At 42.3% G+C, this 60,948-nt stretch overlaps 3 protein-coding genes across 3 annotated transcripts; all 3 read right to left on the bottom strand.

The window, feature by feature from the left end:
* Positions 1–3,261: 3,261 nt before the first annotated feature.
* On the bottom strand, positions 3,262–14,089 carry glcci1a (glucocorticoid induced 1a). The gene is made up of 6 exons (XM_083981608.1): positions 13,959–14,089; positions 7,471–7,620; positions 6,897–7,052; positions 6,599–6,809; positions 3,946–4,066; positions 3,262–3,844 (listed from the first exon to the last, which is right to left on the bottom strand). Exons 3-6 carry the CDS (start codon positions 7,038–7,040, stop codon positions 3,541–3,543), a joined length of 780 nt encoding a protein of 259 aa, XP_083837734.1. The 5' UTR covers positions 7,041–7,052; positions 7,471–7,620; positions 13,959–14,089; the 3' UTR covers positions 3,262–3,540.
* A 4,174-nt stretch (positions 14,090–18,263) lies between these two features.
* On the bottom strand, positions 18,264–24,715 carry umad1 (UBAP1-MVB12-associated (UMA) domain containing 1). The gene is made up of 4 exons (XM_083981931.1): positions 24,422–24,715; positions 23,162–23,250; positions 21,980–22,065; positions 18,264–18,933 (listed from the first exon to the last, which is right to left on the bottom strand). The coding sequence occupies exons 2-4, from the start codon at positions 23,241–23,243 to the stop codon at positions 18,670–18,672; spliced, it is 432 nt and encodes a 143-aa protein (XP_083838057.1). The 5' UTR covers positions 23,244–23,250; positions 24,422–24,715; the 3' UTR covers positions 18,264–18,669.
* Positions 24,716–35,605: 10,890 nt separating this feature from the next.
* dlgap3 (discs, large homolog-associated protein 3) lies at positions 35,606–55,528 on the bottom strand (the record flags this gene model as incomplete). Its single annotated transcript, XM_083982766.1, has 11 exons — positions 54,311–55,528; positions 47,106–47,320; positions 44,998–45,100; positions 44,696–44,912; positions 41,779–42,317; positions 41,389–41,483; positions 39,725–39,944; positions 37,778–38,072; positions 37,576–37,667; positions 36,548–36,694; positions 35,606–35,938 (listed from the first exon to the last, which is right to left on the bottom strand). Exons 1-11 carry the CDS (start codon positions 55,460–55,462, stop codon positions 35,606–35,608), a joined length of 3,408 nt encoding a protein of 1,135 aa, XP_083838892.1. The 5' UTR covers positions 55,463–55,528.
* Positions 55,529–60,948: the final 5,420 nt, after the last annotated feature.

Here is a 60,948-nt window from a genome sequence, read left to right as displayed (position 1 = left end):
CTTTGCTGATCCAGCTCCCCCAACTCAAAACCAAAGAATGTAAAATGAGATGATCAAGTTAAAGAATGGACCTCATCTGGGAGGACTACACCTTTTTTCTCCTATTATTGCACACATCTAGTTTACCAATGCTGTGTATATGTGGGGCACAGGGAAAGCTATACCTCTTGGTAAAGTGCTGAAATATCTTAAGAAACCACAACACTGCAGTGAGCCTCTTAAAAAGCCACAAATATGCAAAATGTGCATGAAACATCAATACAGGAATTATGCAAGCACACCAGATATCAAAATATATGTGGATTATGTTCTACTCTTGCAGATGAATGTGGTGAATCATTTACACTTGGGCATTGTGATACTCAGCCTGACAGTGTTCTGCACAGTATATATGACATGTTGCTTGGTTGTAGGAACCAAACCTCTACATGTCTTGAAGTTAGTCTCTTATGGCATATCAGATCAAAAGGCTGAGCGATACTTTAGGAATGAATCATCATCTATTTGCGATGCTAAAATCTCATCAAAAGTAATCAATGGAAAGGAAACATTTTAATTGCTGTACCAGTCTAAATCTGGATATGAGCAGAATGCAGACTGAGGGTGAGACTAATACAACCATTCATTTTGTATGTGTAGACCTAATTTGTAACTTGTGCCACACAGTGCAGCTACTTCCACTGTTGTCTGTGGCCAGGTGTGAAACCTGATAGATTTTTTCTACAATATAAACATGGGAAACACTTTACAATAAGGGTCCCTTAATTAACGTTAGTTAGTACATTATTAAGCATTAATTAACTGTTTACAGATATATTAACAATCATTATTATGTATTTCTTAGGATTAGGAATTAATGTTTACTACTCAAAGTTAGTTAATAAATTATTAAATAATAATAAAAGTTGAATAATGTAATTAGTTACATTACATTATTATTAGCATTAATTAACACATTAGTTTATATAATAATGCTTAATAATGCACTAACTAACGTTAATTATGGGACCCTTATTGTAAAGTGTTACCCAAACATGTTTTGACAGAGGATTATCAAAAAAGAAAGCAGTCATCAAACACCAGATTTGTAATCTCCGCTTAATCTTTGCTCCAACATTAACCTGTACAATATTAATTAATGTTTTTGTCACTTGGGGCAAAGTAACCTGAATACACAATATCTGACAGCTAACTACTTACACACCCAGCAGGTGTTAGCATTTATTCTAAGTAAAATAAATAATCTGTGTCCTTTATGCACACTGTTGTTTCCACCAACCCTGGAATAATAATAATAAAAATAAAAAAACACAAGTCTCCTTAGGTGATACATGGTCAACCAGCCTCTCACCAACTGTCTGCCACACTTTCCAGTGAAAGTGGATTCATCAGAGCGTTTGATTGCAAAAGAAATTGTGTGAACGTGTGATAATTCTGTGGTTGTAAATGTGTGATAATTCTTGTGAGTCTCACAATGTACAAAGATTTATAAAATACAGATTGGTGCGGCTTTATTATAACAGTACCAAGAAATGTAGGATAGCCAGCCCCTGTGGTTCCACATTTTTAGTCAAGACTCGTGAATATTTTGGGTTAAGATCGTGTGTGTTTGCTTATAGATGTCTATATCTGAGCCATTTATTATATCTTTTTTTTTTTTATAATTTTAATATGGACCTCAGACACTGACATAAGGTGAGGTATGGTTGATGTGGTTCAACTCTTTTGTTTGTCCAACTCCACCCTTAAATCGCCACATGTATAGAACCAAATGCTTTGAATATATTGTCCTCTGATGATACTGCAGACTTGACCACTTGTCAGCAGCCACACATCGTCATTAAACTTAAATATAAGACTATCAATGTATGACTTCGATGTCAGTGTTCAGTGACCTTCCATCAGCACATGCACAGTCACAGATGCCATCAGTCACAGTACAGTGTGGTCGGTCCATACAGTGTCCCACACCACCAGCTCTGTAACATCTGCAGCTCCTGTTCCAGGCCTAGTCTCAGACTGGGCTTCAAAGAAATGATTTGTCTCTGAATGAAGAAAAAAAACAAAAAAAACATGGGGAAGTGATTGAGAACCGCTCTGCTCTGTCCAGCTGCAGATATCAGAATGACCATTCATTCCAAATTACCTGAGTATAGAATCTGATTGTGAAATACCTGAATCAAGGCCAAAACAGACAATGTGCAACCCATTTGTGGCCATTTTCTACTTTTCAGGCTTTGCCCAAATTATTTGCTCTTCTTATGTTTTTGCACAGGGATTGATAATGTGACCTGGATTGAGTAAATGAACATAAAGGTAAAATTAGAGTAAAATTGTTTTCATGTTGTACAGTAGAAACACAGCAATACACAGTTCTGTACTTTTTTTCCCCCCAAGAAACCACTGTGTGTGCAGAAAATTATTATCATTAGATATTTTTCTGTAATTAATTAATCAAAATTAACACATTACACAAGTGCACACCTTTGTCTAACACATTAATTAATTACAGAGAAATAACATAACAAAAAATAACCACAAAATTAATTGCACTCTACGAAGCCACATCTCCATGTTCTTGTTTCCTCTCTGTAAATACTCTCACTCAGGTCTGTGATGACAATGCAATGAAATATTGATTCGCTTTTCAATAGAGTGGGGTCACCGACACCCTCCTGCCACTACAGTCCCAAACATGGAGTCAGTAGCTCATCTTGTGTTTCCAACAGGACTGACTCATGCAGTTCCTGTGGCTGACATATTAGGAAAAAAAGAAAAAGAAAAGAAAAGGCAAATTCTGTATGTTATGTTCTTGGTGCAGGGAAAACTGTAGATTCAACCGATAACTTGAAACATGAAACACCGGTAAAGCAGGACGACAGCATGAAGCAGAGATTGTGCAGGGACAGGTGCACCGACGGAACCTCGGTGCCACACACCTTCTGTTCACACCTGTACATTTATTATTTGGTGCACTATTTACCTATATTGATATGCAATTGATTTAGATTAATTAATCACAAAGCATGTAATTAATTAGCTTTATCGTCTTAATAACTTGATAGTTCTACCACGCACACGTGCACACACACAAGCACGCACTCACACACGCACACACACACAGGGAGAGAGCTTATTCATACTGTGATTGTTGAAACAGAAAACAACACATAACTTAATCTGAAATATACTACACGGTCAACCTCCCCCCCACCCCCAACCCCCAACCCACCATCCATTCAAGTGCTCCATTCCTTCCATTACTCCCTCAAACACCTGCATATTATGAAAACCTTCTTTATCAACAACAGCTCAGATATGATGCAGGACAGGATGTGGCAAAGTCTTTGTGGTGTGGTTTTAAGCGGGACATTGTTGCTACGTCATGCAGAGATAGAAGGGAATGGAAGGGGGGGGTCGTCACGGAGAGTCGGAGACCCCCCCCCTTTGCAGAGCAGAGGAAGGTGTTGGTGGGACAGTCAGTGGTGGTTGGTGGTTGATAGCATGGATCCCGAAGCCAGAGGCCAGCTCTGCTCAGGTCTAGCTGTCTGTCTGGAGGTCTGCAGTCTCTGAGGGCAGGTCGGGCTCCTCCGGGGGCTCATCTGTACTGGTGCTCGTGGAGACCTGAGAGGGGGTGCAGTAGATCAGCGTGGCCCCCTGGGGCTCTGAACCCGTGCCGGCCTCTGCATTGTCCTCATCCTCTTCAGGCTCTGAGGATGGAATGAGGTGCAGTGGGCCAGGGAGTTTGACGGGGCAGAAAGCTGAACCTGTTGGAATGAAGTTGACTTTGTTCTTGTCCGGGCAGGAGAAGAGGGGAACCGAAGCTGATGTGGACTGCCTGGAGCTGCAGAGAAACAGGTAATGCAAAAAGCAACAGGTTCAGGATCACACAGAGCTTAGGCAGCAGGGAGATATTTAAACACAACACATGTAACCAGCCTATACCTCATCTCCTCAAAAGCTTTAATCTTCTCACAGCCCTCTGGTGGCTCTCGCTTGAACATGTAGCTGTTGTTGGGTTTGGGGGAGGAGGCGAACTTGGGCAGTGGTGAGCTGCTTCCACTGTCTGTGGACAGAGAGACAGAGTTGACTTAGGTGTCAGTCATTAACAACAGCAGTAAGTGTTTCTGGAGCATGTCTGATTTTGAGTATGTGACACGGTGCCCATCTACTCCATTTAGCAAAGAAGGATTTCAGAAAGTTATCTAGACCCTGGACAGGAGGTACCAGCTACCCCCATGAGCCAATTGCCCTCAAGTCACTATCCCTGAGTTTTACAGCAAAGGCAAGGCAATTTGTAAAGCCCATTTTTACAAACGGTTTGTCTCAAAGTGGTTTACATGGCATCGTAACAACATCCTCTGCCCTTAGACCCTCACATCGACTGGGGAAAAATGCCACAGAAAACCCTTTTAACAGGGAAAAATTGGAGAAACCTCAGGGTGAGCAACAGAGGAGGGAACCCTCACCCAGGACAGGCAAACACTTTAGAAAGGTGGTTTCTGATGGTTTGTTTTTTTGATTTTTTGGTTGGATACTTTCCTGTTGCTTTATATTGTCCTGTTACAGCTTGTTTTGTTTTTTTTAGTCTTTTTGGTGTGTTTCTGTCCTCCCTTATGTTTGTGATCTTGATGGGTTGCATGTTACTGCCATCTGATTATTTGTGTCATTTTTTCTTAAAATGAAAAAAAAAGAATGAAAAGAGAAAAGAAAGAAAGAAAGAAAGAAAGAAAGAAAGAAAGAAAGAAAGAAAGAAAGAAAGAAAGAAAGAAAGAAAGAAAAAGGTCCCCGCTGGGGGGGGGGGGGGCAACTATGGTAGGTTAGATAAAGAGACAGACAGACAGACATTTCCACAACAATGAAATGGAGGTCATCCTTTGCAGTGCAGAGAAATAAAGGCAGATAGACCCTGAAACAAAGCTACAATACCTAGATAAGTAACAATAACAACAAAACATAATTGAAATAAAATTAAATTCATTCATTTTGGCATTCACAACATTGCACATCTGAAAAACAAACTGAAAAAAGAAAACAGCCTTATTGCATCACATTATTCAGTGCAATTGCTGCTTTTTGAATAAAAAAACTGTCTTTGTTTTTATTGTCCTGTATCTTCTGTCTGAGGGCAAAAACTGAAACAGACAGGACCCACTGAGTTGTTCTGGGGTAGGGAGAGGGCAGCTGATGACTTTCTGGGTAGTGGTGATAACCCTCTGGATCGTTACAGTGAGTTGAGACACGCTGGTGAGATGAGAAACCTACAGTAGGAGGGTTTATTAGGTCAGGGCAGTGGCAGCTGGTCAATAGAGGGCGCTCGGGCACTAATGACAATGCAGCAGGTAACATCTCACATCAGCAAGGTCGGACTAAACTTAATCAAATGTTATGCTCCTCCACTGAACTCACTATAAACCAGCGCAGCACTGTTCAGATCACTAGAAGCACCACATGTGGTGACTTATCAGTCCCACTCAAGAAAAGTACATTTGGCCAGTTATCATTCTCTGTTAAAGCAATACATAATTGGAACTCACTTCCCACCCATATCAAAGATACACATACTCCACTTTTACAGCCGAGTTAAAAACATGGCTTGCCGACAACTACACCTGCACACATTAACATATGGCTGTGTGTTATTTGCGTCATAATCATGGATGCTGCCTGTCTACAGTACATGATGTCTGTCCGCACTCCTGAATGTGATTGTATGTGCTGATGTGTGATTATATTTTATGTGCTGCTTTTGTATGTTCTGATTGTGTTGTCTCTGCATGATTGTATTGATGTTTCACTGTTCTCTCTTGAATAACGTTTAAGTGTTCCCTTTATTTTTTTGAGCAGTGTAGTTAACATTAATCACCGCTGTAGGTGACATCATACACATGCCTTTTAATAACCATATTTTTGTATTAAAGGTATAATATCTAGGAATTACCCCCATCTAGCGGTGCGGTTGCATATCGAAACGTATTCTTGATGTTGCATTCACGTGAAATCGGGCAGACGTCAGACAGACAACAGACGCTGCATGTAACAGGATAAACAAGCGTCTATGTAAACAAGTGGTCCGCCAGCACGAGGCAAAACAATACAGGCGTGACAATATGTTGTCATGGTGATGTCGTATTGTTTACCTGACCCACTTTTTATCGTCTTTCTCTGGTGGAGTAAAATGACATCCGGTTGGTTTGTCGACGGCCGTCTGCCTGACTGCACCTGAATGCAACATCAGTGCCTCCGTCCTTCCTCACACTACACAGTGGTGACAGTTTTAACAGGCGCTACCTGGAAAACTTTCTCCCCGAGCCGACAGCTCCGCTGAGTTTCCGTGGTTACCTACGGTCACGCTGCCACTCAACGTAAAAAATGGCGATGCAACATGGCCGCCTCGGTTCGGTGCGTCACCCACTTACGTATTTGTAACGACTTGTAACAACTCATTCTAAGGTACGAGAAAGCTTTCATTTGTATGCGGGTGTGATTCCACTTCAGTGAAATCCGTATTTATGAAAGCAATATTTGATTTTTGCTAATAAAAAGTCAAATAAGTTACACACTGGGGCTTTAAGGGTCAGCGGATACCCTGCTTTACCTTTATCACGGTCATACAGTAGATCTTCTGTGGAGTAGGGACTGCCATCATGTGATCCTGGTGGACAAGCTGGTGAGGGGCAAGGTGACAGACTGGAGCAGCTGCTGGACCGGCCAGGGGCTGAGGGTGTCTGGGTGTCCATGCTGCGGGTGCTGCTGCTGCGCTGTTGGGGAGGGAAGGGTGCTCGCCGCCCATCAGGAACTTCCAGGGACTGTGTCAGAAAAAGGAGACAGAGATGAATATTGTTTAGAAGCAGTCCAGGAGATGGACTGAAAATTGTGGATCGACAGAACCTTACCTTCAGCTCCTCCTTCTCTCCGTTGTCTTTGATGAAGACCTTCTCCAGCTCATGGTTGATGCCCTCCATGCTACTGGGCACCCGCGAGATAGAGGGTTTTGGCACCGTAATGTTGGACAGCGGCATTTGTGCCGACTTCGACATGGAAAAGGGTTGCTGCGTAAACACACACACAGAACCACAGGACTGCATTTATATAGAGTTTTGGAGCATGTAGCAAATTATCTTCTACAGGATTCAGACTGGTCCTCTGTGCTCCTCTTATTGGACCTGAGTGTAGCTCTGGATACCATAAATCACAGTATTCTCCTAGACCAGGGGTCGGCAACCTTTGTGACATGGAATGCCGGTTTGAAATTTTCTTGTCAATAAGTGTGCCACTACAATAAAACAATGTGACACAAACAAAGTTGATATCTCTGGCTTGGCCCTGACCTTGATTCAATGCTATTAATGACAGAACACAGTGCATCTCTAACACACAGGCTAATCTTATTCTGCTGGTAAGCATGGAATATATTCATGGGACTGAATAAATAATTAATCTGAGCCTGGTCTGATCCTCCGCACCTACCTTAATGTTGCTGGCTGTGGAGGTGTGGTTAGTGGTGCTGGTGAGGGAGGCGTGGGTGATGGTGTTCTACTGGAGGGAAGACACTCAGTCTTCGGTGTGGTGCCCTCCTGATTCAGTGTGTTGGAGCTGCTGCTGATGCTGTGCAATGTGCTAGAGGAGCAGACAGAAAACATGACACAGGGAAGTGGACCAGGGGTCTCATTTATAAAACTGTGCGTAGGATCCAAAAGCCAAAGTTTGCGTGCGCCAAAACATATTCAGATTTACAAAACCCTGGGTATGCACACTTGTAAGCAAACTTTCCTTTATAAATCACAAGTGTGTACAGATGAATCGGCTTCACGTCCTGTCCTGTACACACCCTTTGTTAACCATAATGGTCAATGCAAATCACGTCATGAATATGATCTGCATATTAATGAGCCTGGACCAATACAAACGGGAAGAAAAGAGCCACTCCAAGCCATATATATATATACTGACTTTGTATCTATGCTCCGAGCGAGGTGAAATTCACTGGAATTGCTTGAAATATATATTGAACGACTGTCACTCTAACGACTGTCGTTGGCACATGGAGCACAAAGGGTTAGTGACATCATCGGTCTTGTGAACACCCTCACAGAGGTTACCTGGATCTCCACACCAGATATAAATATTAAATAATATATAATAGTTGGACCAGTCCCAGCCTGGTCAGATTGCGTACATACATGAACTGATGAAGCCTCTTGGATGAGAGGTGAAACGTCTTCCTAGACAAATAACCAAGTCCAGTTGCATTCGATTTAAATTTCCTTGATATATCGAACAAAAAGTAATTAGATTTCAGTATAAACTTGGTCAACATCATAAGCAATTCAGCAGGGAGAACATCTTTTCTGGGTTCCAAATAAAAGTCCATAGCCTCTAATCCAGCCTCATGCGGGATGTTGTATAGGGCTTCAACATCAAAGGTAACCAAGAAGGAGTTGTGAAGCATAGAGATGTTGGTCAAAAGGTTTAAGACATCCCTGGTGTCTGCCACATATGATGGTAAAGTCTTTACAATGTCATTAACAAAGAAGTCCACAAATTGGCTTAGTGAGTTCTTACTTGCTACAATTGGTCTGCCAGACAGATTCAATAATTGCTAGTGTATTTTAGGCAATAAGTCATCGGGTGTCGTATTTGCAAAGATTCAAATAGTTTTTTAGTAATCCACTGGTACTCCGGGGCTCTGTTCAAGATAGAGTCCCTCTCCTCTAGAAAGGTTTCCACTGGATTATGTGGTAACTGTCTGTAAAATGAAGCATCTCCAAGCCTCGGTTATATAGCCTAGTCCTTCTATCACAATTTTCAAATTATTTTGTAGTTCATTTAGGGCCTTTCTTTAAAAAAAAACTGATGTTGTACTTCTTGACATTATTTTTTGATTTTACAACAGTTTCGATATCTCTTTCTGCTAATTTGCTAAATGTGGTCAGAGTGGGGTTCGGTCCACCAGGGGGGAGGAAAGTGGATTTTTTCTTAAATTTGCTCAAAGAGTCAGAGGCTCCCACAGTGACATTCGCTTTGTTATGAAAAAAGTGTCTCAAATAAAGTTGTCTAAAGAATTTATAAGAATCAACTTTCAATTTGAATGCATTAACTTTATTAGTGGGAACAAAAAGAACAGTAGTATGTGGGGTGGTGAGAGAATAATGTTGATTACCGAAAGTTCTGTTCCGAGTCTGTGGCTGTGCAGAGAGAGAACTCACTGTACCTGAACCTTTAAGCCAATTTGTGGACTCCTTTGTTAATGACATTGTAAAGACTTTACCATCCATCATATGTGGCAGACACCAGGGATGTCTTAAACCTTTTGACCAACATCTCTATGCTTCACAACTCATTCTTGGTTACCTTTTATGTTGAAGCCCTATAAACCAACATACTGCATGGGGGTGGATTAGAGGCTATGGACTTTTATTTGGAACCCAGAAAAGATGTTTTCCAGTCCCTGCTGAATTGTTTATGATGTTGACCAAGTTTATACTGAAATCTAATTACTTTATGTTCGATAAAAAAATATTTTTTGCAGTCTCAAGGCACCAGCATGGGGTCCCCCTTTGCCCTCAACTATGCAAACCTGTACATGGGATTGTGGGAGGAAAGGCATAACAACCCGTTTGCTGATAAAATGCTGTTCTTTCGCGGATTTATTGATGACATCGTTATGGGATTCACAGGTAATGAGGATGAGGCATTCAATGATTATATGAATGAAACTTATCCTAACTTAAAATTCACTATGGAATACAGTACTAGATCTACTCATCTCAGTCCAGAAGAACAGGGGTTTGGATACATCTATCTATCGTAAAAGCACAGACAGAAATACTATTTTACATGCTGAAAGCTTCCACCCTCACCACCTCATCAACAACATCCCTTACAGGCAATTGATTAGGTTGAGAAGAATTTGTAGCAATGGCGAGGACTATCACGCAAAGGCACAAGAAATGGCTGAAGGATTTCAACAAAGGGGATATGACAAATCCCTTATTGACAGTGCTATGGCAAAAGCCAACAGAAGAGATAGAGAAGAATTATTAAACCCAAACTCTCCAACCACACAGCATGATGAAAATAGCACAACAACCCTATGTTTCTGAGTATTCCACAGTATCTCGGCAAGTCAAACAGATCATCACCAAACACTGGAAATTACTGGAATGTGACCCCAGCTTGAACCAGCTATCCTCGTCCAGACCTCGTTTTTGTTTTAAGAGAGGTAGAAACGTAAGGGACATCGTGGTCAGTCCAACACTGAACCCACACAAACTAATTGGCTGTCCCAGCAGATTTATGGAAACTATAGATGTGGTAAATGTGCACATTGTGGCAACGCATTTGATACCAAATCATTTAATCATCCCCACTCAGGAAAGAAATATAAATTAAAATAATTTATTAACTGCCTTTCCACCCATGTTGTTTATGTGTTGATTTGCCCCTCTGGTCTTATGTATGTTGGACAAACGAAACGTAACTTAAAATTGCGTATTGCAGAACACAAAGCGGCCATCAGAAACAACAACCTGGATTACGCCATCGCCAAACATTATCAAGACAAAAACCATGGCTCTGCTGTCTCCCTCAGGTTCATTGGGATTGAAAAAATAAATCCTAATCCCAGAGGAGGGAATATCATAAAACAACTGCTGAGACGAGAGGCCTTCTGTTCTGGATCAACGGACTCTCCACCATTGAGCCTTTCGGTATGAATGACTCACAGGACCTGAGTTGTTTTCTCTAAACTTGGTTGTTGTGACAACTGTTTTGTTGTTCGAGGGTGTTCTGCTAAAGGTTCAGAGGCTGTAATCTGGATATAGCCTGAGCCTACTAATTTTATGTGATGCTTATGCTTATGTGATTTTTTTTTTAAAGTGATGAAAAAAGTGATCAATAACAAATTAAACTGTGGTTTGACAAATTCAAACACATTTATTAGCCTAATGCTTTTGTGTAAAGGAGCCATGGTAGCCTAAGACCATGTGTAAGATCATTTAAAGGCGCTCAGGCAGGCGATTTTGAAGTAATCTAAAAGTGATCCAGAAAGTATTCAGAATACATTACTTTACTTGAGTAATCCAAATACATTACAGATTACATTTTAGGACATGTAATCGGTAATCTGTAGGGGAATACATTTTAAAAGTAACCCTCCCAACACTGGTGGAGGGTGTATTGCTTCTATTTTATTTGAGTGTTGCTATAGCCTACTGTTCATGTCACACAGAACAAGTTTTAAACTTTATTGCCATTTATGTTTTGGGTCATGTGACCAGAAGGTATGAACACACCCAGCAACGCCAGAGGGAACCTGACGACGCTACAAGTGAAACACATTGTTCACAATAAATTGTATCAGCATAGAGTCTTATCAGTGTGTGGTGGTCGTTCTTCTCAATCTATTTTATGTACTCCTGCTGCCCACCTGCACCTGAGGAACTGTGGCTGTGCAGGGAGATTCGTCTCACTTCAGTGTAATAGTTAGGCTATTGTTTGTATCTGTTGAATAACACAGATGATAAGGAGCTAAATCGCAATATTGATCAAAATAATCACAAATAGATCAATTTCTGAAATGGTTCAGCCATACCTTCATCTTCTCAGACTGATACTTTAACTCAAAGACAGGGTAAAGGGATTTCATCATATATCAACAAAGCAGACAGCAAAATACTGATACACAACCTTATCCAGTAGGATGATCCTCTACTAAAACACCAGTGCATATTCTCAAAACACTATTTGGATTTAACCAACCACATATTGAAAGTCTAAATAGTCTGAACTTAGAAATATAGCCTAACAGTTCCAGGATATTAGCTAACCATAACACATTTGAGTCAGATCTGGATTCTGAACTTGGACAATGTGGACAATTGCTCCCCATCTCCTTGACTAAAGACTCAACGTTTTAATGTGTGCACTACCTTAACATTACTGTTATTTGCTGACACCAAACCTGTGAAGGTGGAGCAATCAAGTTTTCCTGTTCAACATGCTAACCCTAACATGTACTAAACAGAAAAATAGTTCTGAGTCATCCTCTCACAGTCTCACCAAAGTTGCAAACGCTGAAACCACTATATATATAATATGGGTAATATGCAGGGCCCTGAGCATCAAACTCCTGACCCTGCCATCTGCTTCCTTAGCATTTATAAATCCTGATCAATCAGACCAGGCCTTTTGTGGATCTGCTATTGTAGTGCATGCACCTGGAGCTTGAATGCTCACATTTTTTTTCTCCGTTTAGCAGAGATGTAAAAAGTGGTTATGTGACCATGGTCCGTTCAACCAGTCTGTCCATTTTCCTCAGACCCCTCGCTTCAACTCAGACCTGCTGCTCCACTTTAAGTGAAACCTCCATGAACTGTTGTGAGTGAAAATCTATGAGATAGGCAGTGTGAGGATCAGTCACTGTCTCTCTGTCTAACACCAACTCAGTTAAAGAGATCACACTTCTCCTCATTCTGATGCTTTAACATTAACTGAAGCTCATCACCTGGAGCTGTGTAATTATGCTGCCACATGATTGTCTAATTGGATAATTAGGCTACATGAACAAGCATGTGTTCATACATTAAACACATTCAATAAATGTCAGTGACAAACTATAATCTGTCAAATCATATTCTAGACAATATTTAGACTCTTTAACACAAATACAGAGATCGTAGTATAGTCATGACACATGCTGCGTATTTGCTTAAAAACACCAAAGCTGAGTCAAATATATTGTATATTTTCATTCGTTCATGTTTGCAAAATAGTGTTTTTACATGCACGTAGATGCAGATACTGCTCTGCTGGCCCAGAGGGCTCTGTTTATATCCCACAGACCGCTAGGCCTCAGTGTTGCTATAGGAGCCATGGTCCTACCAGCTGATACCGAATTACATCCACTCTCAATGATGCTATACGACCTCACAGTAAAGCAATTCAGAACAAGCTCTTCGTGCTCACAGAATATGCCTAAAAATCCGACAAATTATCCATGACATGTAGATTAGCGAGCCATTTTCATCTTCGACAAAGTAGCTGTATCATCACTACACAGGCAACCATATCCTGACGTGTTTTCGCAATGGTAATAATATAATAACACTCGTTTTAGCTAATGTTAAATTACAACGTTAAAACGCCATGGCAATATGCGAATAACACTCTGAAATGATGTGCGTTTAAATTATTTTTGATATTCACATTGAAATCGGAAGACTGGCTATGAGACCGATAGTGAAAACATGTATTCATATTCGTATTTACCCTCTAAGCTTGACGCGTCAGCCATCAAATCCCTGGTGTATGAGCCTACGTTAGAAAGCTAGACAACTAGCCTAGCATATAGCCTGGTTACCTATGCCCCGATATGGGAGGTTCAAGTGAAGCTACGTTACAGAGACAACGGTAACGTTACGCTAAGGTGAATTAGCATTTAAAAACTTAACAATAATAGCTCGTCGGGCTTGGTGATGGATTTGTATAGCCTTAAACACAGCCTCCTGTCATCTGTCTTAATAATGACATTCCGCTTTATAATTCGGGTTGCATCTTGTTCACAAAACTGTGTTCGATTGAGCAGAAACGTGATATTTCTTGCAGCTTTGACTGTTATTATGACTAGCTTCCCGCACCAAAACACAACATGACGCCTGATACCAACAGACGGAACACAGACTGAAGTTGACCTTTTCATTAAGTCTAATGTGGTAAAGTCGACAATACTCCAAGCCGAACAGAAGAATAGCATGTGACTTTTTGGAAATTGGTGGTTTCAATTTTTTAATTCTTGTATCGCCTTAATTAATCTTCGGAACCAGTTAATCTGGCTCTTTTTTTAAACTAGTTCCGCGACATACTGAACAGGCACGACCCTTAGCATAGCACCAAGCTATCTGACCGATGACGGGTACATTAGAGATGAACTTCAACCACTTCAGTGATGTTGTTACCTTTGGAGGACGGGGAGCCTTCCAGGTGGACTTTCGCTGCCCGGCGGGGACGGTCTCTGCCCGGGAGGCCAGGCTTCCGTCGACTCGTTGCAGCGTGAACTCAGGTTGGCGGAACTGAAGCTATGGTTCTGCGTTGGTCCTGTGTTGCTCCCGGCTGCTGAGGAGGAGGAGGAGGAGGAGGAGGAGGAGGAGGAGGAGGAGGGAGCCGAGCGGGTTGGGCTGTGATGGTTTCCACGCACAAGCTGGTACCGTATATCGTGGGTTGACTAGGCTGTGGTGGTGTGGACACGTTAATGGGGGAGCGGCTGTGTTTTCCTCCAGCTGTTGGGACGGACCGGCTGCTGCTTCATTGCTGACATGACCTGCCGCCGTCACTTGATGAATAAAAACATGACAGGTAAAATAAATGTTCCTGGAATATTTCATGGTCTACATTTATACAGTTGTTTCACGGTGCACGAGACTTATTTGAAAAGAAAAAAAAAGTTTTTCCCATAACCGTTTCCAAGCAGTTCAACACAGGAGGTTGGCATCTGGAGGGGTCCCGGACCAAACTATGGAACAGTTTGAATGTGGGGTTAAAATAATGTCCAAACATCTTCCAGTTCAAAAAGAAGTAGCCTACAAAGAAATGATTTGCAATATACAGGAATGAGGGTGTTTGACAACCACAAGGTGCTTATTATTATTTATTTGGGTATTAACCCACTTAGTTTTGTCACTCTATTGGTGTTAGGCCTACCTTCAGTTTGTCTTTGTAATGTAAGACTATATGAGATATCAGTGTTTCCGCCAGGATTTTTTTAAAGAGTGGCGGCGAGGGTGGTCTGATCGACGGGGGGGGGGGGGGGGTGTTGCGCGCGACACCGGATCGTCGACTAGTCGCTGATGACATCATTCATATTTTTCCCATCATAACTAAAATCCCAGGAGGAGGGAAATGCTCTGCAACAATCTGTATTCACTGACTGACAGCTCACGCACAGAAATGACGCCACAGAACAGCAGCTTTATAAACAACAAACTGTAAATCAGTTTGTTTTTTGTAACATATACAGGTGCAAAAGAAAATACTGTAGCTACTGTTCATTAAACAATTATGGAGGAAAACGACACACAGGCCTCGTCACCATCACAGTCCTGCTCAGTCACAGTTTCACTCACAGTTTTTGTTTTTCCTGGTTGGTTGGTTGCTGCTGTTGTTGTTGTGCGCGCCGCGACGTAAAGCTGTCGATAAGAGCGGAGTTTTTTTTTTTTTTTTAATTGCCGGCAGCCCGACACACTGCCCGCGGAAGCGGCAGCTTCTCCTGCTCTCTCTCTCCGCGCCGGTCAAACATCGACCCGTCTGTAGGCTACTCGGTTTTCCACACACACAGGTCTGTCTCTAGCGCTGTATGTAGCCTATGGATGTGTCTTCTGTGCAGACGCAACTGACAAATATTTATAGACGGACAAGCAAACTTAATCATCATTTATTTTATTTTGAAAATTGACCGGATTCTCTCGCCTTTTCTGTGCCTGACTTCCTGTCTGGTACGCGCTCGTTCTATCCAGCTTGACGGAGCTCGTATTTTTTTCATTCAGCGCACTCAGCTGTTGTTTCAAGCCGCTCCTCTCTTGTAGCCTACTGTTACATGATCAGCGACTAGTCGACGTCAAGCTCAAAATGTCATTGTGGAGCAGGGGACTAGTCTGTGCAACCCCTAGTGGAAACCCTGCTTTACATTGTTTTAACATTAAAAAAAACAAAAAAAAAACATCATCATTCTGAAGGTGTGGCGGCTTTTATTTTGCCGTGGCGGTGCGCCACGATCAATTACATGTAGCGGAAACCCTGGATATGACAAGAAAGCTTGATAGATAATTTATGAATAAGGGATGAGAGTAAATACGTTTCTTCCCACTCCTTTTCGGATATGAAAAAAAAAAAAAAAAAATCTTTATTTTCAATTATTTTATTTTTGCTCATGTTGTCTTTGCAAAGTATTAATTTGTTATGTCTGTCCATTACTGTATTATGTTTTATTTCTTGTAACATGTCCGAAATTAACTTAAACTAACAAATTAACTAACTTCCTGAGCAATTCAATGGGTCTTTATGGTATGATACAACTAAAGATATTTGGGGGCTTTTAAGGCTGGTGATTGCTATACATTGTGAATTTCAATTATCATTGATAACATCATTTAATGGCTTGCAAATTAGTTTGGCTCAGACATTCTGAGATGAAATGCCGTATCACACTTGCTCCATCTTGTCCCTCTTGCACCTCCGGGTTATCAGTTCTATCAGAGTATTTGTAGCATGTGTCGTTAAATGGATGAAGATGTTTCCTGAAGTTGTCTGGTTTCTTCTTTCCATGTATTTTCTTGCGATGCTGAGCAGTGAGCTCTCACCACTGGATAATTTCATTGAATAAACTCTCAATTCATATTCATATTTAGGGATTTCAACAACAACAACAAAAAAGATTCAGCATTGAAAAAGCTATCCCCAGTAATGGAAGTATTGCTATATCTTTGAGTTTTAACTGTATACATTTTGAATAGATAGAAGGGGGAAATGCACATTGTAAAATGTGAGAGGCAGGTATTCCCTGCACCCATCCTTGAAGTCCAGGTCTCTGCATGGACTGCTTATCAGAGATATTAAGTAGGTCTATGTAAACAAATGTTTGTATTTGTCACAGTTCAACTCCTTCCCTAATTCAAAAGCCTAAAAAAGGAAAACTTAAGTATCAATTAAGCCAACTTCATGTAAGCTGTTAAGATGATTTAAGCCAGGATAAACATCAAACGTCATTACTGTGTTTTAACAGCAAAAAAAGTACAAGAGATAAGATGTATGCAACTATACCACTTTTCAAACAAAAATACATAAAACACTGTGTGTGTACACTACTGTCATGATATACATACATATTACTATAATCAAATGAAAAGTGTCTCCTATACACAAGGCAAGGGCTGATGAAATGATAAATAATAACCAAATAACGATGGCAGAAAAACTGCTGCTGTATTGGAACGAGGTCATATTCAGGAAGCAAAATAAGAGCATGGTTGACATTTGAGGGGAAATTGTACTTGTAGAAATTGATGGTAATACTGAGTAGGCTATCCTACGATAAACACAGTTGGGTCGTGAAGCCTCATAGAGAATAACTTATCTCCTCATCTTTATTCCTGTGTAGTGACAGATACACTGCTAAAACCTGAGGAGAGCCAGCACTGTCCTTTCAACTCCAAAACAGTGACAGAATTGAGTTTGTGATGAGATTTAACTGTTGGTCAGCTAAGTGTTTCTCCTATGAGGTGTAGTAACATAAAAAAAAAACATTTTTAAAAAATACCACACAACTGTTCTAGAAACATCCCAAAGAAAGAGTCCCTAGTGCTGCATTTTTCAGATGGAGCACTGTGCTCATTTCATCAAACAAATATGAAAAGCACATTGTGTCTCCCATGACTTCCTCTCTGATCATGTTATGACAAAGTCATCAAATACTGTTTTAGCAACAGCTCTGGTGGAAGTAACATGTAGTCTGAATGGGCCAGGTTAAAATGTGGTATCTGTGAGCAAAGAGACCAGCTGACTCTAGGTTGAATGCAAATACACCACAATGATGTGAATAATACCTCACTTTCAACACACTTTCCAGAACTGGTTTTGGTCCTGTGCATGTGATTCATTGTCCAAGTAGGCCTACTATGCTTTTAATAAAGTTAGGGCCCCACCGTCCATCCTTGAATAAGTTCTCATAGCGTTTGTAATGATTCTCTGTTTAAAATAATACACCACTGACATGAGGACTATTGTCATTACAGATAATTCCAATAATCAGCTGGCCTGCTCTCCCTGTATACAACCCAGCCCGTCCACCAGAAGCTGCCTTCATCAGCCACTCTTGACTGATCTGTCCTATTCTTCAAATTGTTCCATATTCCATGTTGTAAACTGATCTCTCAACTGTTTCTAACCCTGAGGTTTCTCCTATTTTTTCTTGAGAGTTTTTCCTCAGTGGATGTGAGGGTCTGTGGGTAGAGGATGTTGTCATGATGCTGTGTAAAGCCCTTTGAGACAAACTGTAAAAAATAAAAAAAATAATAAAAAAGAAGGGGGATAAGGGATATAAAATAAACTTTGTCTTGCCAATGTAGAACAACTTGTGTCTTATTTTTGTAGTTTGGGTCCCAATAATGTTTGTGTAAAAGTTTTTCACTCACCGAGTTAATCATGGAGACCTAGGAAAAATGGAGGCATACCTAAAAATCAGGTGGAAAAGAGACAAACCTGCAGCTGAAGCCATCAATGTTTATTTTTTAATTTAGCAGCATAGGTCACAGGTTTCCTTGGACTGAGTTGGATGCTGAATATGCTGTATGTATGTGTCATTGAGAATTTAATTCCCATAATACATGCACACAGATCTAGATGACTGGCAGTATTTTGTAAATAACTACACTTAGCCCAAACACAGCCCAGAGTTTTACATACAAGGTTCAGGCCTTCAGGGCACTGTTACATTCTAGTTCAAGGAATCAAATGATCAGAAATGTCTGGGGAATTTGAAAGGGTGGTCAAAAAACAAAAGGAACAGTGAGGAACATTATCTAAGCTGTCGTAGTTATTGTTGGCAACCGCATTTCATTGAATTTACGACAGTGTCAGCTCCTGATGTCAATGTCCTGTTAGTAAAATTCATACTAACTAGGCATTATGGAGTACTGAGTTCTCTAAAGTGAAATCGTACTGAAAATTAGCCAGGTTGTAATTAATATCCCGCGATAGCAGCAGATCAGGAATAGCGGGGTATCCAGACTGCATGGTCAGGACATGAGGAGCCAATGTGAAGGGGACATCTCCAAGGACATCTGGGACAGCTGAAGCTGTTTCCACTGCTGAGGGCGCTGCAATACACGAGTCTGAAGGGAGCTCTCTGGCAGAGGGTTGATCAGGAGTTATGTAGAGTGACTGTGAAGAGAGTGACACACAGATTTAATGTCAAGTGTTGAAAAAAATGTCATGTTTGTTATGTCACAAAGAAAACTACAGCAGTCGCTCACACAGACAATGGGTACAATGGGCTGACGAGTTAAAGGCACTGCCAATGAAACAAACATTTCTCAGGATGAAGCAAATATTTGTCTCAATATTTCCTAGCCTTCCTAGTCTACATTAATAATATCGGGTTCTCTCTGGGCATGATGAAGTTACATCCACTATTTGTTTTTACTATTTTCACCCGGGAATAGCACCTAAATTGCCTTCTGTATTGTGTGACAACTAGAGAAACTTTGGCAATCAGTATAGTGGGGCAGATGAGCTCATATAGGGAAGGTATTGTGCATTTTATGACTAAAGCATGAAACTCTCAGCGTTTCATCTACATTACCCCAAGGTTTGATTTCAGATGTGGAACCACTGTGATGGCTGACCTTTGGTGACCTTTAGGGGTCTTTGACCTCAGTGTTGCATTTTTCCACATTATTCCCCATTGGAAACATATGAAAATCTGGGAAGTAAATCATTACCAAGAAATGTATTCACTATTGTGTTTAGGAAGGTGTGTAATATTATGTAATAAAATGTTGAAATTCAACTCCCATGGGAAACCCCCTAAAAAACTGCTCAAAGTTGGGGAACCCCTAACCAGATTTTTCGAAAATTCCGAAATGTCAAATTTGGAAAGGAAAGGAAAAGGAAAGAAAACAAGTGGATTTTTCAAGACAATGTAAGTAGGCTATTTGCCTTCTGTAAATCTCACTACACAGGTTTACTGAGGTCTGTGAGTTTATTCCTGCCTAATTCTCAATTTTGTGGGAGGACTTCAAGCTTCTCAAAATAAGAGTGGTGGGGCTCACGTTTCATGGAATTTTTGGGTCAACCCTCTAATGCAATATTTTATCTTTTCTAACTTAAGGAATAGAATCAAGTGTTTCATCCAAGAGGAAGCTTTGGGTGGATGTGCTGATTTCCACTCCAGCAGGATTCTTCTCCGGGCAAGGAGAATTGTATTTGTCATTGATATACATTCTCTCCTGGGACTCCAAATATAGCCATTTCTGCACTGGGTTGGATATCTCTGCTAAAAGCTTCAGATCAAGTTTGAAATATCGTAGTCCAAAAATGATACAGTTTATTGCAGGACCAAAACATATGGGCCAGGTTGGCCTTAGCTATATGACAACGTTCACATGTTTCACTGACATTAGAATAGATCCTAGAGAGTCTGACTCTGCTATAATAATGGATTTGATGGAGAACCTTGAATTGAATTAAACTAAGGCGGGCACATGAGGTTGATCCATAATTACTCTATAATGCAGCATCCCAGGTTGCATCGGAGATATCTATTCCAAGGTCTTCTACCCAATCTGCTCTAATCTTATCAAGTGTCACTTTATTAAGTGATGTGATGGCGATGCTATTATACATTTTTGAGATAAGACCTCTGTGGTGGGTGGGAATTTGTAGAATGATATATTTTCTTTTTTTGGAGGTAAATTAGGAAAACATGGGCTGATGGTACGAAGAAACTGGCGAATCTGAAGATAGCGGAAAAGGTTAGAGCGCTGTAAGTTAAATTCGGTGGAAAGCGCATCAAATGTAGCAAAAATTCCATCTATATAGAGATCACTGAGTTTACTTGAGCCTGTCCTCTGCCACTGAGCAAAGACAGGATCTAATTTGGCTGAGAGAAAGGCATGATAATTCCAAATGGGACTATAAAAAGAGAAATCTGTCAGATTGAAATTTTGAAATTACAAAACAAAACCGTGAACTGAACTGAACTGAACTGAACCGTGGATTTTGTGAACCATTCCACCCCTAACAGGGGTTGTAAAATCTGTGTATTTTAATTTGGTAAGTTTAACAGGTTGAACTCACTCACTAGAATTAGTTTATAGGGTGAAATAAGGATACTGGATCTGAACTTTGAACAGTCATGTTAAGGTTATCCCCATTTATTGCATCAATATTTCTTCAGTGGTGTGACTTCTGATGTGATGCTTTGAAACAAATCTGAGAAAGTTCTGAAACCGACTGTCCCTGAGCTTGAGCTAACAAACCCACCTGGTTGGCATGAGATAAAAAAAATGAACACATTGAATTTCCACTAGATTGTTAGATAGTTATGTAAATGATAATATAGAAGGAGGCCGTTTCACAGTAAAATGACTGAAGAAATGTGACAATCCCGTCTCTGAACTTACACGAGGGTCGTACAGATGAATAGATGTACAGATGGACAGATCGCCTATATATAGCATTGTCCAGACAGAGCCAAAAAGTCTCCAAATGATCATGTTTGTTTGGTATAAGCCCAAACAGATGTGTGTGATATTCCAGCAATGTCTGTTTAAAGGGATAGTTCAACATTTTGGCAAATTAGCCCATTGCCATAATCCCTATAGTTTTAGGATGAGGTGTGTTACCTTTCATTGTAGGTGCAATCAAATACACAATCCAACAACTCCAAAATGCTCTCGTGAACAAGTTGTGACCTGCACATTCACCAGGCTATGAGATAATAATGGAACGTTGTGAGACGGAGTTGTTTTCGAGGTAAATTCATACAAAACCTCTAATTTGCGTGCGTTCTTGTGCAGTTTTTCGGCAAACCGCCTCTGCATTTACCTCAAAAACAACTCTGTTTCGTAATGTTCCGTTATTATCTCATAGCGTGGTGAATGTGCAGGTCACAACTTGTCCACCAGAGCGTTTTGGAGTTGTTGGATCGTGTATTTGATGAGTTTGATGAGGGAAAGCAAGAAATTCCATTAGCCTCCGTAGCGTAGCTCTGAGCAGTTCGCGACTCTGCTCCACCGTTCTAAAAATAGCTTGCACCGACAATTAAAGGTAACGAACCTACTCCTAAAACTGTAGGGATTATGGCAACGGGCCAATTTGCCAAAATGTTGAACTCTCCCTTTATGTAAACAGAATAGACGTCATACTGGTCTCAACTCTCAAAATCAAAATACTTTCTTCTTCAGATGTCATGTCATGAGCTCACCTTTGATGGCTGCACTATGACATTTGTTGATGGGTGTGCAATGTTCATGCTCTGCATCTCCCTCCTCTGTTCTTCAAACGTCTCTCCTGCATAGAAAAACAAGGCAGATATAAAACATTTTACTAAAACTTCAAAAGGGCTGCTCCAACTATAAAACACATTTAGAGATTACATTAACACAGTTCATGACCCAGTTTGAACGGTTAATTTATACCCAAGAAATATAAAGGGTCTCTTCTTTTCTTTTAATGTTTATATTTCATTAATATATAGGACCCTTTACAGTATGTTCCCCCGTATGTATTGCGACTGGGGAACATATAGGACCCTTTTTGGTAAAAACTGGGAACATAGGACCCTTTTTCAAACTGAGTTATTATCGAGTGTTCACAGGCATTTCCAACTTTAGATATTTGTGGGAGAGAATCACGTAAACAAGCGCGAGATTAGACTTGACGTCACACGTGAAATCAGGACTACGTTTGTTGCAGGAAGAGACAGCCTGTAACATAGTGAAGCAGACATCACAGAAGGGACAACATGGCTGAGTTTATGGGCACCCCTATTAGTTTGAGACTTGAGTTTACTGAAGACGAGCTGAAGGAAAAGGAGGGGGAAAATGAAAGAGGGACAGCTGCCGGTGGAGTCTCAATGCTGGGGAATGATGTGGCTGTGGTCACTGCCTGCCAATGGGCGCTGTAACTGAATGTTTGTGCTGCCAGTCGGACTCAGACGTGTGTTGTCAGTGCCTGGACCCTATGCTGGACGCGGAAAGTTGACTGCTTAACGTATAACTGGAGGAGAGTGGGTGAGTTGTTTTCGTCTCTTTTCAATAGAAACCAGGCAAAGCTAACAGACGTATTATGGGCTGGGACCCTGTTACTGTTCATAACGTTTGGTGCTGTTCTGAGCATTATTTGTGGCTATGAGTGGCTTTTTGATCGAGGTTTGCACATGGAGAAATAGACTAGGCTGTTTGTTATGGGGCTGTCTTTGCTAAAGTTGCTACAACTAGAGAAGCTAGCGGTTAGCAGACTTCATCTCTCAAGGGGGGGTCTAACTCGGTGTCATGGTGCGTTGGACCATGGGTTAAATTTACGCCGGAATATTCCTTTAACTTTCAAAATGTTTCCTCCCACCCTCCGGTGTTCCACCATTACTCATATTTGTTTGTTTTCTCACCAATGATGACAAAACCTCCATCAGCTTCTTTGTCGGCTGTTGACTTCTTTGCTTCTTTGCGCAGTCCAAGAAAACTCAACATGACTCGTCTGTGAGAGGGAACAGTTCAGACCACCATTCATCACATCATCTAGCTGAGCTCCTAGAAACCAGAATGATTCCCACTTCATAACAACTTCATTAACAAGTTAAAGCAGAAGTAAGCGATCCGGTCGTTTTGGCTAATGCTGCGTTCCAGGCAGGCTTTTGAAACCGTAAGTTACGGCTTCAAGTCACGACTTACGACTTTGTAGCGTTCCAGGCAACCCGTAACTCGTGTTTTTCCAACCTGTTGCCTGTGAAAGTCACTATAACGGCCACTCTAACTTCGGACCCGTGAACTCGCACCAGATCGAACTGGTACGACTTCACAAGTCGGAAAAACACGAGTTACGGGCTGCCTGGAACGCACCATAACCTCTTGTCAGCGGATGGAGTTAGCAGCCCCCGCCCTCGTCATGGATCTATTGGTCCTCGTCCCTACGCCACCACATTCAGGTGCATACACAGCCCTTCATGCCGTTCTCTCTCCTCATTGGATAAAACTTGTAGGATACAAGAAAAGTTTTCTCCTCAGCTTACAGCAGAGCAGAGTGACTGACAGACCCGTGTTTCAGACCAAACACTCTATGTAAGTGATTGCTGTCGGAAGATATAACTATTTAAGACTTATATTAACACAAACATTCCGCTTACTTCTGCTTTAACTCAAAGCTGAAAACAAATGTGAACATTATTACAATTCAAAAGAAACAATTTGATGATGAGAAATTATATGTAGCTACATTGAATTTCCCAGGGACCCACTCAAACCACCACCTGTGGGTCCTGGGGACTCACTGCATTGAAAATCACTGTAATTCTGATCCAGCTCCACTGGACTTTAAAAGTAAAGGTGACGCCAGCTCTAAATAAGTTAAATTGTGAAACAGTGGCGCTTTTGTAGCCGATGAAACTCTGAAGCATAAGTTGCCATGGTGATCAAGCCGGAAAAACCAGGCTTAAGACTCAACATAGCTCGCAAACAAACTAAACTCGCTTCGTACTAACATTACCCCTCTTGACTAGACACAAACAAACACGATTAAGGAGCTTTGTTTTTGTCTGTGCAAGAAACATTTACCTTCTAAATTCTGCTTCTGAAATCGCCAAGTCAGAAAACTATAAGTCAGGACAAAACTATGATTCTGCTAGGATGAAACGATAGAGTGGTGGTCTTACGTTACTGTTTTTTGTCTTCTCCAGAAGTTCGGAAAACGACCTTTAAGTCAGTTCATTGTCCCGTGATGTTTTACTTCCTCTTAGTTTGGTTTACTTTGTTAGTTCCGATCCAGTGGCTCAGTCATGTGTTAGAGTTTAGTTCCCCCAATCTTTGGCAAACCGCTGAAGAATGTTAAATCAACTTTGATGTCTTCCTCTGTGTACGATTATCCATGTTGTTGTGTCATAGCACTGACGCCTCTAACCCCCGTATGCTCCGTGCTCGTGTAGAAACTACATGTCCCTGTCGGTTCCACAGCAGCACGTTAGCTAAGTCTGTCGGAACTATTTATTAATGTTTCCAGGGGATGAAATGTCAGAGCACACCGGATGTGACGTCATGGCGTCATGCGGAACGAGGTTCCGGGTTCTTTTCTGTTTGTTTTTCCTTGACAAGCTTTATTATCATAAAAACATGACAGTAAACAACATGACATTATACAAATATAAAACAACAGTGAAGTAATATCACACACAGTATCAGAGCTTGACGAAAAAAATATTTAAAAAAAATATAAATAAAATAAAATAAAGAAATAGAATAAAATAAATAAACACAATGTATCAGGATGCATTTAGATAAATTTGATCAAAAAAGAAACTATAAATAAATGAATATATGCTAAAATGGAGAAAACAGGGAAAAAAAAATATTGAGTGATATGGACCATAATATTTTTCAAAAGACTTCAAAAGACAAAAGTCTTGAAACTGTTGATTTTACATACAGAGTAAACACATAAAACAAAGTTTCATTTGACATAGCCTGAAGAAATGTAGCCTTATGGATGTGAAATTTACCCAACAGACACAGCAATTTTATAACATTTTTAACTTCTTCATTGTTACATTCAACATTTATTGTCATAAGACCATATTTTCAGTAGCCTAATCGTGATGAAAACTTTATGAGATTCCCAAATCAATAAAGATATTTGAGTCCAAAAGTTAGTAGAATATGGACATCTGTAAAGGGTTGAAAAGAAATAGCCTACACCAAATTCATTGAGTGTAGCCTATAGGTTTAAAAAAGATGTTAAAAATACATTGAATTCATAGAGTAGAAATGCTTAAAAACAGTATAGTGTATACAGAAAATATGTTGTCATTTAAGTAGTTGTAGGAGTTCATTATGGGATAAAAATACTTTCATTTTATTGTGTCAAAAAATGGGATTTCAGTGCTTATTTCATTGTACTGTAATTGTAGCGCGATATGCTCACATGTCAGTAGGGGGCGCCTTGCGCCTGAGAGGAAAAAGCCCTGTTTCAGTACATCAGCTGACTGACACTAAACTCTTCTTTCCAAGTTATTTTGCACTTTATCTGTCCACAACTATACTACAGTGTAATTCTCAAGGTTTCACTAACATTCACAAATTTACAAACAGCAGTTGATTGAATTAATCAGTTTGGCTCTTTTTTTGTTGTTGTTGAAAGAAATAGCCTAAGGGTTTAACTACAATTATAAGCTTCATATTTTTTGTGCGACTGTCCTATATTTTTGCCATTAATAGGCTACAACAATTAGAACTGCAATTCTGTATGCAACCCAAAGGGGAGAGATCTTCGCATATCCCATGTTCTCAAGTCCTCTGATTGCACCTGTGTCTCGGTTCCTCGTATATAACCTCTGTGTTTCCCATTGTCACTTGTCAGTTCATTTGTCGAAGGAGGAGAGATAGGCGGCGAGGACGCCGATCCCCAACGACACTCGGAAAACAGGGAATCCCGCGATTCAGATGCAGTTTGCAGCTTGTCTCCATCATAAACGGTTCATAAGTTAAAGCAGAAGTAAGCGATCCGGTCGTTTTGGCTAATGCTGCGTTCCAGGCAGGCTTTTGAAACCGTAAATTACAGCTTCAAGTCACAACTTACGACTTTGTAGCGTTTCAGGCAACCCACTCGTGTTTTCCGACCTGTTTTACCTGTGAAAGTCACTATAACGGCCACTCGTAACTTCTGACCCGTGAACTCGTACCAGATCGAACTGGTACGACTTCACGGTCGGAAAAACACGAGTTACGGGCTGCCGTGAACGCACCGTAACAGTCCTCGTCCCTACGTCACCACATTCACGGCGTCCCTTGGCTGCACACACAGCCCTGCATGCCGTTCTCTCTCCTCATTGGATAAAAACTGTAGGATACGAGAAAAGTTTTCTCCTCGGCTCAGAGCAGAGCAGAGTGACTGACAGACCCGTGTTTCGGTCCAAACACTCTATGTAAGTGATTGCTGTCGGAAGATATAACTATTTAAGACTTATATTAACACAAATATATCACTTACTTCTGCTTTAATTGTCGTAACTTTTCAGTTAAACTGATACAGTATGTAAACTTCATGTGACCTCATTGTATCAATTTTAAAGGACTATCTGTGAGAACACCGGTTCCCTGGATCTGGCAAAAAATGTCAGTCACCGTGACAGATTTCCTACGGGATCGGGGGTCCATGAAGAAGCCATCGCAAGGAGGAGCAAAATGTGTGTTGTGGCAGCTGAGATGCAGAAGACCAGTTGGCATCCATCCCCTGGGTGAGGTTATGTATTCTCTGAGAAGTGGTAAACCACCGTTCACTATAGGCCTAATCATATTAACTTAACTTAATTAATAAATATATTTTTGCTGCCATATCAGATGGATAACATGTTTGGTTAAAGCTGGACTTAAATAGGGAAGGGCACAAGTAATCAAATAGCCTACTATTTTTTATTTGGGTTTTCTTTAGAACATAGCCTACTAGACCAGTGACATAGGCTACTAACATACATTTGCATATTACTTGGTTAGACAAATCCCTGAATCTACAGTGAATCTGCGGTGGCTCTGTCAATATGCTGTAGGCCTACCTGTTCTGTTTAAGAGTTCAGACTGTTTTGGGCTGCACTATGGTGATGTGCTCAGGCTCTGTATTAGCCTGAATCTTCATTTCATTTAGCAAGTATTAGTGTTTGATTTGATATAAGTGACTACTTAATTACGCCAAGTGTCTATGCCTAGACTAAGATGAAAACTGGCAAAACATAATTCTAAATGTGAAAAAATAATTACAGTGATGGCTGTATTAAAACAATGCTGCATAATGTCCAACCACTTGTTCAGCTCACTGTTGATTGTAGTTTTGTATTCTAGGGCAAAATGTAATGTGGGGAAGGACTACCCATTATATTATTACCCTTATGATGGTTTTCCTTTGCTTCACAGATCAACGTAGATGTCATCCTACCAACTACAATCCCTCATATGGAGACGGAATTGCACTTCTCAATTTTTGCAGAAATCAAAAGCCTGTCTCAAAGCGAAAACTGGGACTACTTGAAAAAATGAAGCTAAAAAAGTCAACGGAAGCAGAGCCTCAAACCTCTAAATCTGATTTCAGACGAAAGCTAACTACACGGACAATTGAGATATGTTGGATACACCAAGACAAAGGCTGAACAGGTTAGAGCAAAACAAGGATGGGGCACTAGAACTGTTGTTATGGACATCAATGGTGGATTTAATGACATCCTGGAAGAGGGGGAGAGTCTTTTTTTCCCCAATCGGTGTTTCAAGTAAAGGCCATGTATCAGACTTCACATTTGATGTATGGGACTTTAAGCAGAACTCTTTTTCTGATGATGTATGACACATCTACATTGTCACTCAAGCAAAACTACCATCCGGTGAAGAATCCTCTACCACTGAGCCTGAATACAGAGATGATGATTGTAGCTCTGAAGACCAGAATGGAATTACTGAAGTTTCTGACAGCCAATCACTGTCTCAGGTATCCAGTTACTCAGATCTAGACCAAGGCCAGGACCAGGTCAGTCTGCATCACCCACCTGCCACGGATCACTCAGTCGCTATCACAGATTGCCCAGTGATATCAGAGATGTATGTATGTAGTTGTTGTAGACTAGGCGTACCCATATGATAACGCTGACCCTGAAATTACATTTGGGCCACACACAGATGTTGAATTGGATGCAGATGACACACTGATTTATCAGGCTGAAACACCTGACCGTTCACATCAAACAAAAATAATAACTATACACCATGCAAATTGCTTCAATGACATGATGATGAACAAACTGGTAGCGGGTCAGGAGTTCTAAGAGAGGTCTACAGTGCTTTTTGGCAATAATTTTATGATGGTTGCACACTTGGCACAACAATGAAAGTACCCTTCATCAGGCACGATTTCAAGGCTGACAGGCTTTTTTTTTTGGGGGGGGGGGTAGGCCTACTCATCCAGACGCACATGGTGCAGCCATAATTGGGAACAAGATGGCTCCTAGATGACTGTTTTCATGTTCTGTGCAGCACTTGTTAGCACTTTTATTTTCAGCGACTCCCAAAAGTGCCTGAGGATGGCAATCACCTCCCACATTTTTATTTACTTTTTTATATTGCGCTCACTGTGCTGACCTTTTATTGTCTGCTGCTGCCTGCTTCTCTCACCCAGAGGCTACTGCTGCGTGCGCCTGAAACTACGCCGGGCACTTCATATGGCAGGCTAAATTTGTCAGTGCAAATCTGTGTCACAACTGTTGTGTGACTGGACGAAAATATCTCTTCAATGCGTCAGTCTGAGTTAAGACTGGGGAGAGGATACCCACGGGGAGTGTGCATTTGACTGCGGTCGCCATGCACCGCAATGTTCGTTGTCCTTTCTTTCCGTCATCCTTAACAGGTGTATCTATGTGTCCTGACAAACACAAACACATTTGGCAACGTCTTGACCTCCATGACCTCGGATTTGCATTTTTCATGCATGCTGCCCTGATGGTTACATCTACACAATAAAAATGTACATCTACTATGTCATTTAGTCTTTAGAGATTATCACCAATGGGTTAAGATCATAGACTGTACATAAATGGTGAAATAATAAATAAATACAGCTATTAAATAAATGCTAAAATGAATGAATTAGGTAATAGATGCAGAAATATATAAATAAATGTAAATATAAATGTATAACTGATTCAATAAATAAATTGCTTTTTTAAATTATTGAATAATTTAGTTAATAACTGAGTACATGCATGAAATCTAATCAAGGTATTACCCCAAATGTCTAACTTTCCCCTAAATGTATCTCTTTGCTCTGTCTTCTCCTCCTATTTTGAGGCCAACAGAGTTTAACAACTTCTGGACAGTTGGGTTGTTTGTTTTTTTCTTCATATTAACTGTGAATATTATTTTAGGTTGTATCTATATTTGATATCGTACTTTGGTTAGGGGGTTAATTTAAGTCAGAGCTCCTCTTTTTGTACCACTTCAAACAATTAACAGTCAGAGAGTCGACACAAAAGAAAGACAAAGGAGACACAGCCTTCCTCATTTAACTCGCTAAAATAGCTTTATAATAATCATATTAATAGTAATAATATTAGCCATTAGAAAATGTTTTGACAACGTTGACAGTGTTACATTCTGTGTTGGGGGTAAACCACGTCACAGTGTGCCATCTCTCTGGGCTTCAGCGCTATCAGACGTGCTGACACATCTAGATCCATAAAACATACAAGATCAATAAATAAATTTGTATGTACAAAATGAGAACCACAACACAACAAACAGAATCATGAGTTTACGCTTCCCTGTGCAACACCCTCCGTGTCCCGCCACATACTCACACTGCATCCGCCCGTCACCGTGGTGTTCCCATGCATCTCGTCTTATCCACCGGTGGCGTTATGAAACAAAGTTCATATCTTATGGCATCGCTATTGCTATATGCTCCAGTCAGTTCCTTTTTATAGGAGGAAAAAACCAAAGCATTAAATGTTTCTATGTACAATATGCACTGTCTTGGCACTGAATCAAATGTGTATAAAACAAGAGAACTCAAGGATAAAGCTGAGCTTAAAGACAGAAAAGCTCGCTGTATCAAACCCGTCTGACTAAAAATCATGGTGTTCAGTTAGGAATACAAGAAAGAGATGACAGAGGAGGAGAGACAGGTGGAGGGAGAGTAGAGACTGAGGGGCTATTCAGTTTTTGCTACATTACTGTATAGAGTAGAATACAGGGAGTGGAGAGTCTGTTTGATGTCCATGTTGTCTTCCCTCCTCTGGTAGAAGTAAGAGTTCAGAGTGGAATAAAAGCACATGGAGAAAGGTGTGGATCTTCCTTTCAGTCAGTCTGTTCAACACTTGCTTTCCTCTTTTGGTGATCTCTCACTCCACACAGGAGTGTCCATCATTGATCCCAGAGAAAAATGTCTTCCCAGAGTTATTGTCAGTTTGTTTTTCTTTCTACTCCATCTCCTCAGTAGCAGCGATTTAAGACTTGTCATCATAGATTAAACTATTTTTTCTGTTATTGTACACAAGACTCACCCTTGAATACAGAACAAGGTTTACCCATAGCTATAATTGACAACACCATTAATAATAATGAGAGTGGCAATGGCAATAATTAATCCTTTAATGACAATAATCATACTAATAATAATCATATTGTAATAACAATATATGTAATATTGAGAAGAACAATGTCCATTGGCAACATGTATTTACAGTTTTGTAAACATGAGGGTGGCAGGGTATAATTTTTTTCTTAATTACACAGTAATTGCTCAGTTGTCTCTGACCCACATGGTTACCTGTGTGTGTACTGTAGAGCAACAATGCAGTGTTAATACACGCACACACACATACAGTACAAATGCAATTACACTTCAGTGCTAAAGGCACATTAGAGTTTGAGTTAGACATCTTCTTGGTGCGAGCTGCTCTGGAGGCAAAGGGAAAATTAAACTTGTGAGAGGATGAGTTTGCGCAAGTATTAAAGTTATGATACTTCCTAGGCAGGGATTCACAGCAAACGATGCATTATCTGTTGCTGCAGCAACAGAAAATGCATCGTATGGTGCATTTACACTCCTACTACTATGTCAATGTTGAGCACATTGAGATAGAACAGATCTCTAGTTAGGCACTGTTTAAACTACAGGAGTAACATATGTTTGTCCTGTGTTGATTTGAGGATGGTTAGCTAATCAGTCCACCAAAAATCCCACATATTCAATGTTTTCATAGTCAATGTAAATCCTAATTTATTGTCTATTTAATAGCACTATTAAAATTTTATTTTCATCAATTACTGCAATCAACTCTCAGTCTAATGTGCACAATTTTCCAATTAATTTTCATATCTACAAATCAAACACAATCATAAAAAAAATGTAAATTTGTGGGTGGAAACACAGTTAAAAGCCGTCTAAACTAAGTTTAATGCAAACAACATTTCACACTGTTAGTGAATTAAAAGAAATCAGCTGCCGACAAAATACAGTATGTTCACAAAATAATGTTTGGACGGTGTAATGAAGAAGCTCTAGTTAGTGGAAGTGCCTTTACTTTTTTGCTCCAGAGCAGCTCTGCGTCTGAGAAATGTCAAACTAAAACTCAAATCTGCTGCTACAACATCCCCTCTCGCTCCACTGTGTTGCAGATGCACAATATACAGCACACACACACAATGGCTACAGTTGAGCTCTTGCCTCAGCCTCCACCTCCATCACTGCCTTTCGACTCTTGCTGCTCTCCAGTCTTGGAGAATGGCTACTAGTAGAATCTGGACTCAAACAACAAGTGCATCCACCCCCCTTTTTCTTTTAGTTCAGAGAATATGGACAACATTCCTGCGGGACTGCTCTGGTCCTGGTTGTTCCGGGTCTGACGGTTGTGTGGTGCAAGAGAATCCCCTGAGGACAGAGGCCTGGGTTGGGGTTGGAGACTCTGCTGCTAGAAACTGAGGTACTCAGAGTTGACTTGTCCATCTGGCTGCCCATGTGGGGTTTTTGCACTTCTAGAAGGTGTTGATAGGGTTCATAATATATATTTGTCTTGTGTGTTGGTGAGTGCACGGATGATTTGTACAACTATACACCTAGGTGCTAGATTTAGCTGAGGCCTCTGTATTTCTACTGTGCAGATATATCGCGGGACAAATGGAATCGGTAGAAACACTGAACAAAAAGTGTGGAAATCACAACTGGCAAAAAATTGTGTTAGCAATGGACCTGTTTCAAGGCAAGGTGGCTGGCTAACACCTCAACTTATGATCAAAAAGTATAGAGGGGAAAGTCAGCGGGAAGTGAAGAGGAAGAAGTAGTTGCTACCGTGGATACGTATCCGACAAAGCCTTTGTGATTTCTGGTGTTCCTCAAGGCCGAAATGGAAAGACCTTGCCATCCCTCTTGTGTGTAGGTTTGAGGAGTTTGAGGGTGGAGTCAAGAGTCCTTCACAGTGGAGTAACAGTAGAAAAGCAGGTCGTTTGTGCTTTGTTTGATGCGGGCTGTGTCATACACCACTGAGATGTTAAGTTGGAGGGTAGAGGAAGAAGAGGAGAGGGGATAGGAGGATAAAAGGCTGCGGCCCACACTGCTTTCATCATCGCCAGGGCAGCTTGTTATACACGGAGGCTGTGGAACAGATCTGTTGAGATTTCAAATGGAAACGCGGATTGCTTCTGATTGTTTTCGAGGTTTCCGGTGTCGCTTGTCTTCTAAGGATATAATCTTAGTACAAAGACATGACTCATTGAAATAACTGCATTGTAAAATCTTGAAAACTTTTTTTTTGTTTCAATCACAAAAAAAGGTTTATAATCTACAAAATTCGCTTTCCGTTTATCAGTCAAAAACGAGATTCTGCTAAATCTGTCATAAAACATGCAGTATTAACAAAATTACGTGAGTCTAATGTGCGTATTGCAAGTGAAGGTGAGGGTGACAAAGGATGGCATGTCAGTACGATAAAAACATTTCCTTTGAGAATATTCTCTGCAGATTTGATACTTTTCTATTTACATAGCTTTCTTTCTCTCTCTCCTTCTGTCTATCTATATATTTATATATATATATTTCTCTCTATATATATATACTGTAAACTGTGTTCAAAGGAAACCTCCACATATAGCTGGTAGGCACATGTAGTTGGTTCTAAAGAGGAAGTACAGGGAGCAGATAACAGCAGTATATGTTGTTAGAACCACAGACAGATATACAGTAGGCCTAGAGAGGATCATTGGCAATCAATGCTATTGCCAGTTATACCCTGTGAACCTGACCCAACACTCACAAACTGAGGATAATAATGATAATAATAATCATCATCTTTATCATCATCATCATCAGAAATTCTTTTTCACATGTACTGAGTCTGGATATGCCACACAGCTGTAGTATCACACAATGCTATAATCTATCATAATAATACTGTAGTATTTCACATTTGATATATGCTTTTTTTGTACATACCGTACTCAATAGTCTCTACTAATCTAGAAATGTAGATTATATTATAAAATATACATCTCCCAGTAAAATATCCCCATTTTCCAACACGTTCCATCCAAACTTTTAGAAAAGAAATAAACAGGTCATGCTAAGTCATTTTTTTTCCTTTAAAATGGGCGATTTTGACCTTTTAGTATTCATTGGGCCTCAGTATGTCCCTTCTGTCCCACACACACACACACATACACACCATACACACTCGCACTCAACAGCCTTTTAATCTACTTAAATAAGAAATGTGTGTTCTGACATAAATTAGACGATGAGGCCGCCGTAAAAGCTTTTAAGTTTATGCTACACTTTGTTCAGTGAAAACACCAGATAGTACGACTTCAGGAAGGAAATAGAGAGGAACACACAGCATGACTCCAATCACAGCACGTGTTTCCTCATCTCAGCAATACACTATCTACGTAGTTGCTTCAGTTCTATAACACCATAACTGATGGTTTGCTCTCTGTGATTATTCTTTGGAAAGGGTTTGGAGGGAGCTACATACAACAACTTTCCTCCTCCTTTTGTTTTCTTCCCCAGCTCCTTCTGTCTTCCATCAGCGGTGTGTGTGAGAGGACTCTACTTCAAGTTAGGCGAGTGGATTCTACTGAAGACTTTGGCGCTTCTCTCTCTCACGTTGTGATCCGCTGCCTTCTGAATTATGCAAAATACACCATGGGAAAGTCCACTCAAATAATATTCATGAGAAGAAAAAGAGGAAAACACGTCGTGTGTCATGGGAACGAACTGAAAGTAATGGTAAAGAAACTTGAACTTCTTTCATGGCTGTTTCATCAGAGCGTCTGTTCTAACTGAGGTGGAGAAAACTCTCTACAGACCACTGGTGTTGGTTTGGGTCCACATTTGACCACTTGGTGGTGCTATAGTCTCACAGTGAACTGGGGGCCTAGTCAGTAAAGTCCTGAAAAGCCACCCAAAATATATTCCCCTAAAAATTCCCCACCCCCTGATTTTCAAATTTCAGTAAGACTACATAAAGAGCAAACAGATCTATTCATCTTTAATCTATTTGTTTTTTGTCTGTGATGCTCTCTAGCTGTCAAGGCTGTGATGCTATACTGCAAAAGCTCCTTTTGGCAAACATGGGTGCACACTATGTACAAATAGCACTTGCACATTAAAATGGCCTCACTGCTGAACGGTGAGGGTAGTCGCTGGATACACAGGACATGGAGGGGACGGCAGGAGGGAACTAAAAAAAAATGATTTCATGTACTTTGACCGAGCGCCTGGGTGGACAGATGGCACCTGGGTGGAAGGTGCCAGCTGTAGTTGGCTTCAAGGATGTTCTTTGGGGATCGCCGACCATCTGACTTTTAAGGGCATTTAAACTGATGGTGATGTTAGCATCAGTGAAGAGTATGGATACGTTTCGTTGTGACACGACACCCCCCCACAAACATAATACAGAGTCGAATCTGCTGCAAATGGCGTCAGGGATCCATAGAGGGAGATTCTATCAGAGGTTTCGTGCCTGTTAAGCCCTTTATTTTGAAGTGCTAGGTGAACACGCACAGGCATGCTACTACTGCGTGAACCTCTGCTGACTAGTGGTAAAAAAAAAAAAAAAAAAAATGGACTAATGCTAACTACCGTTTCATGTCTAGGCCGCGGTGTCAGTAAAATGTCCAGATTTCAAGACACTAGAATGGCTGTCATTGCATGTTTGATGAGAAAGATGTCGGGGTTTGCAGTTGTACTGAGTGAACTAACGGAAATGCCGTGGGACTGCAACGACCTACAGGAGATCCAAAAGTAGGTGCAGGTCTTGCTTCTGCGGGGTAGAGTGGGGTGAGGAGGTGGACAGGGAGACCCCACAGTCTCGGGTTCAGAGTCGGGTCTGGGCCTCGGGGATGTAGATCTCGATGCTGTCGGCGCTCTCCGTGGCTGAGTTCTGCCTGAAGGAGGCGGTCCTCTTGGTCTGCAGCAGCCTCCTCCTCGCTTCTGTCCTCTGACGGTCCCCGAGGTCCAGGGACTTCTCCCTGATGGGTAGGGTGTGTCCACCCACACGAGGCACCACCAGGCCCCCTGAAACCCCTCCTCCTCCTCCTCCACCTCCTCCTCCTCCGGCGCCCACATCCCCAACGCTGTCGGCGCGTAGGCTGCCGCTCACCCCGCCTGCTGGCTTCTTTGGTAACGGAGGAGGAAGCTTCTTGTCCTCCTAGCCCGTCAGTGATGAGACATCATAGAGTTTAATGTAATGGACGGTGGGTTTGTTGTGTCGGGTGGTGGGAAAATGGTTTCATAAGGTTGCATGGAATAAATTACATGCAAAAAAAAGGAATAAAGTGAATGAAAAAAACAGAGAAAGGGTAGGATTCAACAGAGGAAGAATAGGGAAGTATCCCAACATGCATTGGAATCAGGAGACAAAAAAATGAGAATGAAATGGGAGAGGTAAAGATCAAGAAATGTAAAAAGAACAGGAAGAAAGGAGAAACAATTGTTAGTTTGTTATCAAGATCAATGTAGTTGATCAGTGAGTAGTCTAATCTTTATAGACAACATTATAACAGTCAAGTATGTTCCTCTGCCTGGCCAGCTGCAATAAAGTTATAGTTACAGCTGTGGTTAGAATCACTTCTAGCAGTATAAGACTCCATTGTCTGGTGCAAAGCTCGGCTCAGTTCCTCTTGCTGTTCTGTATTCTCACAGCCTGCAAAGGTTTGGAGGGCACAACCATCTGCGCTACTCTTCTGCACATTGCCATCTTAGCTCTGGGGGGTTGCTGAAGGGAAACCATGGCCGATCGGATCCCTGGGACTCTCACCTTCTTTTCAGGTGGGAGCCTCCAACCCGAGTCCTTGACCCTTTGGAGGTCCTGAAACTTGACCCTGACGTCCTCTATGTTGAGCTGGAGCAGGTCCCAGAAGCCTGCCAGGTCCTGAGTGGTGGGCTGGGGGTAGGCCGACGGGTCCTGGACCAGACAGGGAGACAGGATATGACATGTGATGGCTGACTGAGTAATACACAAGGCTTTATGGAAGCGACAATGTTACAAAAGACAAATCTTAAAGGTACATTGTGTAGGAATTACTCCCATCTAACGTTGCAGTTGTATATCGCAAGCAACTCAATCGTATTTTTCATGCTGCATTCACGTGAAATTGGGCAGACGGCAGATGGACGACAGCCGCTGCACGTAACAACATAAACAAGCCTCTATGTAAACAAGTGGTCCGTCAGCACGAGGCAAAACAATACACGTGACAATATGTTGTCATGGCGATGTCGTATTGTTTACCTGACCCACGTTTTACCGGCTTTCTCTCCACATCTGTGACTAAAATGACATCTGGTTTGTTACCGACGGCCGTCTGCCCGACTGCACATGAATGCAGCATCAGTGTAACGCTCCATTCCTCCTCACTGCGTTACCGCGGTGACTTTTCACAGACGCCACCTCGACCTGAGCCGACAGCTCCGGTGTCTCCGCTGAGTTTCCGTGGTTTCCTACCGTCACGCTGCCACTGAACGTAAAAACATGGCGACACGACATGGCAGCCAGCACCGAGCTTACCCGCTCCATGTAGATATGAATGATATGAACGGCTCATTCAGAGCTGAAAGGAACACTTCAGTTTGTTGATGGGGGGGATTACTGATGAATGAAAAACATACTTTTGAACAAAATAATCGATTTTCGTGAATAGATAACAGGAGAAGTTACACAATGTCCCTTTAAGTGTTTTTGCAGCCAAAACTATTTTTACTTTTAGCAACAGTGAATTTTTACAAGACCATGTACCGTACCTAATGTGTGTTGTCATGAATTTGCATGCAATCGCACATACTGACCACACTTTGTTGGCAGAGGCGGAAGAACTGCTGGACTTTCTGAGACATGAGCATTTGGGCGCTGCCAACTGCATTTCGAATCAGCTCAACAACTGTGGAGGAAACAGCACGTAAATAGTCCATAATAGAATAGAAATCCAAGAATTATTCAAATCATCGTTTATTCTGTCTCTAATCTTTTTGATCCTCTTCCCAAACTCACTCTCCTCTGGCAGTTCGTTCTCCTCAGCCTCCCTCTCCATGTTCTGGCACCAGCCCTCCATCCTCTCCACCTCCGTCTGCAGGAGGCGTAAGAAGAACTCTCCGTCCCTCATGCAGGGTGAGGCTCGGCCCGAGTCGGGCAGGCTTCGGGGGCCCTCGAGGGACGGCGTCCCCGCCCAGGCTCGCTCAGAGGTGATGGGCAGAGGGGAGTGGGAACGTGGTGGCAAGTGCGGGTGCTGGTGGGGCCGTGGGTCTGCTGGGCAGGCCTCGCTGGTGTACCCACTCTGGATAAAGTCCTGGGATAACAGACGGCAAAACTGGACACGTGGGAATTTGGACTTAATAATGATATAATACTTTAACAAAAACATTTCCACTGCAAATCTGTTCACTGTGACTCACACTCACATGGACAGTGAATTAAAGAATGTAATCACTGCAACCGGAGCCTTCAACCAGGGCCGTTGCTAGGAATTCTGGGCCCCCTGAAAGAATACTAAAGTGGGCCCCTGTCCCCTGACTTTTCCACTTTTTTTCTTAGACTACGTATTATAATTTTTTATTTACTTTGTTTTGATGCTAATGCAGCATTACTATTAGTCAGGGTCTTATGCAGAATAATTCAGTCATACAAAGATTACACTACTGGGGTTTTTGCGGGCCCTACTGGAAGCTGGGCCCCTAGAATTATCATCACCTTTCTCCCCTACACAACGGTCCTGCCTTTAACCGCACCAATGTACAAAATACATCTCCAGCCATTCCCGATATATAACTGTGAACATCAAATCAAACATCACACGTCATCCCTTTGCATTCGACATACCTCTGGTTTTACTGCAGGTTATTGAAAAAAAAGAAGAAGTATTTTCTTCAGGTTTAAAGGTTTCCAGTGGAGTTTTGGCCACTGATAGAGCTAAGAGCTGCTACAGGTCCTACTTCGGTTGGATCTCGTCCTGCCATAAGTTTCAATGCATTGTCTCCGAATTACAGCTTACGGCAGTAATGAGCAGAGGAGACCCTCAAAAGACCAGCACAACCAAAAACACACAGGTCTTGTGACCAACAACACTCACTGAACTAACCACTAGCAAGATAATCTGCTGGCAGTCTTGTCTAATGGGCCACACTGATACTGGGTTTGACGGTCGTTTTATTATTTTCTGTTCTTCAGTTTCATAGATCCATTTCTGTTCATTCATCATTACTGAAAATAATGTTTGCCATCTCTGTATAACACTGGCATTACGCTGTTTCAGCTTCACTATTGTGACAAATAGAGAAATTAAGTAATTCATGTTGACGGCGTCCTTGATCATAGTTTTCACAATCTCATTAACAAGATGTTCTGTTGCATAAATATTGCATAAATGTATAATGTCATATTTTGGAGAATGGTTGTCACAAGAACTCCAAAATATGAAATGAAAAACCTTTTCCTTTGTTGTAGTGAGTTCTACAGTTGTGTTATTTATTGTGTGTTATTTCACTGTTTATATTATTTGACAGAACAAACAGACAAGAGAGCCAGCCTGTCTTCATCCACACGACCCTTGTCCTGAAACTATTGGTTCCATGATTCATGTGGAAAAACTAAACTTCTGGCCCAACATATGTCTGGGTTTTCGCCAGAGTTTGGCCCATATACTTTGTAATCTGGGCAGATTCCAGCTGTTATCCTCCAGTATTGTCCAACAGCTGCAACATTATCCGTGTGTCCTAGAAGCGGTCCAGATATGGAATTACTATTTGATAATCAAAGCAAACAACTGCTCTGTTTGGGCCAGATTCAGGCTGTGGAAGCAGGTGTATACAGAGCCAGGAGAACAAGCATGGAGTCCAAGTATGGGACAGATGTATTTTTGCTCTCTGGGTTGTGTTGTGTGCATCTCCGAAAGGACAAAAAAAAAAAAGCATACGTCTAAAAACAATGCGGGTTCCTCCCTACCTCTCTGTAGGCCCACTGTCCCTGTGTGTGGACGGTGCGGTGGCACTCGGTGTACTGGCTGGCCGACTCGGGCTCCGACGAGTGCCTTTGAAACGAACAGCCGAACTGAAGACTCTTGTCCTGCGTCGGCACGGCGATGCTGAGTCCCGGGAAGCCCTCGGGGTCCAGGTCGGCCTGCACGCTCGCCGTCACACTGTTGGAGCGCTTGAAACGAGCTCGCCTGCAACACACACATTGTGAGTCACGGCGGGCCCGAAGCCATCCAGTCGCACACGGTAACTACATGCAAATGCCTTTCTCAGATCAGTTTTTTCTCTTGTAGTAACTGCAGAGTCCTGTTGGATCTCACGCCGTTCACTGCAGTTGCTACTACTCACTCGGTTGTGGCAAGTCCTGCTAAATCTTTTGGCATATGACGCACTAGTGTGAGCAAATGTCACGTCACTGGCCAGTGTTTACTCTTTTACAAGTTTATACCCCACCACCTTCCCTCATCCTTCTTTGCTGTCTGATGAAATTTCCATTTATGGGGGGGGGGGGGCATTTTTAACAAGTGGTGCATGATCACACACTATGAGGTGCTGTGGTGCTTGCATGCACGCGTGCGAGTCTGACCCGTGAGCAATGCGGGATATAATTAGGAGAAGTGCTGCACGTCTGAAAGTCATGTCGAGTGTGTGAATGTATTACAGTAGTCATGGTTACAAGTCGCTAATGGCGAAAAACACGACATTCTTGGAACAAAGTGTTACCGAGTTCAAGCTGTGATGTCTGATGAAATGTTAAATGAAACAATAAGATCCAGCCAAGAAATCAGCCATAGGTGGCTGCTCTGTTGGGCGCCAGGGAGATGAAGGCTCTTTCAAATTATATATGAAAATTATTCACATAAATTACAGTGCGCCGACGACCACAAGCTCTTGATGAAGCCACATGTTTTGGGGGGCAAAGATGGATTGGTAAATAAACAAATTGCCATGTCTTAGTTGGCAAGTCTGTGTGTGTAATTAAGGCGAGCTAAATGTCAAGCTAAATAAGCACACAAGTCAGGAAGGGACTTCAAACGTAACCCCCCCCCCCCCCCCCCCCCCCCCCAACTTTGAATTTTAGTTGTGCTTTCTTTGGCCAGACATTAGATACCCGCACACTTAGTCAAATTATGCTAAGCTTTAAAGGAGACATATTATGCCCCCTTTCCACAAATTAAAATAGTTCCCAGACATGTCTGTGACATGCTTCTGTCAAAATACCCCAAGGATCAAACATCACAGCTCTTTTCATCCTCTCAAAACAGCCTTGTTTAGAACGGCTGGTTTCAGAGCCTGTCTCTTTAAATGCAAATTAACCACTGCTTGCCCCGCCCCACCCTTTCTACTGGTCCCAGGTAGGGGTGAGATTATGCAAATTCAAATCCTCGTTACATCACTGGGAGACAACTGTGGGAACAGCTCGTAAAACTACTGTATGTGGATTTCAACCTAGGGAGCCTGCACATTACACATTGCAAGACAAACACCCAAATATATGTTAAACAGCCTTCAAAAAGTGATATTTCCATATTAATATAATATCCTCTTTAGGTTTCCCAGACTTTCATCAGAACATGGACTTGCACGGGACAGCAATGAACAAACAGGCTTCAATACAAGTTGTACTTTCTTTACCTTTTGTCATCTTCCACCTGGACCCCTATAGAGTGGACCTCTGTGAGAGCTTTGGCGTCTCCGTCTGAATCGGACAGAGTCTCTGAGCTGTCCACCTGGAAGAGAAAGAGCCAAAGCACCACAGTCAGAGTGCAGAGGTTTTGCCCAAAAATGCAACAACTGGAAATAAAATATTAGTCTAATTCCCACTAGTGATTAATGTTACATGTTGTTGTTATTACAGTATCTTTTTAAACCATACATCAAGTGAAGAGTAAAGAAACAGCTGGTTTGTTGCCACGCTAAGCTAACAGGCTGTTGGCTATAGTTTTATCTCTTATAGGCACATATGAGAGTTGAAAATAATTCCAAGTTATGGTCCCAGATTTGAGTGAAATTGCCTTTTCTCACCTGCACAGCTATGGATGGACTCCACTTTCTCCCAGCTCGTCCCTCATCCTGCCCTCCAGCTTTACTCAGCACAATGCTGTTCTGAGGCAGAGAGACTGATTTCCCCAGGCTGCCCCCGACCCTGCCGTCCCTCTCTCTGGCCGGCCTCTGTGGCCCTTCTAGGAGCGTGTCAGCTGAGCTGCTGTGTTTGGCTCTGACCCCGACTCCCGGGCCCCCTCCGTAGGGCACCAGCTCCCGCGAACCCCTGACCCCGTCCAGGCTCTCTGCCGAGTTACTGTGCTGCCTGGACCGTCCGGGGCCCGTGGCGGTGTAGTAGCCGCCTCTGGAGAAGCGACCCGAAGGCCCGTCGGAGCTGCCGAGATCCACGGAGTTGCTGTGCTGCTTGGGGCGCCCAGGGCCTGAACCTGAGGCGAACTGTCCACTGCTCTGGAAGTAAGCGTCCTGGGTGGACTCGGTGCTGCTCTGGGCCCGCACTGAGAGTGAAGACTTGGACATGCGAGGTGGAAGTGGGGGAGGAGCACCTTTACGATAAGGAAAGACTGAAGTGTCAAAGAGCGGGAGAAAGGAAGACAGAGGCATAGTGGGGCTGTTAAAAGTTCTACGGGAACTTTGAGAATGAAGGGGATGGATACTTACAGAAGGGACAGACTGGAGGGAGAAGGTGGAAGGAAAGACAGAAGTAAGAAGATGGAAATTCAATGGTGGAAAAGCAAAAACAAAGTAAATCATGAAAAAACAATGGCAAAAAGATGGGCAATTCTGACTCACTAGTTCTTTTCACCAAAACATTTTTGCTTTTTGGTGAGATTTTCAGTTAGAGGCAGAGAGTGAAGTGGTGGAAAAGACAGACATGACTGAAGTGACGAAAGAAAAACCTCCTCCCTTGAGCTAACTTAACTCCGCTTCTTAGGAAGATAAAGCAATTTCCTGAGAGAAATATTAAAATGAGAAGCGCAGATTCTGTCTCTTCCTGCTCCCATAACAGCTTCATTCAAACAGAGATGTGAGCACACACACACACACACACACACACACACACACACACACACACACACACACACACACACACACACACACACACACACACACACACACACACACACACACACACACACACACACACACACACACACACACAGTTTATTTTCAAATGAACACAGGATCAAACCCTAATGTATTTCTTTCCAGACATTTTCATTGCCACCAAGCTCGTCTTGAAACAACGAAGCTCAAACCTCTGGTGTGTGTGCATGCATGTATGGATGTAGGTGTGAATGCGTTTGAGTTTATGTACAGTGCACGTGTGAGTGTGTGTTTGTGGCTGATATACTGTATATGACACTTCGCAGAGGCTTTAATAAATCTCAGGGGGGATTTGCTGGTCTAAGCTTAGAAATTTGAGTCCTGTGAGGCACTAAAGTGGCTCTGCAGTCTACTGTGCAAACACACACAAGCAAACACACACAGTCATAAATAAATGCAAATGGGGAGAATATTAGGCTTCAGCAGGGGGATTTCTTTATGATTTTCAAATGGAGTGATGTGGAGGGAGAAGGCACAGAAATGTGACCATGCCAGGAAGAGGCAGATAGAAGCAGCTGCAGGCACTGAGCTATCATCTTAAAGGAGAATTCCGGTCATTTTTGACCCCTAAATCGTTGTCCTGATGGTCACCTAGTGTTGGGGGGAGCACAAAAAGCGGCTAAAATTGATGCAGGCAAACCAGAGTTACACCATGGCTAGACGGCGCTAGGGATAGCGACAACGCTAACCTATGGGGGCAATTCTTTCAACCACAACAAACACTCAAAAAACAATCAAATATCTATGGTACATGACTGGAATCCTTATGACACACCACTGAACTCATAAAGTGTACAATATAAACAGTATAAACTTTGTGTTTTTGCATGTAGTCACTCACCTCAGACAGCCGAACTCTGAAACATCCTGGAAAGGCATTACTATGCTGCTCTCCTCGCCACAGAAACAAACACTTTTTCCTTGTTGTGATGATTTCTTTACAAAAATAAACGGTCAGAGATATTTTGGATATTACCACTGCACTACTCCACCGTTTATTTTTGTAAAGAAATCATCACAACAAGGAAAAAGTGTTTGTTTCTGTGGCGGGGAGAAGGCGCTCTGCGATCGGATAGTTTCAGAGTTCGGCTGTCTGAGGTGAGTGACTACATGCAAAAACACAAAGTTTATACTGTTTATACTGTACACTATATGAGTTCAGTGGTGTCATAAGGATTCCAGTCATGTACCATAGATATTTGATTGTTTTTTGAGTGTTTGTTGTGGTTGAAAAAAATTGGGGGTTGGAGTTGTTTCTTTCTGTTTTCTTGTTTTGTTCTCTTTCTTTTCCTTGTTGTTTTTAGCCTCTGTGAGGCACTTTGTGTTGCTGCTTTTAGCATGAAAGGTGCCATATAAATAAATAAAATTTGAATTTGAATTTAATCATGAGTTTTCCTGTACCTATTACTGAGCCAGGGTGATGGAGGAAGATGAGATCCAGAGACAAGACAGGGATGACAGAGAACAAAAGGTATGCATACACAGAAGCCATGTTTATAACATACATGCTGCACAAAGACGGTGCTGCAGGAGGAAGAGAAAGGTGATAAATTATAATTACAAAGGAAGAAAAAAAAAGTTCAAAATTAAAAATGGATGCACATATTGCATGCAGGTGTGCGGTGTGTGGGGTTGGTGAATATGTGTGTGTAAGTGCGTAAACTGGCTTCTGTTGTGTTGAGGTAAGCAGGCGCAAGCTGTCATAAAATTCCTTCTCCCACTTGCTGTCCTACTGTGTCGCCCACCTGGCTGCCAGCACATACGCGCAGATTCTTCCAACACTCACACAGACGCTCACAGACTGAGCTGCACATATGCACACACTCTCACTCACCGGCCCCTCCCTTGATGCTTCCCTGGGGGCCGGACATGGAGAAGACGGAGAGGCAGTCGTCGTCCTGGGAGCATCCGGCCTGGATGGCGCGGACGTAGCTGTGGCTGCGGGTGCGGAACACGCCCGGAAGGTCCAGGGCCTCCACGGCTTGAGACTCCACCTCCCCAAACATGGTCTCGCACACCGCCTCAAACTGACGGTTCAGTGTGTCTCCCAGCTGGAGGGGAGAGATGAGGGCACTTGAGTCTAATTAAGACACCTCAGTACAGAGAGCGACACAAATAAAGCGTGCTGTTTGTTACCTGTGAGCTGGTCAGGGAGCGGGTGTAGCTGCGAGAGCGGGTGTGGGTTTTGGGCGTGGTCCGGCTGTTTGGGTAGGAATCTGTACACTGCTTACATGAGTACCTGGATCAAACATACAATACACATAGGGATGTCACAATTACTTGTTTTCACAATTAATTGCGGTAATAAACATCACAATTAATTGATCGTAACGATTCCTGAATACTGTCACTTTCCAAAAAAGATTATGTCAGAACCGTATCGGCAGATGTGCACCAAAGTAAAGGTAAATGCTCAGATACTGGTCCATTTACCTATAACGTAACATTGAATTGGAATTTAAATGTTAGAGTGTCATTTGTAATTTTGAAAAAAAAAAAAATTAAAATGAACTTAAATATTTGGTATAGATGACAATTAATGACTTGAATATTTCAAACACTTCCCATGGCAGATTCATTATTGGTCATATTTGAATAGTTACTTGTATCGTGTAAATAATTAGTAATGTAATTATATTTTGACTATATTTGATTTTACATATTATTAGTGTTGTTAAATTAATTAATGCATAATAATCGTGATAATCATAATACCGTGATTATTTCTCTGACAATAATCGTACCAAGAAAATCGTGACATCCCTAAATACACATAGTGAGCATCCAGCTGCTGTGTATAATCAAACAACCAGCGACTTCACACTTTGTTAGTGTCACATTCTGGTTATAAAATCTGCAGCTCCGCTATTTTTGACAATTCTCACATTTGCAACACACATGCACCATCTGATCAACCGCGATCATCAAATAAAATGTCACTGTGTCATCTTATACGACTCTGCCAGTTGGAGTCCTTTTGAGTGTTGAAATGAAGCATGAAATGATAATGAGAAAAAACTGAATTAAATCATTCTGAAATAAAGATTTGTGCTATTTCTAAGTGCAATTGAATCTGAAAATGTCCTGACACCAACACACAGTAGGCTATATATAAAAAACATGGATGCTCAATCTCCTTTTTAATAATAAATCAACTGTGTTGATGTAATAATTCATTATTATTACTTCCTGTCTTCCTCTTTTCGCACTGTGACAAAATCCAGTTTTTAATATACTGTTATTTGTCTGAATGAGGGATGACACATTCAAGGTTACCAAGATATACTGTGGAATATCTTAGCATCCCTGCACCAATTTTATACTGTTTCACTCCAAGCCAATACTTCTGGGTCTCTGGACAGAGTTATCCAAAATCTGACTAAATAATCTAGATAGTTTTAGGAGGATTATTTTGGGTTACATTTAAAAAAAAAATTTAGTTCATCTCCCTGTATTTTGTGTATGTTGGAGTAGTTCTTTTTGTATTTTTTGTATTTTATTAGCACATGAAATATATATAAAACAGCATATTAAAAAGTAGAACAACAACAACAACAAAAAAACATACAAAGTATACAGTAGATAAAGCAAATGCCCTAAGGGCTTGTCAAGTGGTCCTCCTAAAGATTCTAAACATACTAAACATTCAACATAAATTTAATTTACAGTAAAGAACAACATAAAACAATTACAAAAGAGAGAGAGAGAGAGAGAAAAGCAATATTGTGTGGTGATGTAAAGAAAATATGTGGATTATGCATTGCTCAACTGGGCCAATAGAAAGTGAATTATTTGTTTCTTAAATGAATTTATGCTTGTTCAGTTTCTAAGGTGAACTGGTAATGAATTCCAAAAGTGCAGACCTCTAAATCTAACTGAGAACTGAGAGAAAGTAGACTTGAAAAAAGTGGAATGAAGATTATTTGCCGACCTAGTGTTGAAATTATGAATCTGGGAATTGAACTGAAATACAGTTTGGAGTTCTTTATATTTTATAGTTCTTTTTTGATTATGTATTTCTTGTCTACATCCAGTTTATATCCAGCACATACTAACTTAAACAAAACTAAAATACTGTGGTGCTGCTGTATGATGCAAAACAAAAATTTCAAAAAGAATTTATATAGATTAATAACAACAGATTATCACTATAATGTAAATACATCCCAGAAGTGTATTTGACAGGAAGCTAATGTCTTTCAACATGCACATAATGACATCTAATGACATTCATGACATCTGACCTTTGATCCATGCTGATAGACCGTCTAAAGGCGTCCCTCTGGGCGATCAGGGTGGACTTGGGCGAGGCTTTGGGGCTGGTGTCTGAGTCGCCACTGTCGTCGTCACCCATGGCCTTGATGTAGCTGCCACTTCGCATGCGACGGCAAGGAATCTCCCCTCCGCCGTCGGCCGGACCGCCGCCTCCATAGCCACCTCCCCAGTCTTCTGAAGGGACCTGGGACACATTCAGTACAGAAGTGAGTCGGGAGGATAATACGTCATGCAGCGAGTGGTAGTGTGTGCAGCCATGTTGAGCTGACACATGGAAGTTTCTTTAGTAAGACTCTGTACAAATGGATTAAACACAGAGTTGGTATGAGTTAAAAGTAAGTAGGCATTCTTCGTTTACACCAACTGTTAAAGTGAAGAGTAATTAATCACAATGGGAATTAATCAGAGTTGAGATATTGAAGATGTTTTGCACTGCGCACTGTTGGCAAATTCTTCCCAATATCTGTTATCAAAGTCAAACGACTTCTCCAAACAGAAATATATTTCATCATCGAAAGATATTTCACACCTCGAACAGAAGGACAGCGATGATTCAGACCCACAGTCCTGGCACACGTCGTGCACACAGTGTTGGGTGGTAAAACAAACACACCAACACAGAGAGCACAAGCAGGCTCGTGCACACGATGAAAGCATGTAGACCCACACACACACACACATGCACAGTATACAGTATATGCATACACATGGGAGATGGTGCTGGTGAAAGAGCGCGAGGGACAAAGTGACTTACAGAAAGAGAGAAACTCTGACAGCTGGAGAAACACTGACATAGAGAAGGAAAAACAGCGTAAGCCAGAGCCAGAGCCAGAGCCAGGCCGACAGAGCAAATCAATAAATACACAGAGACACAGGTAGATGAGAGAGAGAGAGAGAGACAGACAGATTGGCGAAATGTAGGCAGAGAGACGGGAGAGGCGGGTGCATGTAGAGAGACAGACGTACAGGAAACAGAGAGGCAGAATAGCAGAAAGACAGACAGGCAAAGTGAAGGAGTCCTATGAGAAAACAGAATGAAGAAACACTCACACAAGGACACACTCAAGACACGAAACTAAAGAGGAAGACAACACAGAGAAAACCGATAAAGAGCAATGGCATGAAACCAAACAACTGACAGGTTCCCACTGCAGCCCTCATGTAAAATGTATGATGTCGGAATGCTTTCATTACTCTTAAAAATGTTACCACTCTCTGGTCTCATGGTCTGTTGTTGGAGTTTTTCCCCAAAGAAAAAAAGCAGCTTAAGCTCTCAGCTCATTCAGTGAACAGACGGGTGAAAACTTTTCTGACGTGTTCATACGTCGACTGATTTGGTAGACAGAGCCAGCGAGACAGAAAAGATGATGAAACAGTTCGTGTTTTTTTATAAAAATGCACTCGGGGACCAAACGAGGTCAGATGTACAGAACAGAACAGGCGCTGAAACAACGTGTGGCTGAAAAGCTGAGGAGAATTTGTTGTTCAATCCAGCAGATGTGCAGATGTGTCGCTAAAAGTAAAACCTTTGACATTACTCATAGTCATTTCAGCCATTGTTCAAAGAAAAGATATTAATGCAGCTTTAATTTGCATCTTGAGAGCTGAGGTGAAACTTCCAGAGTGAGAAAGCCTGATTCAAAATCACACTGACATTTGTAATCATGCAAATAGCTGGAGATCCAGCCGTGGAACATAAACCTATTCAACGGTGTTTATTCAGATTCAGCTTTCATTGAACTTTAAAGTATACGATGCCCCTCAAGCCCACTTACCACTGCTACTTGACAGACGGGAGAGTAAAGAGCAAGGAGCAAACTCAATGGCTGAAAAATCAAGCCAGCACAGAAGTGCTCGAATATCTCCACAGACTTGAATGTTAACTTAAAAGCAGAAACAAACATGTTTACAACCTGGTTAAAACAACCGTTTTGGTCTCCATAGCTAATTTGCATCTCCATGACAACTGTACCTGGAGACTGATTTTTTTTATCTCGCTCACCCATTTCATTTGTATCAAGGCTTGAAGTTCTGCAAGCATGCATCACAGTCTCCACAGCTGCACACACACACACACACCACTTCTTTCCACACGTTTGGATTAAGCAGGAGAGTCCGGCACTGCCAAGATGGTGACAGCCAAGCAGCCCACTCTGAGCTTCAGAAGTGCATTTCAAGAATCTACAGGTAACATCTTAGGGCCGGATCTACTAGGATTGCGTGTATAAAAAACATGTGCAAACTTGACTGCAGGCACAAAGCTGATCTACTAACCTGGCACACCGAGGATTGCATTTCTCAAATTGGCAAAATTGCACGTGCAATCCATTTAGCGTAATATGGGCGTTTCTGCCAGAACGTGCAGAATATTGGGAGGAGTAGATGCAAATAGATTTACTGTATTTAGCGCACGCAATGTGATTTACCAAACCTGAAACAGATTGTACAATATGTTTATTTGCCCCTCTCTATTAATCAATCGGATCACAATTTCATTCTGCGTTTGTGGCTATCCGGCTCTCTGTCCACACGCAAAACCCATTTAAATACTGCGGTTTGCGCGTGTTGTCATTTAGCGGGTTACTCTTAGTAGATAATTTTGCGTGTGCTAACCAAACACGCAACATTTTACTAGGAGCATGCAATTTAGTGCCCATTATCTTAGTAGATCCAGCCCATAGAGGCCATTGCTCTTCTTATAAACGGTCTATGGTGGAGAGCTCATGTCTCTAATAACAGCAAACGAGATTGCAGCTAAAAAGTAATGATGGAAGAGTCTAAAGGGTTGAATTAAGGCCAACGTGAGCTGAGAGTAAAAACCTGTTTCTCCTCTCCTCCTCCTTGTTCAGTTCAGACCTTCAGCTTTGATTCAGGACTTTCTTGGACAACCAACCATGACCTGGATGACATTAGCAGTGGGCGAATTCAGAAGTACATTGAGTATCTGCACTACCATGGGAGTTGTAGTCCTTTGAATGCGAAAAAAAATAATGACAGAGTAACTGTTAAAATCATGAATGTGTCAGTTGCTCGTATCAAGTGCTGCAGTAGGAGGTAATTTGACTTCGATTATGAATAAACCCCTCGGATTTTTCCAGTAACTAAATGAAAACACCCACACACGTTGACACACACATAGTCAAGGCCCCGGGGTCTGGCATCCAGCTGAGTGTGTGTTTTTAAGGTCATCACTTAAAAGATGATTCAGCCTAATCTCCTGATCCCCCTGGCCTTCCACTATCTCTCTCATTTTCTCATCCAGCGCTTTAACTCCTCCTCTCACTTTGCCCCTTAGCTACCATCACCTCCTTTATCTCCTCTCTATCCCTGAGCTGGCTGTGCTATCTCTGGATCCCTCCACCTTGCTCTTTTTCCTTCTCTATCTTTGTCTCTCTCTCTCTCTCTCACTCACTGTTTCTGTCTTCATTTCACTTCCGCTCCATACTCTTGTTTTTGTCATTCCTTATCTACGAGACACAGGCCAAGGGGCAGAGAAAGGCTTACCATGGAGAGTGTTGGGTAGGTTTTGATGCCACACATCATGACGGCAACTGACACCATGGAAGACGACTATGCGCATGTCATTTTGCTTCTGACCACTGTAATTCAGTCTACAGTCATTTTATTTCTCTTTAATTCTCACTTGGAGCTGCTTCCCTCGTCTCTTGTTTTTCTTGGTGTGGACTTGCTGAGATCAGCGTGTGGAAACATGTCAGTGTCTCAAAAACTTGTTTTGGGTAGCTACTTTGTTATAGAACATGGCCTAAAAAGAAGGCCGAACTTATACTGTAATTTCAAATATCATGTCATGTCTTTCACTTAAAATGTTTTTTCGCTGATTCTAATTTTATATTCTTTTCTAATTCTTATTTTGGCTGTATTTCCTATTTCAGAAGTGAAAGGACTGCTGTTCCAAGAGCAAAAAAAAACTGAGTCACCCAATCAAATTTTAATTTTTTAGTTTTTGTTATAAGCAGATAAAAGGTAGAAGCTGACTCTATCATTCACTGGTTAGGAATTCATAACCAGGACAGAAGGCCTGAAGCCCCGACAGTTTTGTGTTTGTTTGGAAAGTGACATTGGTGAATTAACCAATCACATTTTGATTTATAGTGGGCAGACCAATAAAAATAACAGCCATAGGTCTTCCTGAAGTCTCAAGGCCAGATCTCCCAAGGGAAATCGTCATTGGCTTTTCAAATATGCACTTTCACTGTCTTCACTCGAGCCTCGTGGGCTGAAAGCTCAACAGAACATTGAAGGGACACTTGCAATTTGTAGGCAGCAAACTAATAAACTCAAGCATATCCAAAGCCCCCAAGCTGGAAAGTGTTGGAAGAAGTCGCCCAACTAACTGCAATGGACTTCACATGACAATGGGTCAACACTCAAGGACTAAAGGAATAAATAACAGAGGAAAAGACAAACGTAGACAGATACTTGTGGTTTTAATTCTCATGGTCTGCCACCTTTGTGGCTTTAAAACCATTACGTTTGTGCAGTTTGATGTTTATAAGAGTCTCTTACCTCCTTCTCCAGTCAGGATCAACAGCAGCTGTTCAAAAATTATACTTTGGTAGCTCATGTCCTGAAGTGAACACACCCTTCCACACATTGAGTGAGCTGAACAATAACACAAATCTAAATGTTTCTGTGTGAGTGACCAAAAACAGTAAAGGTATTGACCAGAGAACAATAAGCTAATAGAGGATATAAAGCCCTGTAGAAGCGTGAGGAATTGCATAGTTTGGTGATAATTACCTTCAGTATTTGTATACTAATATGATACATTGTTCTTGCAAACAATATTTAAAATAGCACCAATTATGTGTTGTTATATTTCTATGAGCGAGCTTCAGTTGAGTGTAATAATGTGTGGCAATGTGTTGTAATTTGTGTGTGTGTGTATGTGTCTGGTGAAACGAAATGTAAATGGTCATGTGAAAAAGAATTTCCCTAGAGGGACAATAAATGTCTAAAGTCTAAAAAAAAAAGTCTAAAGGGATAGTTCAACATTTTGGCAAATTGGCCCATTGCCATAATCCCTATAGTTTTAGGAGTAGGTTAGTTAGCTTTAATTGTCGGTGCAAGCTATTTTTAGAATGGCGGAGCAGAGCCGCGAGCTGCTCAGAGCTACGCTACGGAAGCTCATGGGACAATTCAACAACTCCAAAACGCTCTGGTGGACAAGTTGTGACCTGCACATTCACCACGCTATGAGATAATCATGGAACGTTACCAAACAGTTGTTTTAGAGGCAAATGCAGAGACTGCTTGCTGAAAAGCTGTCCCTGAAGGCAACGCACATCAGCGGTTTTACATGAATTTCCCTCTAAAACAACTCTGTCTGGTAACGTTCTGTTATTATCTCATAGTGTGGTGAATGTGCAGGTCACAACTTGTCCACCAGAGCGTTTTGGAGTTGTTGGATTGTGTATTTGATGAGTTTGATGAGGGAAACCAAGAAATCCCATTACCCTCCGTAGCGTAGCTCTGAGCAGCTCGCCGCTCTGCTTCGCCGTTCTAAAAATAGCTTGCACCGACAATTAAAGGTAACAAATCTACTCCTAAAACTATAGGGATTATGGCAATGGGCCAATTTGCCAAAGTGTTGAACTATCCCTTTAAGTTGGTCTTGTAGGAACCAGGTTTCCGGTCAGAGCTGCTGCTTCGATATGGCACCTGTGCTGCTGCTTGTCCTGAGGTCTGGTCCTGGTGGACAGCTCTACAGCAGCAGCTCCAGGAAGCTGCCATGGATCAATCTGGCTGGCTTCAGCACATCTGACCGGGGCACAAAATTCACTAACACAAACACACACACACACACACACACACTGTCTCCCCTCTCCTGACAAAACTGCAAGTGACGCCTGAAGATATGAGAAAAGCTGCAAAGGGGAAGTTCATTTCGTGTCCTAAGGTGTGAATGCGATGGTAGCCCTTAGGCTCAGAGGCAGATTGTGTGGGGTTTGTCCTTTAAAACCTCAAACACACACACAGCCCTCCTCTTGCTGTCTCTTCTATCAGCAGACCTCAGCTGTGTCTAAAGAATGAGAGTTGGAAAAACACCAGGGACTCCTGTGGCTACCTGCTGTTTCCGTAGAAACACAGCCTGCATGGCAGCTCTACCTCAGCACAGCTGGAGCTTTGTGCGTGATCGTTTGTGTTTGTGTGTGTGCTCGTTTGTGTTTGTGTGTGTGTGCTCTCTCCGCTGCCTTTGTAGGTACACTGGAACAGCCATTAGCTTTTCATTTTAGAGAATTCATGTATATAAAATGGGAGAAAGGGAAAAGGGAAAAGGGAAAATTGCATGTGTCTGATTTGGAGACAGAGTGTGGCGCCTGGAAGAGAGACATCAGATATTCACTGCAGGAGTGAGAATCATTGTTTTTTAACAAAATACCAAGTCAGTCCAGCGTATGGCTCAGGTGCATATTTAAACCTTTAGGCTCCCAGCTGGTTTTGCTCCGTTATCACATCATGTGTTTCACGTCACGTCTTATCATACCTTATCAAACCCGAATCAAGCCCAACTTTTTTTTTTTTTTTTTTTAAACCTCCCCTCCCATAACAACCTCTAGGCTATTAATGTTGCAAACTTTAAATAGTTTAATAGGCTTTATGCAGAGCTCCACTACTTCCTAAAACAAGCTCCTTTATTTCCTGTCTTACATTATTGGACAAACTGATTAATCCAGGTGTGTCTGACCTCAGTAGACACAACAATGGTCAGACACACCTGGATTAATCAGTTTGTCCAATAATGTAAGACAGGAAATAGAGGAGCTTGTTTAGTTTCAGGAAGTAGTGGAGCTGTGCATAAAGCCTATTGGACTGAGCGCGATGCAGCTGCAGCAGCCCACCTCCTCCCCAGCATCCACCTGTGGGCTCTGTCTCTTCCCTGTGGGGGGTCCGCTTCATTCCCTGTAATGTCTGGCAAAGCAGATCATTCAGGGAACGAATATGAGACAGAGCCTGACGCCAAACCTGCTGAAATATTGCTCCTTTTACTGCAGTTCACTGAGCAGCAAACGACGGCAAACAAATACTACTGTATATTCCCTTTGTATACACACACACACACACACACACACACACACACACACACACACACACACACACACACACACACACACACACACACACAATGGCTGACATGCAGCCGTGCACATACCTGCAGGTAGTGGAAGGTCCTCTCCTTCAGCTTGCTCTCCATGGGCACAAGGGCTTTGTTATAGGCTCCTCCCCCTCGGCTGGAAGGGTACACCTCCCTCGCCTGACTCACTGTCATGGCCGACCAGGTGCTTCTCTTCAGGGAGTGGCCGTGGTGCCCGTGGTGTCCCCCTCCTTCGCTCCCCGCCAGAGCCATTGTGGTGCAGGCCATGCACTCCCCTGGCCCGGGTCCTGGCCCCGGCCCTTGCCCTTGCCCTGGCCCTGGCCCGGGCCCCGGCACCGGCCCCGGCCCCCCGCCACGCTCTTTGGGCTTCTTCATGGTGAGCTCCTGGATGGCGGCGTCCAGGCTCTCGTGTCCGCTGGGATACCCTCGCCTGCCCCCGCTCACCAGGAAGCTGCTGTCGCTGTCCAGGTTGTCGTCGGAGCTCCACCAGCCCGCCGTCCTGCTGCGGTGGCGTCTGCCCGACTCGTGCCGCGAGTCTCCGCTCTTGCTACGCTCTCGGGATTTGCTCCTCCTGGTGGACCGAGACTGGTGGCCGGAGTAGTGGCCTCCGCTTTCCTCCCCTCCGCTCCTGTGGCCTCCTCCTCCTCCTCCTCTCTCGCCGCGGTAGTCCCCGCCTCCTCTTGTGCCGTTGTACTCCCGTTTGGACGGCGCCTCCAAGGAATGGGACTTGGCGAAGAGGCGCTGCACAGAGTTGACTAAGTGACGGATGCGCGAGGGGCTTTCGCTGCGTGGCTCGGCGCCCCCGCTGGCGGTGCGCTGGTACTGCAGCGTGTGGAAGCCGTCGGGATGAAAGGGCACCTGCTTCTCGAACTGATCCATCAGGTTTGGGGGAATGCGGTGCATCTTCCCTCCGTGGCCCGTGGACAGGCACTCCTCGCAGGAATCGAACGACTGCAGGGCCGGGTGCTGGCTGGGGTGGGAGCGAGGGAACGTGCCGGAATGACTGTGGGAGTGGGAGTGGGAATGGTGCCTCTCCAGTGCCAGAGCCTCGGCCGGACCTCCTGGAGGGTAATAGTGGCCGTCGCTGTGGCCCTGGTAGTAGTCTCTACCTGGGCCGTCGCAGTCCTCAGGCGGGCAGTGGCAGGGGCCCCCTCCGCCACCACCGGAGGAATGCTGGGACATGCTACGGCTGACATGGTACCCTTTCATAGGCGCCGGGCCGTGGTGGGCCGTCCGGGCCGAAAGGGGGCGCTGTGGGCGTGACAGGGCTGCACCGGTCTCACCTGGAGGCAGAAAAGGAGCGACCGATTATTATTAGCATCTTAGGAACCAGCAGTGGACACAGTGTATTTATATTCGTTTTGATCAAATAATTGAATCTGGTGCTCAGTCTTCACATCGCTAATAATTTACAGTCTCGTTACACAATAATCATGATTTTTCCTTTCACATAATGTTCATAATACAGACAGAAGAGAGACATAACAGTGCCATAACACTTCAACAATGTGATTCTGGGTGAGTCACTTATTTGATGTTCTTGTTGTCTGTGAGAGAGGCAAAGTTGGGAGGTTCAGTGGAGAGTGATTCACAGTACGACTTAGAAAATGAATCACAACAGAAACAAACAGATTTGATGTCCATATTGTTTCCCCACCCAGGGCCGTTGTATAGGGGAGAAAGGTGATGATAATTCTAGGGGCCCAGCACCCAGTGGGGCCCACAAAAAACCCCAGTAGTCTAATCTTTGTATGACTGAATTATTCTGCTTTAATAATGCTGCATTAGCATCAAAACAAAGTAGGCTAAATAAAAAATGATAATACATATGTAGTCTAAGAAAAAAAAGTGGAAAAGTCAGGGTGCAGGGGCCCACTTTAGTATTCTTTTAGGGGGCCCAGAATTCCTAGCAACGGCCCTGTCCCCACCTCTATCAGTTGGTTCAATAAATTAAATGTGAAAACTGTGGGGTTTTTCTGATTAACATTTTTATTGATATTGCACTTCATTTTTTTACCCAACCAAAGACAAACAGACCAAGGGTGAGCATTCATCCTGCAGGCTGCAATAAGCAGCCACAGTCAGCGCTGCTCTTCTCATTTATCTCAAAAGCTGCTGGGCTGATGAATCAAAAAAATAGTAGCCTTTCTCCCCTCCCCTTGAGTTTCCACTTTGCTGTCCCATGCTATCTGTGTTACCAATTCTGGAGCAAATTCACTGTTTTGAGTAGCAGCTGAACAATATCACGATTCACAATATCCAGGTGACTGGGCAGACACCAGCCCTACTGAAGCCCTGTGCTGGATCTACTCTGCAAAACAAATGCAGGGAATGAAATCAATACACCTTGGGAAGCTCTGGCAAGAACATGGAACAATGTAAACCGTATTACCCACACACTCTGGTTGCTTTAAGTAAAGGTAAACAGAATGGGAAGAGGATAAAGCTGATCTTTGCGTTGCCTTTTCAGCACATGGATAACAACTGAGATTACACTCCAAACGTGGTAATCATGTATTTTATTGGACTGGCATTAATTGCTGCGGCTGTAATCACATCCTCTATTAACTACGTTCTCCTCTAACTATATAATGAATCACGGGCACACAGCCTGTTTAAAATGCACACAGTGTGATTAAATTGAGATGAAATTACTCGATGGAAGCCAGAATGGAGCCGCTTGCCTGGATGGGATCGTCTGAGCTCCTGCGAGTGTGTTTGTGCTCGTCTTTGCCGGCTTTCACACAGAGATGAGAGATAGGGGACAGATGCTGGGATAATCATTAAATAGAGCGTGGCCTGTTTGCCTTGATTGGCTGAATGAGAGCTGCCACCCGAGTAGCTCCCCCACATCCAGCCGTGTCATTGGTGTAGCCGTGACGACGGCCCTCTCCGAGTCAGCATCCCACCGTGGAGAGATTTCAGACAGCCGTGGAACCTGGATGGACGGGGCCGCTTCATATTGACCCATCTCACCATGTGTATGTGTGTACATGTGTGTGTTTTTGTGTGCATGTTTATCATTCTGCTCTTCGTTTTATTACTGCAGATGTGTCCCAAACCCATCACTGTGTTCTTTATAATAAAGTTGGATGGCCATCCTTAAGTGTAAGGAGGGAACAACATTGCATGGTTTTTATTTACGAAGCCTTACTTGAAATTTTACCTGTTTATCTTACCAGCTTCATCTCACTTAGGATTTGTAACTTGCACAGGATACCTTGGTTTTACAAATTCCCAGTATCAGGACAGAATTTATGTTCCCCAAAAGTGGAATAACCTACAAAGCTGTCTGAAACTGGATCATCTCATAGCTTCAAAAACTTACTATCAACTGTTCTACAGCCTGTGTGTAATTGTTGATTATGATTTTGAGTGTATTTGTATAATGTATAATTGTGTGTTTTTGTAATCAGGGCGTCATTGAAAAAGAGAGCTCGCTCTCAATTGACCTTCCCTGAATAAATAAAGGTGAAATGAAAAATTAAATGTTCATTGCTCTGTAAAAAAACAAAAAAACTTCCATGATGGACTTATGTGTGGAGACTTTTATTTTTTTCTCAAATTTGCACTTTTATTTTGAAATATTGGATATTTCTAGACAAAAAATGTCTTTTGGTTGAACTTTTTTTTTTGGTTTACTTTGAGAATAACTGGCTACCTCCACCCAAGCGATTATGTTTTCACCCATGTCTTTTTGGTTATTTGTTTGTTTATTTATCAGCAGTGTTACGCAAAAAGTACTGAGCTGATTTTCACAAAACCTGGTGGAGCGATGGAAGAGTGGTGTATCAACTACCTTGTTGAGACAGGTATTTTTTGCAGTGTTGTACTTGCATGCGTGTGTGTGTCCCTGTTTATGAATAGACAGCAAAGTGAGCAGTGCTGCTTTGCCTAGAGGAGTAAATTAAAACATGTTCTCTTTATTATGAGGTCTTTGGCTTTGGAGAGAGGCTGCTGGCTAGGAGCTGTCAATCACAGCACCACACACACCCTTAAAAGACACCCATATGCCGCAGAAAGAAGAGATAGAGGTAGGAAAAGTGTCTTCTTCATCTCCCTCTCCCTATCCATCCCTGCACACGTCTCCCTCTCCTCTCAGTCTTTCCTCCTGACCTACTTCTATCCATCCTCCAGTCATGTCTCTGTCTCCCTGTGCTCTCCTTTCTTTGTTTTCCTTTTTTTTTAACCTGTCAGTCCATCTGGCTCTCTGCCAGTCAGCGCTTCTCTGTGTTGAGTTAATTACAAAGTTTGTTTCCATTTTTCATTTCTTGGCCTCGACTGATCTTTCTGTCATCCCCCAGTGTTCTCTCTTCTTCATTTCTTGTTCAATAATTGAGGCATTAAAGCATTAAGCACACACACACATTCTATCCTCCAAATAATAAACTGAGACTTTCAAGATACGTCTTTTTTTTCTCTCTAAGCTTCCTCTAGTTGTGTTTCTGTGTTCTACAAATTGAAACGTAAAATTCAAAATAGAATGACCTGCTAGTAAATGATTTGACAATACCTACTTGCCATCCTTTTGTACCCCATATATTACCTATTTTCTTTCTATATTTCCATTCCCTCCTTCGCTTCGAGTAGGCAAAAACATCCACTAGCAGCTCGGTGTAGGGAGTCAGAGCTGTCATTGTTTAACACTGCTTGAAATCAGCATGATTGTTACAGAGGCTTCAGTCTGGACCCGTTTCATTTTAAATATTCATGTGATCATGGCAGCTGCTCTGACCCACTTTGCTATCAGCTGGGTCTGCCCGCTCTCTGCTGTCTCTGCTCTCTCAAGTTGTGGGTCAAAGAGCATTTCGCATCAAAGAAATACTTTAAGTTCAACTCCTGAGATGATGCCAGATGTCGGAAATGTCACATAGAAGCACACACCTTAAAGTGAAAGTTCAGGTTATTCTACATGGGGTAGTACAGTATAAGGTATTAGATAGTCAGTGTAGTAGGCATATGTAAGTATAATGACATCAGCGCACTTTGAGGAGTAGTTACTTCTGTGCACGGGTCCAGCCAAAAAAAAAGTCTTATCCACACAAAAAAAGCCTACTGCAGTCGAAATGTATGCTTTATTTTTCCTATTTCCTCTTGAATCAAACTGTTTTTGCTTTGACACCACAGTTTGTGAATTGTTAAACTACCATATTCCGATGCACAAGTACGCTTCAGTTTTTATTTGGGTGCAGACTAGTGCTGAGATGTGCTAGTGGTCGCTTCATATTCACTTCCACAGATATATGACAGGTGGGTGGTTCATTGAATTGTTGGTCAGGAAAAAAATGTGGAGATTTGGAGAAAGTGACTTTCTCCAAAATGTCTAAGTATTCTATGTCTAACTTTCTACCAGACAGAAATGGGAGACAATTAGCAGACTGAATCATTTGGACGAGGCAGCCACAGTCTTGGCTTTTTATTGAAACGGGCCAACGCTGCACGACCGTGGGTATTGTGCGCCTGAACACTGTCACACTTTGTTTGACATTGGATACAATGAACCAAGCCGCAGCGTGCTCAGGGGCAGATATGTCGACTCATTTAGGCATACGAGAAGGTGAACTACTCAGAGGCCGTGTAAGAATTGGAGTCAAACAATGGGAAAGTTTTCATTAGTCTGGTATCTTCGCATATGGACCAGTGCAGTCGACTTCAAAGATGCTATTAACCACTGGAGCTCTGCACGCTCACAATGGTATGTGGGGCAGACAATGGTGAAATGTATAAATATGGGAATGGGAAATAATAGAGGATTGGCTCGGCTGTGTGCTGGCGTGCACCTCCATCTTCGCCAGCCAGAGAGACATGCATGCTGGGAATCTGGCAGGAGGACTGATTTGTTCTTCTCAGCTTTTAGCCATGAATGATCTATTTTCATTTTTCCCACTGTCTTTCTCTAATATGCACAGACAGCACACAGAACACACACACGCACACACACTTCCCTGGCAGCCCGGTGACTGCCATAGATAACCCATCATGATCCTGAAAGAATCAAGGATGATGGGAAAGATGGAACATTTCAAGGGTGAGCTGAGAAAGAGGAGCTGTAAAATATGAGTGCAGCTGGATGGCCGCAGCTCATCAGCTCTGCACATGGAGAGAGGGAAGAAGTGAAGTGAAATATGAAGAGAAGAGGGAAATATAATGGCACAGTTTTTTTTTTTTAATGCAACACATCTACTGAGCTGGTACCTGCTGTCTTATCTGTGTGAGATGAGGATGAAGCCACAGACTTCCAGGTGGAAATGGGCAGAAGTTAATCTACAAACATGGTGGTGCAGGTGGGTTTGCTGCAGATATATACTCAAACACAAACACAAACACTATCATGAAAGCTGACGACAGTGGAAGGTATCTTAGGATGCCTACGAGGAGCAGTGAACAGTGACACGGGAGGGAAATGTTGCAGAAATGCAGCAAGAAAGAATGAGATGAAATGCGAGAGCGAGAGGGAGAGAGAGCACGAGAGCGACTGTGAAGGAGAGGGAGAGAGATGATGGTCACAGCACAGGGGAAATATGCTCCCATCATAAGGGCAAAATTGAAGAGTGCCTGGGGGGCAATTCCTCTATCTCACTCTCCCAGTCTCCACCTCCTCTTGCCCTGTTTTCCCATCCCTCATCATTCCCATATGCTCCTGCACAACCTCCTTTATTCCTTCCACTTCTCCATCTCCTCCTATCTGTTATTCT

The sequence above is a fragment of the Trachurus trachurus genome, assembly GCF_905171665.1.
Source record: "Trachurus trachurus genome assembly, chromosome: 11".
Classification (NCBI taxonomy): Eukaryota; Metazoa; Chordata; class Actinopteri; order Carangiformes; family Carangidae; genus Trachurus; species Trachurus trachurus.
This window is presented reverse-complemented; position numbering and strand designations above follow the sequence as displayed.

What these genes read in the sequence shown, in the direction of transcription:
- umad1 (XM_083981931.1), bottom strand. Translation starts at nt 23,243, where the DNA reads ATGTTGAGTTTTCTTGGACTGCGCAAAGAAGCAAAGAAGTCAACAGCC. An exon ending in TGGAGGTTTTGTCATCATTG is followed by an intron (nt 22,066 to 23,161) that starts GTGAGAAAACAA and finishes TTTTCTATGCAG; the next exon opens with GAGAGACGTTTGAAGAACAG. An exon ending in TCATAGTGCAGCCATCAAAG is followed by an intron (nt 18,934 to 21,979) that starts GTGAGCTCATGA and finishes CTCTCTTCACAG; the next exon opens with TCACTCTACATAACTCCTGA.
- glcci1a (XM_083981608.1), bottom strand. Translation starts at nt 7,040, where the DNA reads ATGTCGAAGTCGGCACAAATGCCGCTGTCCAACATTACGGTGCCAAAA. An exon ending in ACTGTATGACCGTGATAAAG is followed by an intron (nt 4,067 to 6,598) that starts GTAAAGCAGGGT and finishes CTCTGTCCACAG; the next exon opens with ACAGTGGAAGCAGCTCACCA. An exon ending in AAAGCTTTTGAGGAGATGAG is followed by an intron (nt 3,845 to 3,945) that starts GTATAGGCTGGT and finishes GTTTCTCTGCAG; the next exon opens with CTCCAGGCAGTCCACATCAG.